The sequence below is a fragment of the Podarcis melisellensis genome (genome assembly GCF_964234715.1).
Source record: "Podarcis melisellensis genome assembly, chromosome: 2".
In the NCBI taxonomy this organism is placed as follows: domain Eukaryota; kingdom Metazoa; phylum Chordata; class Lepidosauria; order Squamata; family Lacertidae; genus Podarcis; species Podarcis melisellensis.
In genome coordinates, this window is record NC_138529.1 from 8,303,820 (window position 1) to 8,375,908 (window position 72,089).

The window sequence follows — 72,089 nt, forward strand, 5'->3', positions numbered from 1 at the left end:
CTTACAGTGGAGGGGCAAGCAAGGGGGGTGGCAGGTGAGCAAGCTGGGATTCCAGTGGGGGGATTGAAGTGGGTGAGCAAGCTGGGATTCCCGTGGGGGGATTGAAGCGGGTGAGTGAGCTGGGCATCTGGTGCTAGGTGGGTTGAGTGTGCGTGGTGGGAGGGTGACATGGGTGAGCACCCTGGGCTTGGAGCAGGGCAGCAGATTGAGCAAGGGGACAGCATTGTGACACAGATGAGCTGTGGAGGTTTAGCAAGGAGTAAGGAGACGAGCAGGGATGTGGGTGGCACTGTGGGTTAAACCGCAGAGCCTAGGACTTGCCGATCAGAAGGTCGGCAGTTCAAATCCCCGCGACAGGGTGAGCTCCCGTTGCTCAGTCCCTGCTCCTGCCAACCTAGCAGTTCGGAAGCATGTCAAAGTGCAAGTAGATAAATAGGTACCACTCTGGCGGGAAGGTAAACGGCATTTCCACGCGCTGCTCTGGTTCTCCAGAAGCAGCTTAGTCATGCTGGCCACATGACCCAGAAGCTGTACACCAGCTCCCTCGGCCAATAAAGCAAGATGAGTGCCACAACCCCAGAGTCGGCCATGACTGGACCTAATGGTCAGGGGTCCCTTTACCTTTAAGGAGACGAGCTTGGGGTGGAGGCATGCATAAAGAGTAAGGGGGCTTTAGAAAAGAGTAAGGAGTAAGGGAAAGGGAAAGGGGTTGGTGGAAGTGGGGTTGGTGATCAAAGTGGGCATGGGCAACGGCTTCTAGTATTTTCTACATATGATATTGTACAAAAACAGAGGAGAGAATTTATAAACTTGGTATTGCATGTTTTGACTTATGCTTTGGATTGTATGTCATGCAATTAAAATGGATTTGTTGTTGTTGTTGTTTAGTCGTTTAGTCGTGTCCGACTCTTCGTGACCCCATGGACCAGAGCACGCCAGGCACTTCTGTCTTCCACTGTCTCCCACAGTTTGGTCAGGCTCATGTTTGTAGCTTCGAGAACACTATCCAACATCTCGTCCTCATTGAAATTGATAATAAAATATAAAAACACAGGACAAGCAACAGAAAGTCAATCTGATTTGGGACCCAATTCAACAATCCTGATCTGACCCCAATTAAGACTAGATCATTCTGGGCCCTCCTGAATGTGATCTGGATCCTTCACCAAATTGGGGTCCTTGCACAGCCTATGGGTAAGGAAATGAGGTTGGAGGAGAGGATGTAAGCAGCGAGTCTCAGCTACTTTGCATCCTTCTCTCCCTGCTCTCCTCTGGACTGCATGTTTACTACCTCTCCCCCCCCCCACATACACCATTTTGACAGCTTCTGAATGCTCACTGTGGACCTCATCTGTGGCAATGCAGAGCTGTCTTGACCTGACCTTGATAAAACCAACCAAATTGGTTCTGGATCTGGGATTTGTCTAGACAGGATGCATAACCCTCGTGTAAGTTATTTTGACACCTAAGGCACAAAATCCTGCAATTGCCTCACATTTCCCTGGCAGTGAAAATGGTACAACAAGAAGCTTTCTGCTTCCCTTTCATGAGGCTCAAAACTAGCTATTTTGAGGCAGTTGCCTCATTCTACCTAAAAGTAGAACTGACGCTTGGACCATAAGGCTCTAACAGGCAAGTGTGTTGCTAAGCACTTAAAAGAGTTAGGGTACAGTGGTACCTCCAGTTGCAGATGGCATCCATTCTGGAGCTTCGGTCAGATCCCAAAGTTTTCGCAACCAGAGGTGCCTGTTCTGTGCATGCACACAGCGCGGTAGAGCGCTTCTGCGCATGCATGTGTGTGCGGCGAAACCTGGAAAAATACTTCTGGGTTTGCCACGTGCATATCCCGAAGGACCAGAGGTGCGCGTAAGTACTGTATTTGCTAATTTATATGTATACATAGGGCTGCCATACATCTGGGTTTTACATACTTCCAGGAATTGGATTTTCGCCAAATCGGGAAAATGTCTGGGAAAACCTGGATGTATGACGGGTTTGTGTGTGTGTGTGTGTGTGTGTGTGTAATCAATTAAAAAAAATGAAGGCCAAAAACCTTGATTTTGGGGGGAGATGTTTTCCCAAAATGCTCAACAATTTTGTCCACATTTTCACTTTGGGGAATATGGCAACCCTATGTATACAGTAGATGCAAATCTAGGCCTCTGGTGGTGGGTGGCTGTGATCTCACCAGCTCTGTGTTTTCATATATATATGTTAAGTTGTGGGTGAACATATCAGATGACACAGTTATTCTTCAGACAGCTCTTGTTTATTCACAGGCCAGAACAGAACTGAACTGAAGGGAAATCACTGAACGTCACTTTCAATCCCTTATTTGCATATGTGGACCTGAGTGAAAACTATCTACAGTATCCCCCTGCTGGCCCACAGTGAAAACTTCAGTACATAACAGTGTGTGTGTGTGTGTGTGTGTGTGTGTGTGTGTGTAGAACCCCGAGCTCTACCAACCAGAGCCAAGGTGCAAAAGACAATAAGTTGAAATGAAAGAGCAGGGTGGTTCTGAGCATCTTTGTTGTTGTTTAGTCGTTTAGTCGTGTCCGACTCTTCGTGACCCCATGGACCAGAGCACGCCAGGCACTCCTGTCTTCCACTGCCTCCCGCAGTTTGGTCAAACTCAGGCTGGTAGCTTCAAGAACACTGTCCAACCATCTCGTCGTCTGTTGTCCCCTTCTCCTTGTGCCCTCCATCTTTCCCAACATCAGGGTCTTTTCCAGGGAGTCTTCACTTCTCATGAGGTGGCCAAAGTATTGGAGCCTCAGCTTCAGGATCTGTCCTTCCAGTGAGCACTCAGGGCTGATTTCCTTAAGAATGGAGAGGTTTGATCTTCTTGCAGTCCTGAGCATCTTTAGAGTCTGGGAATTTGATGTCAGTATCAGAACTGAACTGAGCTCAAAAGCCTTTCACAGGAAAGTCTATTCCTGATTGGCTTTCCTTCATTTCAGCAGCCTAATTAGGTGAGGAAGGTTGCTTTGTATTGCTACAATTATACAGTTGGGAGTCAGAAACCCTTGGTGATCTACTGCAAGTCACAAAGAGATCTACCTAGAGGTCCAAATCTGCTGCTTCTTCCTACCCCTCAGTTAAACCATCCCCACTGTCTCTTCTCAACACAGTGATAGCTGAGCACTTGGACCTTTTACTACTGACTCCATTGAAGACAACATCAAGACTCTGGCCAGCCACCAGACCAATACAAGCTAATGCAGATGGAGCAAATATGGGAACAATCGAAGGATGGATGTGGGCAAAAGTATATGATGCCCTGCAGTTTCACGAAAAAACACAAGAGGGCAATAAATTATCATATACATTTAGCAAACTGGATTTTTTACACACACACAAACACCTGCTTCATGAAGAAATAAGAGCCGGTGATAAATGTTGAAATACCCCCGCTCCATTTCTGCTCTCTAAATCAGAAGAGGGTTCTGTATGGCCAGCGTTTCAGAAACTGGAGAGAAAAATTTGTTGTTGTTGTTGTTTAGTCGTTTAGTTGTGTCCGACTCTTTGTGACCCCATGGACCAGAGCACGCCAGGCACTCCTGTCTTCCACTGCCTCCCGCAGTTTGGTCAGACTCATGCTGGTATCTTCGAGAACACTGTCCAACCACCTCATCCTCTGTCGTCCCCTTCTCCTTGTGCCCTCCATCTTTCCCAACATCAGGGTCTTTTCCAGGGAGTCTTCTCTTCTCATGAGGTGGCCAAAGTATTGGAGCCTCAGCTTCAGGATCTGTCCTTCCAGTGAGCACTCAGGGCTGATTTCCTTAAGAATGGAGAGGTTTGATCTTCTTGCAGTCCATGGGACTCTCAAGAGTCTCCTCCAGCACCAGAATTCAAAAGCATCATTCTTCGGCGATAAGTAGGGGAAAAAGAGGATGCTGGAGGGGACCAAATGCTGCTGCTGCTTCTCGGAGCTCTGGTTCCTTTTGCCTCCTCCCCATTTGCTCATTACAGAAGCCAAAAAGTAGCAGTAACTGTTTGATTCACACCTGCCTACTGTCCACTAGGCTCCTCTCCCACCCAAACTTCTGCAGCACACCAGATGCTGCAATCTCCTCAAACCAGCAGTTGCACAAGGAGATGAGCATGATAATAGGCAAGGGCAAGAATGGGTACTGGACAAAGTGTGAGTCAATGGGACTCGGGCTACCATAGTCACTTAAGTGATTTACTGTTGAATGGACACTTTCAGGAGTGCTGAGGTAAGAGCCCTGAGTAGTAGGATAGCTCTTCCTCTTAGTTACCTAGGTCAACGTCACATGTAAGTGAAGGGAGGCATTTATTTTGACTCCTAGACCTATAGGCCATGCAGGTCTCCTGGGAAAAAGGCCCCAATCCCTACAATGAATGCTAAACTAATATATAACAAGAACTCCCATCATAGTCTTCTGGGCCCTACAGGGTGACCATTTATTTAATACATTTATATCCACGACTGGCTTCAAGGACCTCAAAGTGTACACAGTTCTCCTACCCTACCTGTCAAGTCCAGGAGTTCCCCTCTCCTTTCTGGTAGCTCACTGATAAGAATTAATGAGCACAGACCAACAAATCTCTGCAAGGATAGCAGTTGCTCACTCTGACTCCCCCCCCCCCCATTTCTGCAGCAAGAAGTGCGCCAACGGGATGTCCCTCCCCAGCGTCTCCTTTGTTCTCTGACACGCTCAGACCTCCTAGCGGGGGGGAGGGAGGGTGTTTCCCACACACACTGTCAATTGATGGTATTGCCCAGCTGCTCCCTCCCTTCTGGTTGCTTAGCTACTATCTCAAAGCTGGGTAGCTCCCCTCTCAACTGTGCAGCTTCTGCCTGTCTCCCTGCTTCTGGAGACGCTGGAGGCAAGGGGGGGGGCACGCAAATATTTTTCTTCCTCTTCTGTTAGGATCTGATCTTCCTGAGATTGCATCTCCCAATCTTCCGAGCCAGACCAGCCCCTGATACCAGAGCCATCTTTCTCATGGGGCTTAGTGATGCATTGTGCCAGGGTGCTGGCCTCTCAGGGGCGCCCCAGCAAGTGGGGGAGCTCCGTGGCTTTGCCGGTGGCCTCACCTTTCCCTGCACACCCGCCACCTGCACCCCGCCAACCATATGGCTGGTGGGCACACAGCTTCCCTCCCAAGCCTCTGTGGGGATTGCTCTCCCACAGCGACATGGGGGAGAATTGCGCCTTCTCCCCACTATCCATGATAGTTTGGGGGCGCTGGGCAGATATTTGCACCCCAGCACCTCATCTGCTAAAGATGGACCTGCCTGACACTCCCCATTACATCACCCCAACAATTCTGTGAGATAGCAAGAGGACTGTCTCTCAGTGAGAGAACATCTGCTTTGCACACAGAAGGTCCCAGGTTCATTCCTCAGCATCTTGCCTGAAACCCTGGAGAGCCACAGGCAGTCACTGTAGAAAATGCTGAGCTAGAGGAACCAATGGTATGACTCAGGAGAAGGCAGCTTCCCATCTTAGGCTGAGAGCCACTGAGTGGACCAAAGTCACTCAGCACACTTGATGGCTGAGTAGACATTTGGACCCTTGTCTCCCAATGCCTAGTCAGACACTCTAATCCAATGTTTCCCAAACATGGGTCTCCAGCTGTTTTTGGACTACAGCTCCCATCATCCCTGACCACTGGTCCTGCTAGCTAGGGGTGATGGGAGTTGTAGTCCCAAAACAGCTGAAGACCCAAATTTGGGAAACACTGTTCTAACCACTACACTGCATTGGCTCTTTAACATCTGTATGACTCTGAGAACAGCCTTAATGGGAAGAAGAAATATCTGTCTCACACACATGTAGACTGGCTCAATATTGTTCCTGCTCCTAAGGCATCCACCTCACTGGCCAGTGAATACCAGTACCAAGCAAAGAATTTTCTCAGGCAAAAGTTTTCATAAGGCAAAAGTCATTTGGGCTGCCTTTAAACCAGTTGCAAATCTGAATGTTGCTAAATGTAGCCTGTGTCCATTTGACTGAAAGCTTTCTTGCTGAGCCATGCTCCCATTGTGCTCAATGCTGTAGTAATATGTTCCACCTTTATAAACCCTGCAAAAGAGCCCTCTATTCCCTGCTCCCCTAGCTGAATAGACTGACATCCATCATGACCATTGGCAGGCAAGATAATTTTCTAGATACAAAAAAGGGAGGTGCGAGAAGGTCAGGGAAATAAGTTAATGAAAGATAAGTAATGGGAAGATTTGTTGTATTTTTCCTTGTTTTTTCTTTTAGTTTAATGGATTTTAATTCTCTGTTCTTTCTTTTTTTTTTTTATTTTTTATTTTTTGTACTTTATCTTTTTTTTGTTTAAAATGATGTTTTTTGTTTTCTCTTTTTGTACCTCGAAAAATTTTAATAAATATCTTATTAAAAAAACCAAGATAATTAACTAGAGTGGCATTTCTATGGTGCCAACTATCATCACCACTAGGGTTATTGGAAAGTGAGATCAATGGCCTCTCTGTTCTTGAAAAAGAAGTTGTCATGGCTTTTAGGAGAGATTTTGTGTAGAACCTCATCTTTTGGCAAGACAGAAGCATCCTTCACAATCTTTGTTAGGTGAGACTCATGGTCTTCCAGAACTTTGAATCCAGATCTTATATTCTCACTCATAAAAGGTAGGTCTTGTCATCCCATGCATCAAAGAATTCAAAAATTTCAGAGTGTTTTGATTATCATGCTTGCAAATGCTCAGCTCCTTTTAGGGGCAGGGAGATGCAGTAAAAAGCTCCTGCACCCTATCTTTGAAATGCCAAATGACAAATATGGATTACTAGAGGTCTGGCACCTAAGGTTAGGAAAGTGGAAATCTGCCCAAAGACCTGCTCCGACCATAACGCCTTGAAAATGGATATGACATTACTACCAACCGGTTCCTTTAGATGGAAGATGAATGACAACTTATTTAGAGATCAGGAGATCATCAAGAAGGCCCAAAAAGTTTTGAAGGACTATTTTGAGATAAATTTGAACACTACGGTGGAAAAAAGAACAATCTGGGACGCAAGCAAAGCCGTGATGAGAGGGTTCTTGATACAACAGAATGTTATAAAGAAAAGAAAACAAAATGAAAAGAAAGACAAGATTTTGGAGAAAATTAAAGAACTAGAGAAGAAGTTAAGAATAAACCCGAAGTCACAGCTGATTCTGAGAGAAATCAAACTTCACCAGGCACAATATTCCAAACTGATAAATCAGGAAATAGAATGGAAGATTAAATTAATGAAACAAAAAACGTTTGAATCGGCAAATAAATGTGGGAAACTGCTGGCCTGGCAGTTGAAGAAGAGACAAAAGTTGAATATAGTAACAAATTTGGAAATTGAAGGAAGAAATATCCAGAACCCCATGGAGATTAGAAAGTGCTTCCAGAAATATTTTAAGAAACTATATACTCAAGGGCCGCAAAATGAGGTTGAGATTGAACAATTCCTGGAAAAAAATGGACTTAAAAAACTCTCACAAGAAAATAGACTACTCCTGAACAGCCAAATAACACGACAAGAGATCGAACATGCCATTCAGAACATGAAATTGGGCAAATCTCCAGGGCCAGATGGCTTGACCTCCAAGTACTATAAGACATTAAGTGACTATTTGATTCAACCACTGTTGGAGGTCAGCAATGAAATTCTGGAGGGAAGGAAGGCGCCGGAATCGTGGAAGGAAGCTTTCATCACATTGATACCAAAATCAGAAACTGAAAAAACACAACTTAAGAACTATCGCCCCATCTCCCTTTTAAACGTGGATTACAAAATATTTGCTGATGTTTTGGCAGGCAGACTCAAAAGAGTTTTAAATGAAGTAATTCATAAAGATCAGGCTGGCTTTCTCCCAGGTAGACACATGTTTGCAAATACAAGGAACATTATTGACATTTTGGAACTCTTGCAAACAGATATAAATACCAAAGCAGTGCTAATTTTTATAGATGCGGAGAAGGCCTTTGATAACATCTCTTGGAAATTCATGAAGGGAAATTTAAAAGAAATGGGAGTGGGGCGGGGTTTTGAAAATGGGATTGATGCGATATATTCAGAACAAAAGGCAAAATTGATAGTTAACAATGTGGTAACAGAAGAGTTTAAAATTGAAAAAGGAACACGACAAGGCTGCCCGATTTCCCCTCTGTTATTTATCTCAGTTTTGGAGGTGCTCTTGAACTTGATTAGAGGGGACCGGTTGGTGCAAGGGATTCAGGTCGGAGCGAAACAATATAAACTTAAAGCCTTTGCAGATGACCTAGTTTTGACACTGCAGGAGCCAGAATCTAGTACGAAAAGAGTATTACAACTGATACATGATTTTGGTCAGGTGGCGGGATTTAAGCTAAATAAACAAAAAACGAAGGTGTTGGGGAAAAATATGACAAATACAGAGTCAGAACGGTTTCAGAGAGAAACAGAACTATCATTGGTGAAAAAGGTAAAGTACCTAGGGGTAAACATAACAGCAAAAAATCTGAGTCTATTCAAGGATAATTATGAAAAATGTTGGTCTGAAATTAAGAGAGACTTGGATAGTTGGGCAAAATTGAAGCTTTCTTTGTTAGGCCGAATTGCTGCTATTAAGATGAATGTACTGCCAAAAATGTTGTTTCTGTTTCAAACATTGCAAATTGTGGACAAAACGGAGTGCTTCCGGAGGTGGCAGAGAGATATTTCCAAATTTGTCTGGCAGGGCAAAAAGCCCAGAATTAAGTTTAAGATATTAACAGATGCGAAAGAAAGAGGGGGCTTTGCCCTGCCAGACTTAAGGTTGTACTATGAAGCCGCAGCTTTCTGCTGGCTAAAAGACTGGCTACTTCTTGAAGACACTGATGTGTTGGATCTGGAAGGTTATAACAATGCTTTTGGTTGGCATGCATACTTATGGTATGATAAGGTTAAGATCAATAAGGCCTTTAAGAACCATATTGTCAGAAAAGCAGTGTTCAATGTCTGGACAAAATATAAAGACTTATTGGAAAATAAAACTCCAAGGTGGCTTTCACCTCTGGAAGCTAAGGCCAGAAAAAGACCCAATATGGAAGCCTATTGGCCAAAATATTGGGAACTGTTAGAAAAAGATGGAAATAACTGGAAATTGCAGAGTATGGAGAAAATGAAGGATAAAGTGCGAGACTGGTTACATTACGCTCAGATTAAGGAAGTTTTTAAAAATGACAAAAAGTTAGGGTTCCAGGTGGAGAAATCGAAGTTGGAAACAGAATTGTTAGAACCTAAGACTAAGGTACTTTCAAGAATGTATAACTTGCTGTTGAAATGGAATACACAAGACGAAATGGTTAAATCGGCTATGATAAAATGGGCACAGGATACTGGGCATAACATTATGTTTGAAGACTGGGAAAGGTTGTGGACCACTGGGCTGAACTTTACTGCATGTAATGCTTTGAAGGAAAATGTAATGAAAATGATATACAGATGGTACATGACCCCAGTTAAACTTGCAAAAATATACCATTTGTCTGATAATAAATGCTGGAAATGTAAAGAAAATGAAGGAACATTCTTTCACCTCTGGTGGACCTGCCCTAAAGTGAAGGCATTCTGGGAAATGATATATAATGAGTTGAAAAAGGTATTTAAGTATACCTTCACTAAGAAACCAGAGGCCTTCCTTCTGGGTATCGTCGGCCAGAAGGTGTTAAAGAAGGACAGAACATTATGTATGCAACAACAGCAGCAAGGATACTTGTCGCTAAGAACTGGAAAACTCAAGATCTACCCACACTGGAAGAATGGCAGATGCAACTGATGGACTATATGCAACTGGCGGAGATGACTGGCAGAATTCGAGACCTGGGAGAAGAAAGGATCGAAGAAGATTGGAAGAAATTTAAGATTTATCTACAGAAACATTGTGATTTAGTGGAATGTTAAAAAGGATGCTTGGTTACAAATAATTGGCCATCACTAAACTGGATCGGAATTTGATGATATGTGAGATTAAGAGAAACAAAATTTGTTGGAGAACTGTTATATTATACTTAAATGAGTGGTTACAAAATTGTAAATAAGATGATAATTTGCTTGAAAAAATTTATTAACGATGTAAGTGGGAGCGGGAGACGTGAGGAAGTCTAAAGAAGTGATGAAATTTTGTTAAAACAAAGCAATGCTGTTTATCATTTTTGTATTCTTTTTATTAAAAACCCCAATAAATATTTTTTTTTTTAAAAAAAAGAAATGCCAAATGAACCATAAGCACCCCTGGCCACCCCTGTAAACACTCTTGTTGTCAGACGTGCCTCCTGGCACAAGCAAAACAACGCTGATTCCAGCCTGTTGGGTGAATTGACAGTGCTAGATAATGCTTCAGGGAGATCTACAAACTGCCATGAAATGAAACATTCCAATTCCAGAATGTCATTTCCACATTCTCCAGCTGAAGCATTTCACATCTAAATTTCTTTGCACGTTCCCGGGCATCTTGGGTGCTGTAAAGCAAAAGTTTGGTAAACCCTAGAGCAGGGTGAGGTCGAGAGAAACTGGTTTGATGGCCCCTATCTCCAACAGAAGTGTGATGGCTGAGGAGATAAAGAGGTGGTTAGAGGGGCATTTGACTTTCCTTGATTCTGAGAATCTGCTCCCGGAGGACATCCTCATCCCAGAGGCATCTCCTCTGGGGATTCTCCCCAGCACCCAGTTTGGTTTCTCCCTGTTCCCTATCCATACAGCATGGCAATCTGACATGGGATCACACATAACTGTTTTTTTCCATCTGCAACATGAATGCAAGGGATGTTGTTTGCTAGAGGTGTGGCTCTTTCTGATGGACTTGGAGAATTGCCCTTTGGGTTTGGAGCTCTTGAATCTTTTTTGTGGCTTCAACCCACCCAGTTATCTTGTTTGGGTATATGCTCTTCCTTTCTCTGGGTAGATACTCCTCTTTCCCTCCAGGCACGGCCTTCTTTTCTTGTGAGATGGAAGAGTGATTCACACAGTAGGGCACAGCTGTTGCAACAGCCTTCCAACATGGCATCACTATCCCATATTGGGAATGGCAAGGTGGTAGTGGGGTCTGGGCTGGGCTGGTGCCATTGGAGTAGCGTGGGGGTGCAGGGGGGGCCGGCCGCACCGGGCGCAACATCTGGGGGTTAGGGTTAGGAGGCGCAAATCCATGGGTTAGGGGGCGCAAATTACTTGCCTTGCCCCGGGTGCTGATAACCCATGCTACGCCACTGGCTGGTGCCAATTCAGTGCCCCTGCTTATGCCCCCTTATAACACGCAATTCACTCTTCCTATTTCCATGTCTCTACAATAAGTGGCAGTGATTAGGGATGAGCAAATCTGTCAGTTTTGTATTATTATTTTCCAATCTTAAATCCAGTGCTCCACATTTCCACATCATGCGGTTTTTTTAATATAAAAAACCTGAAAATTTATTTGCACTTATTGCGAATTTCTCCCATTATGCACCTACCGTATTTTTCGCCCTATAGGACGCACCAGCCCATAGGACGCACCTAGATTTGGGGGGGGGAATAAGTGGAAAAAAATTATTTTCCCCCCCCAGGCGTGGGGCTGGGGCGGGGGAAGCCCAAGCTTCCCCTTCCCCCAGCCCCCAGAATGGGATCCAGAGCGATTCCGAAGCTGCATGCATGTTTGGCACCGCTCTGGGAGCTTGCGGGGCTGGAGGAGGGGGAAGCCCTCCGCCAGCCTTCTAACCAAGTCGGGGGACAGTGGGAAAGGCGCGCTGCGCCTCCCGCTGTCCCCCGAGTTTGTGGGGCTGGCGGTGGGGCTCTCCTGAAGCCTGCATTCGCCCCATAGGACGCACACACATTTCCCCTTCATCTTTGGAGGGGGAAAAGTGCGTCCTATAGGGCGAAAAATATGGTACTTGTAGAATCATAGAATTGTAGAGTTGGAAGGGACTATGAGGGTCCAGCCCCCTGCAATTCAGGAATCATTTCCCCCAATGTGGGGCTCAAACCTGCACCCTTGAGAGTCTCATGCTCTACCCACTGAATTTTGCCTAATATATACATTTCTGCAAAGCAACTTTCCCTAATACACATTTGTAATGATTTTGCCGATGGGCACATTTTTATGGGCACTGCATGTTTTTTTCCCTACACATTACTTGGCTGAGGAACTCTGTTGCAAAATTCGGGAAAATGCCAATTTTGATGGATGGCTGTGTTTCAGGTTCATGTATTGTTTTGACAAGTGTGAATTTAAATGTTTGCCTTTAAATTGTGAAGTGGAGTGAATTTCTCCTTCATCCTTAGCAGTGATGCCCCCATGGGAGGCTATTGCCATGACTCTGCCCCACCAGGTGAGTCACTCCTACTGAAACGGCATGCCAGGAGTCCGTCCCCCCCACAAATAGAACCTGTGAATTAAAGTGTGGCTGAAAGGAGTGGGAACATGGGCCCACCTCCCATGCCATGTCCCCCTGATACACGATAGATGGGAGAAAATGGTGCAAAGTTCAGGGGAAAATACTGTGGGTAAAGTTTTGTGTTGGGTGGGGGGCTGTTAATTGATAAATTGCCCTGGACTTCTTCTTGGTGACATGGTCTGTGTCCCAGAGTGATGATCATGGAAAGGGGAGAGGTGAGCAAAGTATGGGAATCGAACGCTGACCACTGGCTCCTCTTGTTCTCAGAAGAGACTAGCGGTCAAAACCCACATCTATTAAAATGAAGTCCCTAAGATGATGCTGGAAAGGGGGAGGGAGATCCCCACGTTGTTCTTTCGACACCTTTTTGAAGTGGCCTCACACAGCTCAGCTATGATCTGCTGCTAATCAAAGAGGCTTAAGGAGATTTTATTTGCAAATGACCCCAAATTGCAGACAAGGGGAGGCGCTCTTCCATGAGTCAAGACAGCCTGACCCTCGCATGGAGTTTTAAAGATGTGTGAGGAAGAAAGAATTCCCTTCTTGTGTTTCTTTCCCTTCCTGGCCTTCCCCAAAGCACTAGCGTTCCTTTCTTCATCCTCCCACACACAAATATACCATTGCCTTGGGCAAAGCAGCACGTAGGTCATTGTAGTACCAGGTAGGGAAACCTTTCCCACCTTCTGTGGCAACACCCCAAAAATAATAACGCTGCCTGAGTCAGCCATGTAGATTCACTTGCTTGTGTTCCTTCTAGGGCAAGATTACCAGACGTCCCCGTTTCCTGGCGACAGTCCCCAGATTTACAAATCAGTCCCCATACAAAATCCATTGAAGTTGAAAAGTGTGCTCGGATTCATTGGAAAAAAACTGGTAACCTTATTCTAGGGTTGTCAGACTTCCAGGTCTGATGTGAAGTCTCCAGGTTTGCCTGACCCTCCCCAGGTAGGTAAGAGTGTTTATATGATGATGATGATGATGATGATGATGATGATGATGATGGTGATGGTGATGGTGATGATTATGATGATGCCTGTGCACGCTGCTTGTAAGCTTCAACCCACTAGGAGCTAGCTGCAAATTTTAGCATAGACACTTGGTGGGGGGTCTGTTCTCCTTCACTCCCCTTTCCCAATTGTCCTCAAGTCTCCAGGACTTGCCCCCGTGATATCACCAGCCCCCTCATGCCTCAGGTCAGTCCCTGAAATCTCAGGAACTGGGATGTTCCTGACCTGGCAACTAGCTCCTTCATGTGGAACTAGCATTCCCTTCTGTTACTATTTCAGTGTGTCTCTGTGAGGTTCCTCCTGCTCACTAAACATCCTTTGATTCTGACAGTTGTCCCATCTGATGTAAGGACACTCTCTCTGTTTATGGCTGCACAGATATGTAACCTTCCTGCTTGCTGTGGACTGCAAAGGCCTAAGCATTCACCGGTGGTATCAATAAAAGCCGTCTGCTGCACAGGGATGGGAAACCTGCAGACATGCAGATGCTGTTGGAAAGGGGTAGCCAATGTAGTGTTCTCCATGTATTGTTGAACTACAACCCCCATCAGTCCCAGCCAGCATGACCAATGGTCAGGATGATGGGATTTGGAGTCTCAACATCTGGAAGGTTTCGGAGATCTTCTTTTGCAGGTACTGCTGGTCTTGTAGCCTCCTCTCACCACATCCACTTTCAACAACACCCATTAAGTAGGTTTATGCCATTCATTGGACCCCCAGGGAACTCGGCAAACTTTGGAACTGGGTATGGAGAATGCAGCTGAATGGGACACAGCTGTGGGAAGCCTGAGGAAGTACTTTGGGCCTGTCCATAACAAGCAAGGCTAAAGTGAGAGACTAGGGTGGTGTCTGCTGTTTCCAGGAACTCTTGTTGTTGTGAGACTTTTGTGCATGAACTGAATGTTTGTAGGGATCCTGCATGAGAACCTGGGGGCTGAGGGGGAGGGTGGTAGGTCAGAAGGAGAATGAATTGATATTAGTACCTTTGCATTAATGTAACATTTTTATATGTAACTGTGTGTTTTTGTAATATCTTGTTTATGTTGTTTGTTGTTGCTTCTGTCTTTTGTACACCGCTTAGGGATTTTAAAAAATATATTAAGCAGTATAGAAATTAAATGATCAATCAAATCAATTCATTCATTCAGTGAGCATACGCTGTGATCACACTACATGAAAAAGCCAATTTCCCAACATTCCCTCCCTCTATAGTGTGACCAATAAACATTACTCAGAATGGACTTGTGCGGATGAAGTGGGTGGAATAATGCAGGAAGGAACGATCTCAGTTCTCAGGAGCAGGGAGCTCCTTGGTGGTGCAAGGGATGGGCCTCATATCAGAAGCAGCTCACCAGAAAGGGCCAATTTGCTATGCTAGCTTTCTGGCAGGTGGGCCACTGGTTTTTAGTGGGAGAAAGAGGAGAAGTGGCAAAGAGGCAGGGATATCAACACAGTGAAAATGCACCAGCATGAGAGCTGGATTGACTGTGCCAGTGTGTTTCCACCATGTCCTTGCCCTTTCTAGCAGAGACCCACTTCTTGGGAAGCTAGCTCCGCCCCATGCAGTGAGCTTCTTCTGCCTCAGATTTCCCTCTGCATTGAGAAAATGGCAGCTAGTCATTTCTAGGAAGCAGATCGCAGCTCCTGAGTTCTTGCGCTTGGTGCATCCCCTGCCTCTGTCTAAAGGCTTTGCAGCAATGTTTGGCTTGCGGATCTGGGGTGGGACCAGCTTTTGAAAAAGCAACTTGCCTGGCTGCCATCTGCAACAGTTGACTTAGACAGGCGTCCCACCACCACCACAGCAACATGTCCAACTTGATGGGCCATTTATTTGCTTAATCAATACATTAATTTATTGTGTCCCCACCTCTCACAGTTGCTAGATTGTAACAATGAAAAATATGGTGGCATTTCCTATCCATCCAGGCCCATTTACTTTCACCAGGGGGTATCCCTCCATTTTCTATCTGTCCCCTCTTACAGAAGGCCTGTTTTCCTCTCCTACATTACAGCCTGGGTACAAAGCCAGAGAGTTCACTGCATAAATCAGGCACCAGGGAGAGCAAAACTCTTCTGATAGAAGAAGCAGGCAGGCAGGGAGGCAGGTGTTTTGCACAGGACACTGCTACCCCACATGTGCCCAGTAACTTTCCTCTCACTCGCTCAGGGGCACCACCAGCTTGTAAACTGAATCTGTGTGCAATGACTGTGCAAACATCTGAGTGCTAAGAGGGGAGGACAGCAGCAAGAGGAGGAAGAGGAGGATAACATACAGAGCAAAGGGCTTGGCACTGGCCTGCTCAGATCCCCTCCCCTTTCTCCACTGGTCAGAAATGCCACAGGCAACGGAGTGACGCAGACTCCTCAGCATTCCCAGGCAGGTTTCAGATAAGCCGCCCCTATCGGGTGGAAGGATCATCTTTTAAATAAGAGTTAGAGGCTGTTGCAGCCTGGGGGCCACCATTAGAAAATAACTGGTTGATTTCCACATGGGGACCATTAATACCACACGTGCAATGATGGAAAGATACTCGGGTATGCTCTGGAGTTCATGCAAGCTGCAGCCTGAGGAGGAGGTGGGCATGGGGCAGGAGACAATCTGTCTGCCCTTTCCAGGCCGAGATCACGCTCTGAGGAAATGTGATCGCTGGTCAACAAATAAAAGCTTCTCAAAAACACCCGGACCCCAGTCTGTCAAGAAACTGTCTTCCTGCCTGTAGGCTCTTTGGACAACACTGACAAATGACTGTGAGACTCAGGAGACAACAGACGTGGCCCAGTCCAAGGAGTGGGTGCCAGTTGCTGACCTCAAATCCAGTTCCTTTGCCCTCTCCTGCCGTCTTCAGGAACCTAGAGAGATTTCCAGTGGAGAAAGCAGATTGCCGTGGAGTGCTTCCCCTGTCAGTGTGGAAAGAAGCTTCCCATGGAAACCGTGAAGACAAGAGATTTTCCTGATCTCAGAATCAGCCTTTAGGCCAAACAGACCTGAGTGGGCTGGAGCCCCTTCATTATATGTCCACATAATCCAAGAATCGGGTGGACTAAAGCAATAGAGACCATCTAAGGGTGGTGGTGATCTGCCTACACCTCTGGCTGTGCCTTTGCTGTAACAGAACAAAATCACCCTGGGACAGAATACACTTGTTTTAATAACTGAATCATCTGATGACATAGAATGCTGTTACGCTGTAAATCAAAGCAGGTCTCAGCTTGTTGATTGGCTGGATGGTAGACTGGCTGGGAGCTGCATGTAAGGTGCTCTGAGCTTCTAGGAATCAAAATAAGGATAACAGCACCACAAACCAATAAAGAGATAAACACACAAAGCATCATATGACATAGCATCACTATCTACAGATCCAGTCTGGGGTAGTGGACTGAGTGTGGGACCATGAAGACCTGGGTTCGGTTCTTTATCAGCTGTGAAACTCCCTGGGTGACCCTGAGTAAATAGTTGTCATCTCAGTCCTACCAAACCTTCCCCAACGTGGTGCCCTGCAGATGTTTTGACCAGCACTCCCACCAGCCCCAGAGAGCACATCCAATCTAGCTGATAGGCATATTAGAGGGTGCCAGGTTTCAGAAGATTGCTCTCATATATCCCATGTGGGAACAGTCTCACAAAGAGTTCATCTTGACACACACACATGCACCACTGAGTTCAGGCGAGGAAGGGTATCAATGCCATGAATGCACAAATAATAATGTAAAAGTTCATTAGATCACACAGGTGAACAAAGTGGAAGCACCTACATCATGGTTGTGCCAGCAGTTTTATATATATGCAAAGAATGCAGGGCACACTTTGAATTACACAGGGTGATTGTATGTTATCATCTGATGCAGAAATACACCATTGGTTAGGCAGGGGTTAGATATGACCTCATTGCCTTAACACACACACACACACACAATCTGGTCAATTTGGGATTTTAGAATTTATTCACGTTCTTTGTCCAGTGGTGCTGAAGCTTTTTCATTCTCGAACCCTTTACCCCAACCTCAGCACTCTTCTTATGACCCATCCACTTCTGGCAGCAGAAGGATGACCTCAAACTCCAATCAGGAATTTAGGCTTAATTTAGGCAGCTATTCTAGCCGAGGTGGTGAAGGGATCTAGCTAAGAGGCTGGAATGTCTTCACTTGCAAGGATCTATCTATATATGAGATTTAGAGGAGACATAGGGCCTCCATTCATGCAACCAATATTTCTAAACAGATGCAGTGTCATAATGCAAAGGTGATCTGAATACGAATGAAAATGGTAGGCTCCTGTCTACATTTCTGGAATCTCCTACACATGGATTTCTCAGTGCTGGGGTGTGTTTCTCTACATCTTTCTGTCTGTAGCCATCCTCTCTAGGTCTGAAAAGACTTGCTTAGCTAGACATATGAAAGCAGAAAGCATTCCTCTGTCGCTCGCCTCTCTGTCTCATCTTTCAAGCCCTGATCCACTCATGGGAAGAAGTCTTAATGTCATCCACATCCCAAGAAAGGGATGAAGAGAGAAGTGAAGTCATTGGTGCATGGGAGCGCAGCATTAAAGTGGCGGCAAAAGGTATTATCCCAGATCTAAGGACATGTTTGCTCTTGTTAGTGGCTGGGACTAGAAATGCCATCGCTGCCTGAGCAGGAACACAGTGGCCATTTATTCTAGATGTTTGCCCTTCCCTGCTCCTCTTGCAATGCTGGAAAGAGTGCTGAAAGAAACAAACAAACAAGAAAATGGCCAACAGAACTGAAACTGAACCCTGCAACTTCAAATCAGCAAATTAAAACTCAAAGCCAAGCAGAAGGGGCTCAGAGTCTGGAACCACCACCACCCCAAAAACATCCTAGTGAGCACAAGGGCATGTGAAGAAGTTCTACCATTGAAGCTAAGCGAGATGGAACTTTTTAAGCTGCTCTGAGCTCTTCGGAGGAAAAGCATCTAGTGGCTAGAAAGCAAATGAACAGATTGGCCCTAAATGTGTGCCAGGACTTGAATTTGAGGCTTGCACAACAAGAACACCAATAAATTAATAAATAAATAAATCAGCCATTCTGAAGATTTTCACAAACATTTGTGACCACCTTGATTAAGATCGTTTCTGAATTCCCAATTGCTTTGCTCCAGCAATTGAAACCACACGCATAAAAAAATGGTCCCCCTCCCCTTCACTCTAGTGCCCATTCTGGTCCTGCAACTCCAGGTTCAATTTACAGCTTGAAGGCAGTTGCCAGAGCAAGTACATTTACACCCCAGTTTGCTTTTTGAGTCACAAAAGTTTTAACAGCATCTATATGTATATATGTACAGCCTGCAGGAGCTCAACGAGGCTGGTGGGTGGACAGGGGCCCTTCTGATGGAATGGAGCTTGCTAAAGGGCTAGAGAGGTTGGATAACTTTTTCCTCTCTCCTTTCTTTCTTGTTGTGTCATCCGATGTATATTCCTTTCTCTCTTTTTTTAATAATAATAATAATAATAAATCAGACACAAGCCCGAGCAGCTTTGCCAAGCTCACTCTCGGCTAGACCCAAAGATCTGCAGGAAAAAGGAGAATATGTAGATGATGTCTAGGTAGATGTTGAGAGCCCCAAAGATGTATTCCTCTGGGCTCATAGCGTAGCGTCGGTTTCCCATCAGGAGCTGTGTGTCAAAGGCCAGGAACTGAGGAGAGAAAATCAAACACAGGCCAAGGTCAGTGCTACCATTTTATACATGTCTGCTCAGCGCTGAGTCCCCCTAAGTTCAGTGAGACTTGCTCCAGGGGAAGCGAGTATAGGATTGCAGTATAGGATTGCTAAGTGTGCCAGTAACCTCTCTGGAGAAATCTGTCAAATCAGTTTCGCTTGTTTTCTCTGTTACAATTCCAATTTGCCACATTTCCACGCCTGTTTACATTTAAATGAAAAAAAGTCCTTAGCATTTTACTGTGCCCACATTTCCCCCTTAATACACATTTATTTATTATTATTATTTGCCCATTAAACATATTTGGGCAAGCAATTTCCCCTAAGATAAAGCATTTGGGAGGAATGGAGGGCTAAAAATATAACAACGACTCCTACTAATACACCCATTTTATGCGCATATTCTCCTGATGTACACAATTCTAGGTTGGAGAATGGCAACATTTGAAGGCTGGTGGTGTTTTGGTTTGTATATTGATTTGGAAAGGGCAAATGAGTTGGCCCAGATGAAGATGGGGACTGAACTGAGTTTCATCCCATCCTTTCTGACCTTCAGAGCTTATGGTGATAACAGTATTGGCATGATACTTAAGCCACCTCCCTTGCTGCTGGTAGGTCAAGTCCACACCCATATCCAGCCTCAACCTCCTTCGCTCTGCTCCTCACCCAGAAAGCTAAGGCAGCTCCCATGGCTTGGATTAAGAGGGAGGATCCTTGCTGGGTGGGTGCCAGCCTGAATTGCCAGCCTGAGCCAGTGTAATCAAGATCTCGCTGCCCACATGCAACACCTCACTCTCCTGCCTTGTACAAAGGGGGAAAGAGATCCATAAACAGAACTGAAAATGTGCATGCTTCAATGCATTTCCACTATACCCATGTCCCTGTGGCTCTCTGAGCGAATGGAAACAGGAGAAAAGAACTAAAAGGCTCACAGTGGGCTACAGAATCCAGTAGATTTTCCCTGCATCCCACTATCTGCTTAAACAACCACCACCACGGCCTACCAACACATAGCTGTCAACCGTCCCTTATTTGGTGGGAAAGTCCCTTATCCCAGCGCTGTGTCCCGCTGCTGTCCCTTATTGATGATGTCCCTTAAATTTCCCGGGTTTCAAAGGAAGCAGCTCCTCTCCCTCCCTGCCTGCCGGCCAGGGAGGAGGGAGGCTGCAACTGTGTTGCTTGGCTGCGTTGCTCACCCAATAAGGAGTCTAAGAACGACTGGGGGGTGGAGCTTGCATGCCTTGTGCCAATCAAATCGGCTCCTTTGCCTGGGGACTCGCCTTTGCTCAGTGCTTCCCAGTGGAGAGGTGAAGGTGGTTTCCCTTGCTGCATCCCCTTTGCCGGATTGCTGCGCTGTGGGAACCACCGCTTGAGGCTTCATTTGGCTGCTGGCTAGGCTTTCTGCCTTTGGCTCGGAGGGGCTCAGAAGTTGAACATACCTGTGTTCTGAAAATCCCTTATTTTGGCTGCTGATCCCTTATTTTCGAGGCTGCTGGTCCCTTATTTTCAAATCTGTAAGTTGACAGCTATGTACCAACGTGGCCTACTGCATTCTTCCCAAAGGAGGAACACAAGGAACATCACGCAACCTCCCCCTATGCTACATGTTTGGTTTTTAATTCAAGGGTGGGGACAAATTTTGCATTTGTTCCCCCGCCCACTTTTGCTTCTGGCTTTTCCCACCTGTGGCCCCTGGAAAAGGGTGCTCAGAGGCAATGTGACCTTCAGCCCAAAATGTCTACTCTAATGTAAACAGCGCTTTGCGTCCCACTTTTTCTTGCGTCACAGAGCCTGGTTAAAATGCTTGCCGAGGACTGCAGTTCAGATTTGTGGTTTTGTTGTATGATAAATTGTGGGTTATCAAAGGTCCAAAGGGCAGTTGTTAGAAAACTCCAGGAGAACAACCCTCTTTTGTTGGGAACCGGAATCTCCAGGCAGGTTTGTTCCACTAAGGTTAGCATGGTTACAGAAACACTGGCGGGATCACCTGGTTAGCCAAGGGCACTGGGCCATTCCCTTAGACTGGCCTATATCTTAACCTATATTCCCTACCAGTGGGCAAATACCTAAGTACAGGCTTCAAATATCCCAAAGTTAGTCAGTGAAGATGGCAAACTTCTTCAGAGGTTGGTGTTTGAAGGAACATGTTGGCATCCCTAAAAGCACACCTTTTTGATTAAAAGCAGGATGGGAGAAAACGTGTTCTCCCTAAAAGAGAGCACGTATTGTGGTGGGGGATACAAGCCACCCCATTGTTGCTGGGCGGATTTGCGAAGTGACCCAGGCAGTGAATTGGTTAATTTGGGTCGCTGGGGAGAATTCCTTCTTGCCAATTTTGAAGGAGGGGTCAGAGGTGTTAAATACTGGACGCCCAACTTTGGGCATCCTCTTGGCTGCTTGCACCGGATCACCCGCCCACCCTCCCTGTACTGGGGGGGGGGGTTGTTCGCTTGACCTTGCTATGCCTGTCATGGGGTCGTCTGCTTTGAGGCAGGGGCCTGGTAGGAATTTTGTCCATTTGGCTGATTGGCTGGTGCCATTTGGTTTCTGCCTATTGCGCAGCAAATCGTCACAACTTGTAAGGTTGGCGGTTAGGCATTGGTTAAATTGGTTCTTGGAGGGGTAAGTGCCTACCCCTCCAATGGTGGTGCGGAAAGGGAATTCTGTTAAAGGAATCCAGGGGCTTGCCATTCTTTTCGTCCTTGTCCCTGGCATCGGACTTGGGCCGTGCAAGCCACCAGGAGCATGAGGGTGAGAAGTGAGGGACTGAGGCCCAGCTTCATTTTCTCCCCAAAATTGTTTCCCTCACTGGCTTCCGCTGGAATCCGGAAGTCAGTCCCGTCCCCTGGGCAAGGACAGACAGTCAGAACCAATGTCTAAGCAACCACTCACTTGGATGTATTTAAATAAAGTTGTGGCCAAAATCGTGCCAAAAACCCAAACCAAAATTGATGTGTGATGTGTGAATTATTGGGGGGTGGCTTGGGGACCTCGACACGCAACATTCAGCACTGCATTAGAAATAGGCATATTTGGGGCAATATTCTCCCTGATGTTGGAAAGGTAACATGGTGGCTGACTAAAATGGTTTGGGGGAAGGCCTGATCTGGCCTGCAGGTTCAGCCACACAGTGTGACATCCAAAACCTACTTTTCCATGTTCAGGGAATAAGCCTTTCTGAGGTATCAATGAAAGGGAGGTTTAAGGGAAATACTACAATGCACGGGGACCTTCTTCCTGTATGCTGAATTGTTGTATACACTGAGATAAGCACCGGCTGAACTCTGCAGTTTGAGAAGGTGGCACACAGTTTCATTGATGGGACACATTTCTAACATGGGAAGAGAGAGGATATATGCTAAGACTTCATGCTGCAGCTCAAGCAAGGAGAACCACATGATTAGTTTTAACACACAGGTACGTGCAGTTGCACCATTCAGTCTACCAAAGTTTAAAGGTGCTGACCGTTAAGGCCCTAAACAGCCTCAACCCAGTATACCTGAAGGAGCATCTTCACCCCCATCATTTGGCCCAGACACTGAGGTCCAGCTCCGAGGGTCTTCTGGTGGTTCCCTCAATGCGAGAAGCGAAATTACAGGGAACCAGGCAGAGGGCCTTCTTGGTAGTGGCACCTGCCCTGTGGAACACCCTCCCACCAGATGTCAAAGAGATAAATAACTATATGACATTTAGAAGACATCGGAAGGCAGCACTGTTTAGGGAAGTTTTAATGACTGATGTTTTAATGTATTTTTAATCTTTAGTTGGAAGCCTCCCAGAGTGGCTGGGGAAACCCAGCCAGATGGGCAGGGTAGAAATAAATTATTATTATTATTATTATTATTATTATTATTATTATTACGTTGCTGTGAGATACATATGCCTGCGGCAAAGAAGGGAGGCTAGACGAGGAGCTGCTGGTGATGGTGGCAGAGGTAAGCAGCCATGCTGTGCTGCAGCTCTGGTAGTGGGGAGGCTCCAAATGGTGGTGGGCTTGGCAGGATCAGTGATGAGCCTTTCCAAGCCCCTGTGCCCAGTGGCATAGCGTGGGGGTGCAGGGGGGCCCGGCCGCACTGGGCGCAACATCTGGGGGTTAGGGTTAAAGTAAAGGTAAAGGTAAAGGTACCCCTGCCCGTACGGGCCAGTCTTGACAGACTCTGGGGTTGTGCGCCCATCTCACTTAAGAGGCCAGGGGCCAGCGCTGTCCGGAGACACTCCCGGGTCACGTGGCCAGCGTGACATCGCTGCTATGGCAAGCCAGAGCTGCACACGGAAACGCCGTTTACCTTCCCGCTGGTAAGCGGTCCCTATTTATCTACTTGCACCCGGAGGTGCTTTCGAACTGCTAGGTTGGCAGGCGCTGGGACCGAGCAGCGGGAGCGCACCCCCGCCGCAGGGATTCGAACCGCCGACCTTTTGATCGGCAAGTCCTAGGCGCTGAGGCTTTAACCCACAGCGCCACCTGCGTCCCTCTAGGTTAGGGGGTTAGGGTTAGGGGGCGCAAATCCACGGGTTAGGGGGTGCAAATTACTTGCCTTGCCCCAAATTACTTGTGCCCTCAATATATTCCCAGCCTCACCAGCTTCAGATGCAGGTGCTGGTGCCCTTGTGCACCAGGCCAAATGTCCCTACTTGCTAGTATCTCTTTGAGTTTCCCCTCACTGATGGATGGCTGTCGCCTCTTACCAGCTTCCACCATACAGTTAAAGCCTGGCTACATTCACAGATGTTGTATAAAATGAATACATTCTCATGCATGCGCATATATATATATATAGCACAGGCGTCAGACTCTGAGACTCCTGCAGCTCCCTGGGAGACTGGCGGAAAAGGCTGCAGGGAATGCTATGCAAGCCCAAGGGGTTGTAGGCCGAGCCCACTGCTTATCTCTGCTTCTTAACTCATATAGTGGCCAATTGCCCCCCTCAAGCCCTGAGGACAATTAGCTGTGAAAAGGGAGAGAGCAAAGATAGCAAGAGATAAACAACACGCTCAGCTGATGCAATCCTTTTTTTGAAGAAAAAAAAAAAAGGATATTCAGGGAAACGGTGCAAAAAATGGGTCTAATAATGAAAGTAACATACAAACCAAAGATTGGAAACATGAGGACCTCAGAAAAAGCAAAACTGACAGATTTATCTGCCCTTATCTTCTCACCCCCACACTCTGATGGTGAGGCAGTAATAGCAAGGGCTGCATACACACGATAAGTTTAAAGCACATTTACAGCACCCCTCCCAAAGATTCCCAGGAACTGTAGTTTCTTAAGGGGGTTAGAGCTCTTTGGGAGTAAATTTCAGTTCCCATGATTCTTTGGAGGAAAATCATCTGCATTAAATCTATGCTGTGTCCACAGCCAATGTCTCTAAGGGGATAGCTTGGTTTTCCCATTCTGAACTGAGACAAGTGGGTGTGTTGCCCATCATGGCTGAGACCAGATCCTGAACAGTGAAGTCTTGAACACATGGATTGCAGATTGGATTGTATAAAGCACAGATTCGTGAAATACAAGGAGAGGCTCATCTTGCGTATTTGAAGGAGTGGGGTTAGGGGAGCCTTCTTCTCCCACAAAATCAAAGGAAGCAAAGGATTAAAAAGGACCTGGGCTGGTGGTGGTTCTGTATAAAACAATAGGAGTCTTTTGGAGACCAAAAAATAAATAAATGACCCAATGCCTTTTGGTTGATGACATCCTTCTTCTAGGGCTCAACAAGAGAAACTGAACACATTGGACCTTCAATTGTTTTATATGGACTCAATTGGTGGTGGTGGTTTTGAAATTTGCACTTCCTCCCCAGTGTCATTCCCCCACATCTTTTGCATCCTCTGCATGGATACGAGTGAAAAGCACAACCTCTGGGAATTCTCACTCCTGGTTGCAGTGAGTCGAGGAAAGAATTGTCTTGAGCTCAGCTTACTTACCATCGTAAATACAATTGCACCCAGCACAGCATAAATGGCCTGGAGCCACGGCACCTACATGGAAAGAGGCAAGAGAGATTGGTCAGCCTCATAGGACAGAAAGATGTAAACAATGCAATCCATGTGGGAGGATGAATGGCTGGATGTTTGTACATAGTAAGATGCTCTACTGGGTTCCATTTCCAGCCTTTCCTGGAGATGCCAGGTGAGAACTGTTAGAATTCCTGCTCCGTGGTTGCAGTCATGGGATTGTTGTCTTTCACATGACGGTGTATGTTTTGACTCCATAGAGTGGGAAGTGACGGAGACAGAATGTTTGTGTTACTGTGTTCCGTGAAGTGGGACGATTGTCCTTTGTTTTTTCTCTTTGCTGTCTGATGCTAGAGAGGGAGGGAGCCATGTTGCAGTGCTCCGTGTGTGTTTATATGTAAATAAAGTAGATTAGCCAAAATGCTGAGTTGCTGAGGTCTGTTACGCGAACTGCGAAGACTCTGCGGATCCCTAAGTGTGCTGATGTCTGTTGGCATCGGTCGCTGTGATGTTCAGGCTGAAGAAAGCTTTTGAAGCTCCCGAACGATCGACCAGGAGGGAGAGAACATGCCAGTCGGGCAAGTGTCTCTGCCAGGGTCCTACTTGAGTGTAGGACAAGCTCCTGCCTTGTAATGACTGAAACCATCAGTTTTGATTGAACTGGCTGGCAGCAGCTCTATTGGGTTCCATTTCTAGCCTTCCCTGGAGACACCAGGTCTTGAACCAGAGATCTTCTGCATGGGCATCAGATGTTCTAACCACTGAGCTATGGCCCTTCTCTTAGTAGAGGCTCAAGGTACAGGTTGGCTCAAAGTAAAATAATAACATTAATAATAGACACCTCCAGAAAGAAGATGGAAAAGGAACCAACAAGGTGTGAGGAAGAGAAATTACTTTTGCATTGTTCTCATTTCATTAAACAGGCTCCCAAGCACAGGCTGAGGAGCAAACATCACTTGATTTGAAGGGTGTTGGGTGATAACTGGAAGCTGAATAAAGCTCTCTTTTTTGGCAGGGACTCCTGTAGTGTGTCAGCAACAGAATCATAACCATGTCTACTCTGAAGTAAGTCTTACTGAATCCAATGGGACTTAGTCCCAAGAAATGAGGGTTAGGACTACAGCCTGTGTGTGTGTGTGTGTGAGTGAGAGAGAGAGACAGAAAGACAGACAGAAACAGTTAACATGAACTACATGGAAGCATTATTCTCTACTCCCTGTTAATATTTAAGATAAATGTATGACAGGAATGTGTTCTACATTTCCTACCCAGCTTGATAATATCTTGGATTGTATTCAATGTAGTGCTAAGGAGAATGTTCTGTCAATATGAGGATTTCTCCTTGCACAAAACAGAACATTCTCTCCATTCCACCCCACCTCAAAAACAAAAAAACAAAAAACACACCCTGTTCTGGGGTTTTCCCTAATCCCCTGTAGCAGATTTGGGTAGCGTTGCCATACGTCTGGATTTTCCCGTGATTCCAACAGCAAAATTAGTGTCCAGGGAAAAATTCAAAAAAATCGGCAAAATATCCAGGTTTTTGCCAACAGAACCAGGAAGTGTGTGCTTGAGTAGTAACAATGACCACCCCACCCTGACCGCCCCCCCAAAAAAGATTTCTACTTTTTGAAATATAGCAACCATAGATTTGGAGATGGTTAGTGTGAGGAACATGCAGGGGGGAAAGAAGTGAAAAAAATCCATTGCACTAGTGTCAATCCTTGTACAAGCACAGCTATTTAGTTGAATAAAGGTAAAGGACCCCTGGACAGTTAAGTCCAGTCAAAGGCGACTATGGGGTTGTGGTGCTCATCTCGCTTTCAGGCCAAGGGAGCCAGCGTTTGTCCACAGACAGCTTTCCCGGTCATGTGGCCAGCAGGACTAACCACTTCTGGTGCAATGGAACACTGTGACGGAAACCAGAGCGCATGGAAATGTCATTTACCTTCCTGCCACAGTGGTACCTATTTATCTAGTTGCACTGGTGTGCTTTCGAACTGCTTGGTGGGCAGGAGCTGGGACAGAGCAACCGGAGCTCACCCCATCGCAGGGATTTGAATCCCCGAACTTTCAATTTGCAAGCCCAAGAGGCTCAGTGGTTTACACCACAGCACCACACGCTGAATATCACCTGGTGAAGATGATGGAAGCACCTATTCACCTGGGTCAGGTTTTAGATAACCATCCAACACTGTGCCAAATTAAAATAGGAACATCAAAGCAAGGCCATGACGGACCTGTTTGGGGTTTGCCATCGAGAAGTAAATAGTGTCACATAGAACCTGCTTCAGGGATGAGAAATCTGGGGCTCTCTATTGCAAAGCACAACCTTCTCACACGCATTGACGTTCTGCTTATTCAGGCCTGAATCATGGAAGGGTGTGAATCAAAGGACGGATTGTTCTTTTAAGGCAACATAATCAGGTATTCAGTATGGTTCCAGCCACTTGAGGTCATGGAAAACCCAGCCCACCCTGGAAATCAAGCAAACAAGCCAAGTCCGCAGTGATTAATGGGGGCTTCAAAACCCAGGCTAACACTCCTTCTTTTGTCAATATCTAGCAGGCTCTCATGATAACTGCAGAACGAAAACTCCCTGATGGAGAATGATTGAGAGATTCTGGCATCTTTGCCCTCTTTCCCATTTCTCCTCCTCCCTCTCATAATCAGTCTTTGCTTCATGAGCAACTGCTGGTCAGGAACAGTAAACACAAGCCGGTGCCAAACCTTGCAGTTGTGTGTGTGTCAGGGGGGGGGGGGATGGAAATGGAGACCACAGTGCCACAATAGCAATGGAGATAAGGGTTAGGAAATGAGCAGGAGGGAATGTGTTTGTTTGGAAAAGAACAGTGAGGGCAAAAATGAAGACTTTTGAACCAGTCTAGCTTAATAGTCTTGCAGGTAGGATCCCATAGGCTGCAAAAGGAAAGGGGAATGGCCAGAGCCACCTCAGACACAATTTTGCCTAAGAATAGAGATGGATAAATCTGTCAATTTTTGTTTCTCTTAGTTTCTCATTTTCTCAGTCTTAAGTTCAACTATTCAATGTCTGCATCAGTTTCTGAGGTGTTTTTTTTTAAAAAAAATTGTCTGCATGGAAATTCATATGCATTCTTATTCACAATTTTGCCTGATATAATGCACCTTCATGCAGTATTTTCTCATACGGCCCATGCTGTCTTGGGGAAGCAGTGAATACCATTTGGTTTTTCCATCCCATCTGCAGATGGAGGAGAAATTATTTTTGGTTTGCATTTTAAAGCAAACCTACCTAATTTGCACTTCCCCAAAATTAAAAACTGACACCTCTTTGAATCTGGAACCCCAAAAATGTGTACATTAGTGTGCATCAAACACACTAAGTACTGAAAACAACATGTTAAAAATGCACTAGTGACAATGGCTAGGAAAAACATGTGAATTAGGCAAAATTGCATACAAAAATGTGCATGCTAGGAAACGTTTAGGCTAGAATGCCAATGAATTTCCACGATTTCCTCTTCTTTTTCAGTGCACACTGATGCAGAAGTGTGGAGAACTGATCTTAACATTGGAAAAATGAGAAGCAGAGAGAAACCAAAATGGACAGATTCATCTATCCCTTTTCACTTTCTTGAAACAGACCCAAGCAACTTTCTCCTGTTTTTGCTTTGTAGTTTAGGTTCTGAAGGTTGGGCAGCAGAGAACTGGTAGTAAGCAGTAGGTTGACTCAAAAGCCCATTTGACTCCTGTCCCAATGCTGTGATTCCCTGTAGATTAAGTTTTAAAACAAGGGTAACCAACATGGTGTTCACCAGATACCGTATTTTTCGCCCTATAGGGCGCACTGACCCATAGGGTGCACCTAGTTTTTTGGGGGGAAATAAATAAATAAAAATTTATTTTCCCCCCCAGCCCGAGCTTCCCCCGACCCCAGCCCCCAGAACAGGCTGCTATCCGCAAGCCTTCGGAGCCGCGCTCAGAAGGCTTGCGGATAGTTGCCCGAAGCCCGGGGTGCGCTCCGGAGCACGACCCCATGTTTCTGGTTGCAGGCTGCCGCCCGCAAAACTTGCGAGCCCAGCGGGAACTCCCGCTCCGGTGCGCACCGACCCCTCTCGCTCTCCAGGCTTCAGCGAAAGCCTGCATTCGCCCCATAGGATGCACACACGTTGGGCTATAATTTCCATCAGTCCCAGCTAGCATGGCCAGTGGTCAGGGATGATGGGAGTTCTAGTACAGCAACATCTGGGTGGGTACCCTGTTGACTACTCCTGCTTTCAGCAATTTTGAGTGCTCTGGACCTGAACCTCACTGTCCCAGTGAAATGACACATTCCCATGTGCGTAAACTTTTGAAGTTTAGAAGCAAGATGAGACTTACATATTTGAAAGGAAGCAGAATGGCCAGGATGATCCCACTAAAAAACAGCACCATCAGCATTACGAACAGCACACCCTGGCAGGAGGTGAAATCATACTGTGGGAGGAAAGAAAAAGGTCATCACTGTATCTGTGTACCCCAAATGAGTATATTCAAGGGCACCTAACTTCCAGGGAGCACGAGGTACTCACATAACCAAACACATATAGCATTTGCCAGGCAATTACTACTGAATCTTGTACCCAGATGAACGCTCATCCTTCTCAAGTTATCTCTCATGCCTTGAGATCCCTTCACTTACCCTGTCTTAGACTCAGACAAGCTCTCCATCACATCTAGCTTTTTGACTATATGAGCCACCATTTCCACCTCGGCACATGTTGGAGAGATTTCAAGAGATTTCAGGAAGCCTCGTCCCAATACAATCCAAACTCAGACCCTTCCAAATTAGAACATAATGTATCTCATATTGGTGCTTGCCCCTGTCACTTCAGTTTATAGAAAATTCAGAGTTTCAATGGGCCATTCGTTTTTTATGGAGAACGACTGGGGGGTGGAGCTTACATGCCTTGTGTGTGGCTAGTTAATGCAAGCTGAGGGGGTTTTTGAATGCTGGGCGCCATTTTTGTGTACGTGCTGCTGCAAACTTTGCAGTGCAAAGCCAGGCCGGGGAGCCATCTTAAGTTGAGGCTTCATAGGCCTTATGGTGCATGTGATTCAGATTCTATTCAGTTGAACCTCTGGTTACAAAGTTGGTTGGACAGTGTTCTCGAAGCTACCCAGCATGAGTTTGACCAGACTGCAGGAGGACAAGAAGACTGGAGTGTCTGGAACAGGTGAGGCTGCAGGTCCCTTATTTTGGCTGCTGGTCCCTTATTTTCAAGGCTGCTGGTCCCTTATTATCAAATCTTTAAGTTGACAGCTATGTGCCCAACCCTACTAAGACACATTTACTCACCTTGGTTTGGAAGCTGAATAAGGTGACAGAGAGGCATACCAGAGCTGTTATCCCCAGGCAAAGAAGGACTGACTTGGTGTTGTAGTAGCTGCAAAATGAAAAATGGAATGGAATGGTTTTAGAGATTCAAACTAAGAGATCCGCCTTCAGAAAGGACATATGCTATAGTTCTCAGAAGCTTGGGACACATTTGGTTTAGAAACTAACCCGAAACTTTGGATTCTGATCAAGTCATTAAGTTGGAAGAGGGAATCTAACTTGTACATGTTGCTCAGGAGTACAAGGAACAGATGTTGTCAAAATATCTGAATTCTCCACATTAAAATCTAATCCTAAACATGACTATTCAGAAGAAGAAAGTCCTATTTAGTTCAGTGCTTACTCCCAGGTAATTGGGGTTAAGACTGCAGCCTTAATCAAGAACAGCCCAAATTGGCATACTATGCTTTTGTTTTGTATTTGCAACTGCAGAATATCTTGCTGCAATGTGTTGATTCCTCTACTAATGCTGTGACCAACTAATGCCTTTGTTTTGTCCTTCCACTACCACTGACAGGCCATCAGACAAAAATAAAACAATGAAAATTCATGATGCACCTCTGCCTGAGATTGTTACAGCATGGTGGCGGAGAATGACAAATGTACATGACTTGGGCCACAAGTAGGGATGGAGGGGAAAAATGATTCAGTTGATGCTTGAAGCTGAATCTATCGAATTTGCACTATCCAAAACAATATGAGAAACTCAAGCAGCAAAATGGAACAGGCCAGCCTTGGGATAGAGAGGGGTGTGTGTAAATAAGCATGCTCTGACTTTCTAATGAAACATCAGAGGGTGAGGCCAAAGAATGAAATCTCACACATAGAAGAAATATGGCAAGTATGCAGTATCTTCTTGTGATCAACCTACCTGGAGAGCATCCCAGTCAGATAGGCCATGGAAAGAGTCTGTGGAAGGAAAGACACTTGGTTAACTTCAGAAGCTGGAGCTGAGTGTTAGGGAAAGAGGTGCAACCAGATGTCACCAGAAGCGCATGCTCTTTGTCCTTTTTGAGGACAAACTCAAAGAACTTGTAACCCACCAAACAATAATAGTGCATAAAGGATGGATTTACACTATTCAACTCTTGAAGGTGCAGGACCCCCAGCCTTCTTTGCTGCTGGGCACTCTAACTGAGGTACTGTTTTACCCAAAAAAATTATAGTACCCTTTGTCTACACCAGGGGTTGTCATCCTGGTCCCTACTGCCCACTAGTGGGTGTTTCAGGATTCTAGGGGGGCAGTAGGGGGGTCTACAGCACAAGCTGAATCCTCCTTCCATCGAGCACTGGTGGGTGGTAAGGAAATTTTACCATCAAGAAAGATGCATTAGTGGGCGGTAGGTATAAAAAGGTTGACTACCCCTGGTCTACACCTTTCTGATTTGGGGGCTTCCTGGTGTTGTTGGACTCCAATTCCCAGCAGCCCAGAAAGCACGGTCAATGGTCAGGGATGGTGGGATTTGTGCTCAATCAACCAAAGATATTGCTGGACTACAGCTCCCATCATTCCTGACCATTGGTGGGGGCCGATGGGAGTTGGGAGTTCAAAACATTTGGAGGGTCCTCAGTTGGCGAAGGCTGTTTCACAGAGTCAATGGTTTAAGACTTTGGCTTTCAGCCACTAGAAATGGACAGACAACTTTAAGAACGTGACATGAGAACATAGGAAGAGTCTTGCAGGATCAGGCCAATGGTGCATCGTCATCTTGTTCTCACAGTGGCCAACCAGATGCCTGTGGAAAACCTTCAAGCAGGAATCAAGCATAAGAACTTTTCCCCTCCATTGGGTTTCCAGCAACTGGCAATCGGAGGCTTAATATGGAGGCAGATCACAGCCATCATGGCTAGTAGCTACTGATAGCCTTATCCTCCATGAATTTGTCCAATCCTCTTTTAAAGCCATTTGTGTTGGTGCCTATCACTGCCTCCTGTGGGATTGTGTTCCATAGCTTGACTATGTGCTGCATCAATAAACACTCCTTTTCTGCCCTTATTCTTCCTTTGGCTTCCTGTTGAACATGCGGTCCGATGCTCCTGTAAAATCCCCCTCAGCTTAGCACAAATCACAGCCCCAGGTAGACTACTTACAAAGATGCTCAGGAGGATCAGGTTCCATGGGAAGTACCTCCTGTGAGTTAAGTGAAAGGGAGCCAAGAAAACACTGTCGTTACTGAAAGAGCATAACCACTAGAAGGAAAATTGCACAACAGCATCTTGCATAAATCAGATAATTAAAGCAGGGTGGGTAGAGCAGCAGGGCAATAACATGCGTACAATTCTACTGGGTGACTATCGCTCAAGAGATGATCTGGAGCACAAATGCTTCTCTTGCTGATTCAACTTAACTAAGAGTTATGCCACCTTTTCAGATGTGCCTTTTCAACAGTGGCTTGCAAGGTGTGGTTTATATCAAGCAAGCATTTCGTGGCATGGAAATGAACAATGTCACAGATGACTCTGGGGTTTTGGCACTCATCTTTCTTTACTGGCCGAAGGAGCCGGCGTACAGCTTCCTGGCCATGTGGACAGCATGACTAAGCCGCTTCTGGCGAACCAGAGCAGCGCATGGAAATGCTGTTTACCTTCCCACTGGAGCAGTACCTATTTATCTACTTGCACTTAGGGGTGCTTTCGAACTGCTAGGTAGGCAGGAGCAGGGACCGAACAACAGAAGCTCACCCCGTCGCGGGGATTCGAACCACCAACCTTCTGATTGGCAAGCCCTAGGCTCTGTGGTTTAGACCACAGCGCCACCCGCGTCCCTTGTGAGTATAGTATCTGCTACAAGGGCAAAGCAGCTAGGATATGGATGGAAAGAGGGATCTGGAGGAATAATACCCAAGGACATCAATATACTGAAAAGCATTGGCATGTTCAGTGGGGGAAATGAGATCTTCCTCCCTTCCTCTTCTTTCCAATGCATAACTATAGCAGAGCATTTTCCTCACTGTGGCATCATTCAGAAAAGAAGGTCTGTTCTCCCTGTGCAATGCGAAACCACAATCCAGGCCAGTGATGCCTAGTTCACTACATGCACCACAAGGCAAACTGATGAGCCATTATCTCCGACTTGCATCAGCAGCACCCACCCCTGCCAGGGAAGAAGGCATGAGTGAAGATCTACATCAGAGTGACAGCTAGAAGACCAGCTAATAATAATAATAATAATAATAATTTATTATTTATACCCCGCCCATCTGGCTGGGTTTCCCCAGCCACTCTGGGTGGCTTCCAATGAAGTATTAAAATACAGTGATCTGCTAAACGTTAAAAGCTTCCCTAAACAGGGCTGCCTTCAGATGTCTTCTAAAAGCTTGTACTGATATGAGAATATCCAAACTTCCAAGGTGACACAGATCTCTCCCACAAACAAGACAGAACAGGAGAGGCACAGAGAACCCAAATCCCTTTTCTCTATCAAATGCACTAAAAGTAGAGTTTTACCTGGGTCCAGAGCAGCAAGCCAGGATCAAGTAGGTAATAAAGAAGACGGCACTGCAATGAGAGGGGTGGGGAGGAAGAGAGAGAGAGAGAGAGAGAGAGAGAGAGAGAGAGAGAGAGAGAGAGAGAGAGAGAGAGAGAGAGAGAGAGAGTGTTGAACCAAGTGGGGTGGGATTGCAGATTCCCATTCAGGGCATCTGGTTGGCCACTGTGAGAACAGGATACTGGACAAGATGGATCACTGGCCTGATCCACCAGTCTCTTCTTATGTTAGCTTTCCTGGTCTTACCTGGAGATACCAGGGTATTGAACTTGGGACCATTTGTTCTACCACTGAGCTATGGCCCTTCTTGATGTTTGGTTAATGCAGGGATGGGGAACCCTTGCAGATGTTGGACTACAACTGCCTCCCACCCCTGACCATTAGGCCATGCTGCCTGGGGTTGATGGGAGTTGCAGTCCAACAACATCTGGAGAACCACAGGCTCCCCATCTGTGGTCTAATAGAGAGAAAGAAGAGGATCTATGACTTACTTGGCACTTTAGCTCAAGCCTCTCAAGTTCCACCTTGAACCCCAGCCTACATCCCAGTGGGCCAAGGGCTACAACAGAAACAGAAAACACCCTTCTTAATGGGATGGGGGAGGGAATGGTCCACACAATCAACCAGTTCAATCTGGTGGAGAATTATTAGTGACTCCAGACAACTGATTGAATAGGGAACAGGAGGTCAACCTTCAGAGAGTCTGTGTGAGAGGAAAACTTCACCAAGTATTTTTCCACTATGTGAAGGGCTGTAGAGTGTAACCCTAAACTGTTTGGCGTACTGTCACCTTCTGCCTGGTGGGGAGATGGCTTGTGACTGAGAAGACAGGTTCCACTTACATTTGCAACAGTGAGGCTGAGGCATGTGGTCAGGCTGGGAAATAAAAACAGCCTGGGGAGGGGGTGGAAGTACTTGCAGTTGCCATGCCCCACCCCTTAAATCTGGTTCTTTTTAAATGAAAACGTATTTTATTTATTTTGCAAGCCTAAGCAGATTTTCATAGCAGCAACAACAACAAATAAAACTCCCTCCAACCCTCCACTCCCAGAGGGCAGATTTGCACCTAGGTAAGATATGGCTTCTGTCCAGCTCTAGATTTTCACAAGCATCAATAAAGTAATGGATTGAAAGTGTATCTTCCCAGTGTTCCATGTGTTCTTGGTGGGCAAAAGCCATGTTCAATGGATTGTGTGTATTGAATAAAACCAAACCATGCTGCATAGAAGGTGGTACTCCTCTTTCCTGTATGATGCTCATGTTCTAAGGTGGTTAACCCTAAACTTTACCTCTGAGCTACGCAGCCCTCCCCCCAAAGCTTTTCTTCGGTACTTTCCAACTACCCATCTTTGGTTACACCTTGCCTGTTGCTTCTCTAGTCCTGTGCCAAGAAAAGCCAGGCTGGCATTAACTGCGCACACCTGCACAGTGACAAAGCTACCTGCTTCGGCACTGAGAGGGGCATACATCTGGGGGCATGGCTGGTGTGCATCCCAGAGAGCATGGCACACATCCCAGGGGGCGTGGCACGTATTGGGGGTGTGCGCAGCAAGTGCCGAACATCCCAGGGTGCTTGGCAAGCACTGAGCATCCCAGGGGCGGGGGCAGCCACAACCGTGATGTCACACACACACCGAGAAGGCACCCGGGGTGGCCCACCACCCCGCCCACACCTTCATCCGCCAATGCACCTGCACTATCTCCCTTACTTTGTCTCACTGATCCTGCATTTCTCTGCTATTTTGCATTGTTTGCTGATCGTGGAGAGGGGGAAGGGAATGATGAACATCTCTGCCTTCTGTCAATAAACCATTGTTTATTGTAGGTCCAACCCAGCAGGTCAGGGGTCTGCTTCTAGGTCCGCTGTCTCCCAACTCTTTTCCCCCAGGGACTCAGTCATAGAGGGAAAGCTGTCTAGGGTCCTCCTCTCCCTGTACTCTTTCCCACTGCATACTAAGGGGGTTCCTTCCTCCTCCTCTCCAGTGCTCAACTAAAATGGGATGGGGCTTAATGAAAGATCCACCCCTGACTATGTCCACTTTTGGCCAAAAAGGACTGACAGTGTTTGCCTATTTCTTTTTCTCTTTATTTTATTTCCCCAAAGACCTCCTAAAACACTGCTATACAGGTTGTTGTTGTTTAGTCGCTTAGTCGTGTCCGACTCTTCATGACCCCATGGACCAGAGCACGCCAGGCACTCCTGTCTTCCACTGCCTCCCGCAGTTTGGTCAAACTCATGCTGGTCGCTTCGAGAACACTGTCCAACCATCTCATCCTCTGTCGTCCCCTTCTCCTTGTGCCCTCCATCTTTCCCAACATCAGGGTCTTTTCCAGGGAGTCTTCTCTTCTCATGAGGTGGGAAAATACTTCCCATAGCAAGACTTCCCATAAGGCCACAGTTATGTATAGAAAGAGAACGATGCAATGCTTCCCTATAATGCAACAGTTATGTGCAGAGGGAAAACATATGTGCAGAAGGAAAACTTCCCTTTACCATAGCTTTTACTATATGGACCTTTGTTGGCAAGGTGATGTCTCTACTTTTTAAGATGCTGTCTAGGTTTGTCATTGCTTTCCTCCCAAGAAGCAGGCGTCTCTTAATTTCGTGGCTACTGTCACCATCTGCAGTGATCATGGAGCCCAAGAAAGTAAAATCTCTCACTGCCTCCATTTCTTCCCCTTTTATTTGCCAGGAGGTGATGGGACCAGTGGCCATGATCTTCGTTTTTTTGATGTTGAGTTTCAGACCATATTTTGCGCTCTCCATACATACACCATACACCATACATACACCACAACTAATAACAGTATACATCTGTAACACATGTTCCCAATTAAATGATCCACAAGTTAGTATAAACCTTTCAAACGGGTCCTTGGTTTTCTAGAGAATTTGTAAATGAAATGAACCTCCATTTTCTCCTGCCTAGCATCACATTCACTGGGTGAGACCCAGCTGTATGACTATTCCCAGTGCCACTGAAGCCATAGTGTCATTTTGAGCAGGGTTATTATGGGTTGGAGCTCAGACTCTACCCTTTAGCTTGTTCTTAAGGTTGCTTTTGTTTTCCTATGTAGTTGGATGTTAGCCTATCCATGAATAAATAGCCTCTTGTGCTGGGCCTACAAAATAATTAAACTTGCCTTATATATTAAATAAGAACGTAAACAGAGATGAAGCTTATTTCTGAGATAAAGCCAGTACTTACTAGGAAGCCCAGTACCAGGCTGGATTTGCTTGGATATATGTTTTGACTGGTTCACTGCAGTAAAGAAAGAGAATGTCAAGGCATATGAGAGCAATTCAAAGAGAGCAGAACATCTGTGATCCTGGCATCTCAACTGTTTGCCCATGGCCTGTAGGAGGCACACCAAACCAAACACCCTCCACCCAACCATTGCCTCTTGCCTCCCTCTCCTCCCCATCCACACTGTGGCTGTAACGTTGTGTCCTCTGCTGCTAAATCTTGACACTGGTGTATAATACGGACAACTAGAGGGAGCCTGATCCACCACCCTCTTCCCAGCAAATTTTTTGGCTCTCCCAAGGCCCCACCAATTTTAGTATCAGATTTAAAAAGTTGTTGCTGTTAGATGTGTTATCCATCCTTCACCCGCAGATCTCAGGGCAGGTTACAAAAATTTAGAATTCAGTATTAGAAAGTTAAAACGAAACAAAAATAAAAGTAGACACAATGCTGGGCTGGGTGGAGCCCAGCACCCTGATGGGAACGCAAAGTATCCCCTTTCCAGTCATCAGATCGATCATCTGATGAGCAGAGAGGTTGCAGTATCAGGTGATCTGCATGGTTTATCTGAAAAGGGGTCCTGGGTGTGCATCTGACTGTGTGTACATGCATATAAGCAATTTGCATGAGAGTATGATTAGCCACATCCACTGCTGCCATGTGACCTCAGGAAGGTTGGCCAACAAAACAACAAAAAAAGCAAACCACTCTGTTGTTGAGTCTAGTTACAGGGCCGTATCAGATCTGGGTCTAGTCAGAATGTTCTTAGTATCTTGTGTAACAGGCTGCTGCTGTGTTAGCACTGGAGAACTGGGTCACTCACCCCAGCATCAGTGCAAAGGAATGGTCTATCGACAGTGCTAGGAGGGGCTTATTCTGAGCCATTTTTTCTGTGCAGCTATACACTGATTTGTGGGAAATAAATGCTTCATGTACTTACTGAGCAAGACCCTGCAAACAGCAAGCACCGCTTAAACCACCCAGTGTTTGGGGAAAGGGGCGGGGTGGGGTCAATGCTCTCAGTTCCCACACAGCCTCAAAAATAATTGAAGAGGGCATCACAATCAGCATAATGCCATCGATTTCTTTGCTTTATTCTACTCCAGGGAAATGGCTGTTGGCTTTGTAGCCAGGTGATTAAATGGCTTGAAAAGTCTCAAGCGATACCAATGTATTATTCATGTGACATGCAATTTGATGCAGGTAAGCCTTTGCATCCACCACCTCTGCTATTTGAGCATCAGACAGGTGGCCGCTGAAAACCGAGGCTATGAATAAAAGCGCACCAAACTGTGTTGCAGAGTCCTAATGCTTTCTTCTTCAAGATACAGCTGCTAGGGACAAAGAGAGGGTGATCTCCAATGTATCTCACCCAGGGAGGGGGTTTTGCTGCCTGAGACGAAACAGGAATGTGTCATTGTGCTGTCACTCCGCCCCACCGCTTAAGCCTCCCTTACCAGGGTGGTACAGCAGTGCCTGTCAAGCAGTGGCAGCAGTTTCCAGGGGGATCTCATGCACTCTACGAGATCTCGTGAGATTTCAGCAAGGTCTCAACGGAAGCCACTGGCAGAGGCAAGGAAACACTCATGGAGGCACCACCTCTTGGGTTTTGGCCACCTGAGGCAGCTGCTTCACCCCACCTCATGGGCCCTGAACAGTGTGGTATGAAGGCCAGGGGTGCTCCCTTCACAAAAGCACAAAGGACATCCCCCCCATCTTTCTTTTTTATTTTATTTTAGTGAGCCAGCTTGAGCATGCAGAAAGACAGGCTATGAATGTTTTCAACAAATTTCACTGATTCCACAGACTCTAATGTATGAGATTCCCGTCATTCTTGATACATATTGGTGGAACATATAGCTGTTGAAGAGAGCTGCCACTAAGGATGGAGGAGCAATACAATTCAGTTTGCATATAAAGCTGAATTGATCAAATCCAGACTTTCTGAAACAATACGAGAAGCGAAACACAAGTCGCCCTTTGAAATTTGCACTTAGGCAAAATTTGCAGTGCAGGTCTCCAAGCACCCAGTGTTTACAAAAGAAGGCATATATTATGGGAAAATGTACATAAAAAATGAACATGTTCGTGAAAGTAACATACAAAAATGCATTATATTAGGAGAAATTGCCTGCAGAAAATATGTACCTTAGTCAAAACTGCATACAAAAATATATTTGTTAGGAATAATGTGAATTTATGATTGGAGAAATGAGAAACTGAGAGAACCAGAAACTGACAGATCCATCCATCCCTAGGTGCTACCAATTCTCACCTAGAGCAGGGGTAGCCAAGATGGTACCCTCCAAATGTGAACTGCAACTCCCATCATCCTTTGCAATTAGTCATGCTGTATGGGGCCAATGGGAGTTGGAGTCCGACAGCATCTGGTGGGTACCAAACTGGCTGCTCCTGAAAGCAATGTTCAAGGCCATTGTGGATGCTCCTCTTTGGTTAAAATATCCCAGAAATTTTGAGGGAAGCTATTAATATCTTCCTGTAGTCTGCTATCATTCTGTTTAATAGTAATAATAATAATAATAATAATAATAATAATAATAATAATAATAATTTATTTATATCCCGCCCTCCCCAGCCAAAGCCGGGCTCAGGGCAGCTAACAACAATAAAATAATACAACATTCTAAAATCATTTCATTATAAAATTAATTCAAATCAAATTAATGGCAACCATTGGCCTAGAGTTCTGTGAAGATTGCCGAAGGAGGGAGTCAGGCTGTGCCCTGGCCAAAGGCCTGGTGGAACAGGTCTGTCTTGCAGGCCCTGAGGAAAAATGTCAAGTCCCGCAGGGCCCTAGTCACTTGTGACAGAGTGTTCCGCCAGATCAGGTCCACAGCCGAAAAAGCCCTGGCTCTAGTTGAGGTCAGCTAATAATAAATTTTAAGGCTCCAGACACAAAGTAAAACAAACAAACAAACAAACAAATAATATATCATCAATCAAGTGTGTCAGCTTGAATGCAAGTCCGCGGACTTAGACGTTTGCAAGATAGTCCACAAGTCAGAAAGTCGTGCATAGTTTGCTCCTTTTATTCCCCATGCACAGGAAGAAATAATACGGGAGCAGTACTACCATTAGGAAACATTAGCCAAAGCAGAAAAGGCACCTAAAGCAGAAGGCTTCTTGGTGGGCCAGAGACTTACCAGAAGGTGAAGAGGGCCACAATGGCAACTGTAACAAGAAGCTGAAGCAAAAGGATGCTGTAAACCTAAAATTGGGGGGAAAGGATCAAATCAGCATGGTTGATGCTTAGAAACAAAAGGTAGAATTCAACACTGTGCTAAGGTAATCGTTCCATCAGTGCAAAAATTATTCTCCCTCTTCCTCCTCCCGCCCATTGTGGAGGTTCTCCCGAACCTCCTGAGCAACTGCACAGGGAGGGGGCAAATCCTGCTGCAACAGTGGGCCTAATTGTGCTGGTTTCCAATAGTGCAACAACTTAGTTGAATTCAGCCCATAGTTTGACACAGTCCTTCCTTGTGGGATGTGAGCCATTGAGAATCAAAGCAATCTGCATAGCACTGTCCATCAGCTATGTTTCTTGAAGGAGGTTCACATGACACACATACACACACCAGTGGCACAAACCACACACCTGTGGCCTATATGGGATATATGGGACCACACACCTGTGGCCTATATCCACCCCCACCCACATGTAACTGGATAGGGAGGCAAACTGGATGAGAGCCAGCATGGTGTAGTGGTTAAGAGCGGTGGACTCGTAATCTGGTGAACCGGGTTCGCTTCCCCGCTCCTCCACATGCAGCTGCTGGGTGATCTTGGGCTAGTCACACTTCTCTGAAGTCTCTCAGCCTCACCTCATAGAGTGTTTGTTGTGGCGGAGGAAGGGAAAGGAGAATGTTAGCCGCTTTGAGACTCCTTAAGGGGAGTGAAAGGCGGGTATCAAGTCCAAACTCCTCTTCTTCTTATAAGTGAGCCTAGAGCAAGAAGCATGTTGGACACCCTTGTTCCGTACAGTATGGAGGAAGGTTGACTGTTTCAGACATTACCTTCCTAATGAACACCCTGCGTACACTGCGGTCATCCCAGCTGAAAGTTGTGAGTGTCTCAGTGTCCCCCGAAAATCCACTGCCATAGTTGGGACTGGAGCCTGAAAAGGATGGAAAGTAAGACAAGTCAAGTTTTGACCCACTGCTCTCCTGGGGGCAAGTAGGGCCCATGACTCTTCAAACCAGCACAAATTCTTCCAGGCATTTTAACACCACTACGACACTCTGTCATTGGTTTCCCTAAAGTTTGCAGCATGTCAGATGATGTTTTCTATGTCAGTATCTGCATATTCAACTGCCATTAACAAAAACACAATGCCAGCTCCTGCCAACCTAGCAGTTCAAAAGCCCGTCAAAGTGCAAGTAGATAAATAGGTACCACTCTGGCGGGAAGGTAAACAGTGTTTCCATGCGCTGCTCTGGTTTTGCCAGAAGCGGCTTAGTCATGCTGGCCACATGACCCGGAAAAACTGTATGCGGACAAACATCGGCTCTCTCAGCCAGTAAAGCGAGATGAGCGCCACAACCCCAGAGTCGTTCATGACTGGACTTAACTGTCAGGGGTCCTTTACCTTTTTTTAATGTTCTACCACACAAAAAGGATCAGGTATGAATGAACTTTATGGCATAAAACCAAAGGCCTTTGGAAAACAAAACAAAAATAGACAAAACCCCCAAACTTACTTACATCTTGTTGATACATAAGCTTTCTTCAGACATTATAAAATGGTTAATATTAACCATTATAAAATGGTTAACATTTATGTTCCCTGGATTTAGCCAGCAACATTGAATGAGACTTGTATATTTCATTGATTCTGTATCAGTAGATCAGATAAAGATCCACCCACGTTGTGCCAAATTTGTCTCTGAGAAGACAATGCTTTGTTCTTCATTGAGCAAAACATGTCAAATCTCTAGCTTTAGATGTGATGCTAAGCTAGAGATCATGGTTTGTCTCTCCCATGTGCTAGCAGGGATAAGAGTGGCCTAGATGAGCATGTTAATAGAAAACATGTGTGATGTGTGAACTGCGCCAGTGTATTAAGATGGAGTATTTGGTTAGATTGTGGCTTCGGTTAATGGGGAACAAAACAAATTCTTTGCAGGCTGGGGGAAAAGGCCAACATTTGATTTCCTTTTGAGGGTGAAGTGAATGGAAAGTTACCATCTTCAAGATGAACAGTTTAAAAAGATGTCACAGGTGACAGTATCATAGATCAAAGATATAAGGGGGGGGGAGAGTAGCAAACCCAGCAAAACAATGAAAACTGCATGTTCCAGTTCTTACCAAAGAAACAAAAAATAGGATCAAAAGGCCACAGGGCCTGGGGAGCACAGGTAGACTTTGTACTCTCAGGATCATGTGAATGTCTCAAGAAAGAGGACATTTCACAGGACTTTCCAGTTCTGAACAAAATGTGCTTGGTGCGTGTGTGTGTAAACTTTACACTAGTGTATGCCTTTTTGTACACATTACTTAGCTGGACAACTGCACTGCAAAATTCAGAGAAGTGTGAATTTTGAAGACAGGCTCTGCTTTAGTTTGTGTGTTGTTTTCAGAAAGTGTGAATTAGCTAAGTGTGCTTTTTAATGTGAACTGGATTAGATTTCCCCCCTATCCTTTGTGGGAATGGTCTCAGGAGATCATTAGCTCAAATCTCATTTGTCGCAGACTTTGATTTAATGTGAATTTTCCATTGTTCCCTTGAATAAACATTCTGATTTGCTGTTATCCCTGGATAATTGTTAATGAAACCCACATTTAAAGAGTTGGTAGTTGGTAACTACAAGATACCAACACCTATTCAGTGTTGTTACACTGTGAAAAACCTCTACCATGTACCCCTTGTGATTTTTTCCCCTCTAAACTGAAAACAATGCACATTTTAGTCTTTTTTCATAAGGAAGGTCCTTTGCCCCTTTCCAACTTTACAATAATCCTTTCTGAGATGGAATGACCAGCACAGTACACTGTATTCCAAAAGTGACTGCACCAAAGATTTATATGATGCCATTATGATAGTGGTTCGTTTTATTTTCAAACCTTTTCCTACTAACATCCAGCATGGAAGTTGCCTTTTTTTATTGCCATCATATATTGAGCTGAGCTGATAGATTCACTGAGCATTGTCATTCACCATGACCCCAATATCTCTTTTGAAAATAATGGTGGAGATTAGAAAAAAATTAAAATACATACTTATTAATTTTAAGAATGTATAAACCATGCCTTCATCCAAAAGTAGATTACAGAGCAGTATAGATAAACACTTGAAATATGCAGTGCAGTACTAAAATAGTGCAAATGAACTCAAAAGAAATTCAACAAAATTATAATAAAGTTGAGAGGACCAAAAACTCAACAATATTTAAAAATGTCTTTGATATTTATTTTTTTAAGGTGTTTTTTTTAAGGTGCCAAACAGAATATACAACTGATGCTAGGCACGACTGGCCTGTACGGGCAGGGGTACCTTTACCTTTATTTACCTTGGGTTACATACACTTCAGGTTACAGACTCTACTAACCCAGAAATAGTACCTCAGGTTAAGAACTTTGCTACAGGATGAGAACAGAAATTGTGCAGCAGCGGTGCAGCAGAAGGCTCCATTAGCTAAAGTGGTGCTTCAGGTTAAGAACAGTTTCAGGTTAAGAACGGACCTCCAGGATGAATTAAGTACTTAACCCAAGGTACCACTGTATACATATTGTATTCCACCTATAACTACTCTAAAGATCTTAATACATGGGCAGGTTGATAAAATTAAAGGCATTCCAGTGATTGTAACTTTGAAATCCCTTCTCCTATCATTGAGTGATAGCGGGTAATAATACATATATGTGTGCAGAAAATGCAGAGATACAATTTATTGCCTCCAGGAAATACTGCAGTACAGCTGCCTCTTCTCCACCATAGCCAATCAGGACAGACATTTTGCTACAAAATGATATGTGTCTATACATATCATGGGCTATATAGATATTGCAATTAAGGTTCAGGTTAGCCCTTTATCTTTCAGCTGTGGGGCTGAGGCTTTTCCTATTACAGAGCATTAAGTCTTCTTGTGAGCATATGAGGTGGGTCTCCCAGGGAATATTTCTCCTTTACACCTAATTGCAGAAGAAATCCCTCCGCTTGGTTTAATTGTCTCAGACTATACTGTCTTGACATCACCTATTATGACAACTCCATCCACGCCAGGGACAATTTTGGCCAAGATACAACAGTCTGCTTCATTTACAGAGTTCGTACTTTACCCAAGGCACCACGACACAATGAGAACATTGAATTCAAGCTGCTGCATTGCCTAAGTTCCAACGTTATTCGTCTTAAAATGGTAAAAGATTTGCATGTTTGGTGCAAGGCTCACTCTGTTTTCTATTGCTGTGTTGTACAAATGTATTTGAACCAGGTAGCTACACTATAGCCAAAGCATCCAGTATGATGCTCTCCAGTTATTGCTCTCATCATTCCTGACCATTGACTATGCTGGCCTCAAACACTTGGAGGGCACCACACTAGCCCTCCCTGCTCTGCAATTTAGCCAAATTATTTTACCCCATGTTTTCATCCATACAGGACTCCAGGATGGCTAACAAAGACTCTCCTCCCTGGAAGAGAGGGGAGTGGTTGTGGGCGGGAGCCCGAGCCCCGCCCCTAGCAGGGGGCGTTTGCCCCCTGCCTCCTCCTCTCTCCTGGCTGGCGCCCACGCCCCTCGGCAGGCACCCAACCAGGTGCCTCCGAGGGGGCGTGCACAGCAGCCTTTTGCTGCAGCGCCAGCCTCCCCTCGGCCTCATTCCTCGCCGTCGTCGCATCACAAGTCACCCACCCTCCACTCCCTTTGAGCTTAGGGTCTTAGTTCTTTGGCCTTGCTATGGACCTTAGGTTGGTCGCCCTGGTTGTCCAGGGGGCCTGGTAGGAATTTTTCCATTTGGCATTAGGCTTTTTGGTTTTTTCGCCTACCTCGTAGCAATCGTCACAACTTTTGTGGTATTGGTGGGTAGGTTAGGCATTGGAATAATGTGCTGTGGTGTGTCAAAGGGCTAGGTGTGGCCATCGCCTATGCCTTCAATTTTTGGGTATTCCGTTAAAGGAATCTGGCGGTCGTGTACTCTGTCCAATGCCTGCTTGGCGGGAGGCCATGGCACGACCCTCGGTGACATCAGGGGAGAGCCTATAGTTGGATTAGCATCAACAGGCTCCACCTACTGGTGAATAAACCCACCTTGTTTTAGACTTTCAATGCCTAAGCCAATACCTTTTCACTGCTGTAATCAATAAAGGTGTGGCCTATTCTTGCCCATTAACCTTATATCACGTGTCCTTGCATATTCATTTCACTTGGCGGGGGTCGGGTCCTCGAACCACAACCCATCATTTGAAAACAACAACAATTCAGATTCAAGCACTACAAATAAAACAGCCACCAGCAAACTCCAATGTGATTCAGCAAGAGCAACACAACACTGTCAAATCGATAGTTACGTAAATTCAGCTAACAAATATACCCACAACGTGCATACAACAACCTTACTTTGCAAAGGCAAATGTGGAACATTACGAAGAAAAGTTCATCTTTTGCAAGTACCGCTCCTTAAAGTTGTTACGTTTGACACTTGTATTTGCTAAGACACATGTGGAACACAAAAAGCTTTTGTTTGGACATTACAGTTAAAAAAACTGATGCATTTGTGCATACAGTGGTACCTCTGGTTAAGAACTTAGTAAGTTCTGGAGGTCCGTTCTTAACCTGAAACTGTTCTTAACCTGAAGCACCACTTTAGCTAATGGGGCCTCCCACTGCCACCGCGCTGCCGGAGCACAATTTCTGGTCTCATCCTGAAGCAAAGTTCTTAACCTGAAGCACCACTTTAGCTAATGGGGCCTCTCACTGCCACCGCGCCGCCGGAGCACAATTTCTGTTCTCATCCTGAAGCAAAGTTCTTAACCTGAGGTACTATTTCTGGGTTAACGGAGTCTGTAACCTGAAGCATCTGTAACCTGAAGTGTATGTAACCCGAGGTACCACTGTACGTGGAACACAAAAGCTTCTATTTGGACATTACGTATATAAGAACTGATCTATTTGTATTTCCTGTTCTAAATGTTGGTCCTTAATTGCTTCTACTCAATTAGATAATGTGAAAAGAGTTATGTTTATTTGATGTATAAAGAATTTATACACAAATAATTTAAACACAGCCAGTTACGCTGTGGGTATATTTGTCAGCAAGAGTAACAGCAAAACCAAATCAATAAATAGTTTTGACTCTGGTTTTTATAAAGTACTGTAATAGTAACTGGCAGATAGAGAGGAAGGTAAATGGATAGTCTTAAGCCATGGATTCCCACAAGCTGGTATTATCCAAAGGTAACACCTCTCAGCCAGAGGTGCAAGATAAAGTGCTGGACAGCTTAGGAGTCAGGTGGAGTCGTAACAGAAGCAGCAGCCCTTACGATATCCAGCCCCCTTAAGGCATTCACCATCACCAACAGAACTTTGAACTGGACTTAGAAATGGATCAGCAGACAATGCAAATGATATTAGGCAGAGTGAGGCCGCTGTAGTTCCCCACCGCCACACCATTTCCTCTGAGCCCCCTAAGGGAGTAGGAAACTCTTGCCCACCTACTGCAAGCCATCCATAAATAATACCAGCAGTAGTATTATACCATACATCTTGTGTACTGTTGCCATGCCAGTAGTTTGCAATCTACTTTTTGCTCAGCCCTGCTCTACGCTACCTTGTAGTTTTGCCGGCATGGTGCTGTTACCTGGAGCTACATCTTTCTGTGGTTCACTTGCTGTCTAGACCAAGCTTTCCATATGAATCATTTGGTCCAGAATTTCTATCGGGACTCTTAAATTGCAAGGAACCTTCAAACATGCAGTCCTCAACCACCTACAGTCTAAAGTGGTAGTGACCTAGAAACTATTGACCACATGGTTTTATTTCACGTGTAGGTTGCCTTTATGCTTGTAGTACATTATGATCTGCTCTGCACAACATAAGTTGACTTGCAAAAAGTAGGTAGGGGAGGGTGTGTCTGGGCCTCCTACTTTTGGCAGGGAGGAAACTGGACATTTGGTCCCTTCTCTTCCATAAAAGATGCCAGATTTTTGAGAGAGGGAGCCTGGATTGTCAAGCATGTAAAATTGTAAAAATTTAATTGCACAGGCTTTCAGTGGTCAACAACCCATGATGCAATCCCTCTGTGAATTTATATAGGCTATTGCAACTTGCTGCTCTTTGTTACTAAGCCCAAACTTCATTTCCAGATGCACTTAACTGTTGTGAAGCAGCAGGCTGAAAGCAAAGATGAACAAGGTTTAAGTGTCTTAAGGGAGCTGCAGATAAGGAGCTTAGGGACTTATTAATTCTAAACCACCCTTTCAAGCTTGTGGGCAGTCTCTCTCTAAGGATGTTTCACCGACGTCACAGAGGTTCAAGAGATGCAGTTTTTGAGGAAGTATCATACAGAATCCCCTCCCATTAATACCCCCTTCCTAGAGTTGCCGCACATTCCTAACTCTAAGGGACTTCAAAAAACGATAGGATACTTTGGTGACGGTTAATCAAGCCACAAAATTGGGTTCATTTCGGTCAGAATCAATTTGGGGGAATATTGAAACTAGGCCTCTTGGCCTCTTGCAATAGTTCAGGAAGAAGATTAGAACATGTCAAATAAAAAAGAATAATGTCCATTAGATTTCTAACCCACCGCAGCAAAACAAAATATTCATTAATCACAATGCTACTCAAAGCCACCCCTGGCATTAGGCAGAGTGAGGCAACCCATCTTAGTCACCTGATTTGGGGATACCAAAAATGACAGCAACATTCGGATTATCCGGATTATTAACATTATGATGGTTCTACATCATTTTACAGCCATTGAGATTGCTATTTGGTTGCTTGCCCTCAGTACCCAAATGCCTTGTTCCAGCTCTGTGTATATTGGAATCGTTGGAGTGGTTTAAATGCTGGTCACCCAGAATGAGTGCTTTGAGAGGGGGAGCCCAGATTATGAGACATGTGATAAAGGTGAATAATATACCTTTGCTTTTCTGAATTATCACCCGCTATTCAACCCTAAACCCAGGTTTGCTGGTAACTAGATTCCACCACTGTGTTGCAAGCTTTATGCAGCAAACTCCTGTGGAATCAGGGCATTCATATTAAGAACAATCAAATGACACTGCCGCCCCGGGGGACACTTAAGGTGTATATTTTTGTGACTGTAAATTGTTTAAAACTGATTTTAATATTGTGCTTTACTGTTGTGTTACGTAACCCAGCCTGGGACCTTAGGGTGATGGGAGGGGAATGAATCAATGAATGAATAAGCGCCTGAACCAAAGCCAACGTTCACTGAGACCTTTTCATAGTCACTCAGTTGGACCTTGTATTCAACTCCCAACACCCATTGGAACATTAAGATCTAAGCTATAAATTAAGTAGCTGAAAATTCGCATTTACTGTATTTCTCTAGCGTATTCTTCTTATTGCTGCTTTTACGTAGCAAAAACATGTCCATTGTCCTCTGAAGGCTCCAGCACCCAGAAGCAGATGTGAAGATCAATGAGAGAGTAACCATTCTGAAAGGCTGCTTGCCCCTCCTTGGTGACATCATTGTGATGGCACAGGACTGGAACCTTCAGGTGGCAGATGAACTCACCCATCCCTCTGGGGCCTTTGGTTCCTCACTGAGGATTTCCTGGGGCATGGTTAGGGATGTCCAAGGAATCCATTGAAAATGGACTATCAAACAGATTTTCTTCTGTCCACCCATTCAAGCCCTATTGCAGTACGGACTCTTGCTATTAATCAGGCTTCCTCAACCTTGGCCCTCCAAATGTTTTGAGACTACAATTCCCATCATCCCTGACCACTGGTCCTGCTAGCAAGGGATTATGGGAGTTGTAGGGAAAACATCTGGAGGGCCAAGGTTGAGGAAACCTGCTATAAATGCTTTTCATCTTAGCTAATGAAACTGAAAATATTTTTAAAACATGCTCACATGATACATAAATTGTTTTGCAATATACATTATTTACATATCACTGATGTAGAATTGCCAGTGTCCCAATAGATGCCTCTCTGCTTTTTAAATTTCTGAAGTGTTTGTTCTACTCAGAAGTAAATCCCAAAACTTCAATGAGGCGTACTCCCAGGTAAGTGGGGGTTAGGATTTCGACCTTAATCTGTTTCCTATTGTGAATTTCAAAAACCAGTGGAATGAATCACTCATTCTTGCTTTTTCACATGGAAAGAAATGATCTCTTGTTACCTGTGGATTTTATCTGTGCTCTACAGTTAGTCAGAGTCCCTTTGTCAAACTGGGAAAACCATCTGGATTTGACTGCTCATTTTTACTTACAATCCATCCCCTAAATCTTTATTTTCAAACCAAAATTTAATTTAAATGTACTTTTCTCCCCCACTACCACCACCAAGTTTTGTTTATAGCTTGTTGTACTTTCCTAGATACTACTCAGTTCCCTTTGTACTGTGCAGGGAATTTTAAAACTGGACATTATTTTTATTTTCATTGCAGGAATACATTCACACAATGAGCATTTCAAGCTTTCAAACACAAAGTCATGTTCACTGTAAACATTTAAAACATTTAAAACCTAAATTGGTTTGAGTGTAATGTTTCAGCAAGCACATGACCATGAACATTTTCCATATAAATACACATTTATGAGATAGATGATGCAATAAAAAGAACATATATGTTAACTGAGCAAAGGAGAATGTCTGTAGAATTTAGAAAATCCAGCAAACATAGAGCAAAATATCAACAAGATATTAAACTGTCCCTTCTTGACTCCTCAGTCAGGGAAACAAGAGAGAATGGCAAGTTTATACGGAGCTGTGAGAAATCAAATCTCCCAGTTCTCTTAACAACTAGTACATAATTTATAGAGTTTCCACAAAGGTAGCAGTGGAGGAGTTCCCAACTTATCCACAAAGCTATGAATTAATGCAGACATTTTAATTAAATATAGATAGGTGATAGATAGATAGATGATAGATAGATAGATAGATAGATAGATAGATAGATAGATAGATAGATGATAGATAGATAGATAGATAGATAGATAGATAGATAGATGATAGATAGATAGATGATAGATAGATAGATAGATAGATAGATAGATAGATAGATAGATAGATGATAGATAGATAGATGATAGATAGATGATAGATAGATGATAGATGATAGATGATAGATAGATAGATAGATGATAGATAGATGATAGATAGATAGATGATAGATAGATAGATGATAGATAGATAGATGATAGATAGATAGATAGATAGATAGATAGATAGATAGATAGATGATAGATAGATAGATAGATAGATAGATGATAGATAGATAGATGATAGATGATAGATGATAGATAGATAGATGATAGATAGATAGATAGATAGATAGATAGATAGATAGATAGATAGATATAGATAGATGATAGATGATAGATAGATAGATAGATAGATAGATAGATAGATAGATAGATAGATAGATGATAGATGATAGATGATAGATAGATATAGATAGATAGATGATAGATAGATGATAGATAGATAGATGATAGATAGATAGATATAGATAGATAGATAGATAGATAGATAGATAGATAGATAGATAGTTGCTTTCGTAGATTTTCACGGGTACAGGAATGCAGGTTTTGGTGTCCTCGGGTGTCTTCCCGTGTAAAAGTTGGGGTGTCTAGGCGACGTTTCGACGAGGTCTCACTCGTCATCTTCAGGCTGGTGCTTTCGGCTTGTTCCAGTAACAAGAAGCCGAAAGCACCAGCCTGAAGATGACGAGTGAGACCTCGTCGAAACGTCGCCTAGACACCCCAACTTTTACACGGGAAGACACCCGAGGACACCAAAACCTGCATAGATAGATAGATAGATAGATAGATAGATAGATAGATGATAGATGATAGATAGATAGATAGATGATAGATAGATGATAGATAGATAGATGATAGATAGATAGATAGATAGATAGATAGATAGATAGATAGATAGATGATAGATAGATGATAGATAGATAGATATGAATATTTTAATAAATAAATAATTGCATATAACCTCATAATGACACCACAAATACTCAAATACTCATGCAGGGTAAGACGTCAATAGCAGTGCAAGACTATGTGTATCTACTCAAAAGTAAGTCTGATTAAATTCATAGGGCTGTATTCTAAGAGAAAGCGGAAACTCACTGGGATCCACATACGCCCAAGCTGGATGGAGAGGAACGTTCAGAGGTGGAGGGAATGCCCCTGATTTCAATCCTTCTGCTGAAGTCGCCTCTTCGTAGGTTGGAGGAGCCGATGGGACGTTTGTGTTGTCCTTTTTGTCTGCATCCGCCTGCTGCCCTTCAGAGTTTGCAGGCTTGTTATTCACGGAGAGCTGCAGAGCAAAATAGGAAATTGAACATTAATTTTTTTTGTTTTTATTTTTAAGAAAATAAATAAAAAACCCTCATGTGTTTTTTATGGGACAAAGAGGAGGCAACCAAAACAAAGTTCCAGTTTCAGTATTTTTTTAAGGGGACACGTGGACAAGGGAGCTTCAGCAGCCCTCTTAGCCTAGAAGAGGTGGGGCATATATACAGAGAATGGTCTGACCTTCTCAGCTTTCCCATGTCCAGTAAGAATGGCAATGGATCTGTGGTGAACCTTGGTTGAACTAAATGCTGAGTCTTTCCACCTTGAGTAAACTAAATTGACTACTGCCCAGATTTAGGACATGCTCATTTCTCATATACACCAAGTAAGGTCTTGGACAATGATTTTTTCCTAAGACCTCTTGTCAATGATGGCATGTTAGCCAACAGTCGTAAGAGGGAACCTTAATGCCAGAGGTGGTTCATATGCAGGTCAGCACGGAGATTCAGAGACTTGAAGTAAAGTTAGCTTTTTATTAGGATAAACAGCATACAGTACATCCAGAGAGCACCACAGGGCACAGCTTGCCTCCAGGAGCACAGTGGCCAAGACTGCCTGTCTGCACCTCCTAAGGTAAAGGTAAAGGGACCCCTGACCATTAGGTCCAGTTGTGACCGACTCTGGGGTTGTGCGCTCATCTCGCTCTATAGGCTGAGGGAGCCGGCATTTGTCCACAGACAGCTTCCGGGTCATGTGGCCATCATGACTAAGCTGCTTCTGGCGAACCAGAGCAGTGCACAGAAATGCCGTTTACCTTCCCGCCAGAGTGGTACCTATTTATCTACTTGCACTTTGTGCTTACGAACTGCTAGGTTGGCAGGAGCAGGGACCAAGCAATGGAAGCTCACTCCATCGCGGGGATTCGAACCGCCAACCTTCTGATTGGCAAGCCCAAATCTCTTCATTAGCTGTATGTCTTCCAAACAACCTTAACCTCTTGTTCTCTGTGTGCTCTTTGTTTGGCTACATGCAAAGCTCTGTGTGTCCTTGGAGACAAGTGTGGGAGGAGAGATTAATACAGTGGGACCTGTCAGTTCCCGTGAAGCTGCCATAGCTCCTGTCCCCTTCCTCCTCTGCTTCAGGTCCTGAACCTGAATTTCTTCCCTCTGCTTCCTGCCCTGCCCTTGAATGGCTTTCTACCTGTGGCTCCTCTCTCGCCCTCAAGCCTGTTGCTTCTTCATCACCCCACCCTCCTCCTTCCTCTGACCCATCTTCCATGTCCCACCACAAGTCCCCTGGTTCACAGCCTTCCTCCTCTGCGGTTTCCCGTGGGAGTTCTTCTGGAGCCTCCCACCACTCTTCTTCATCCAGCCAGTCCCTGACCCAGAAGCTCAAGTTTGTGGTGCTTTTAAAGAAGCAAGAGAGGAACTAGTAGGGTTATAGCAAAAGGCTCCTCATTACGTTTTTCATGAAAGCCATTGTTTCCTCATGTATATCAAGTGAGTATATCAACATCCTCCAGATGTTGCTGGACAACAACTCCCACCATCCCTGGTTGTGGCTGATGGAAGTTGTAGTCCAATGACATCTCAAAGGCCTCTGTGGGTTCCCCACAGTTGTTGTATTCCATTTTGTTTTGTAGATGTGTCCATTTCCCTAGACCAGGGGTCAGCAAACTTTTTCAGCAGAGGGCCGGTCCCCTGTCCCTCAGACCTTGTGGGGGGCCAGACTATATTTGGGGGGGGGGAATTAATGAATTCCTATGCCCCACAAATTTTACTTTCTTGGGCTCCATGATCACTGCAGATGGTGACAGCAGCCACAAAATTAAAAGACGCCTGCTTCTTGAGAGAAAAGCAATGACAAACCTAGATAGCATCTTAAAAAGTATAGACATCACCTTGCCAACAAAGGTCCATATAGTTAAAGCTATGGTTTTCCCAGTAGTGATGTATGGAAGTGAAAGCTGGACCATAAAGAAGGCTGATTGCCGAAGAATTGATGCTTTTGAATTATAGTGCTGGAGGAGACTCTTGAGAGTCCCATGGACTGCAAGAAGATCACACCTATCCATTCTTAAGGAAATCAGCCCTGCGTGCTCACTGGAAAGACAGATCCTGAAGCTGAGGCTCCAATACTTTGGCCACCTCATGAGAAGATAAGACTCCCTGGAAAAGACCCTGATGTTGGGAAAGATGGAGGGCACAAGGAGAAGGGGACAACAGAGGACGAGATGGTTGGATAGTGTTCCCGAAGCTACCAGCATGAGTTTGACCAAACTGTGGGAGGCAGTGGAAGACAGGAGGGCCTGGCGTGCTCTGGTCCATGGGGTCACGAAGAGTTGGACACGACTAAACGACTAAACAACAGCAACAACCTTCCCCACAAATAACCCAGAGGTGCATTTTAAATAAAAGGACACATTCTACTCATGTAAAAACATGCTGATTCCCGGATGGTGCACGGGCCGGATTTAGAGACTATTGGGCTGGATCCGGCCCCCGAGCCTTAGTTTGCCTACCCTTGCCCCTAGACTGGTCCACTGGCTTTTTGTGAGACTGTAAGCTCAGCCTTGCCATCTAGGAGGTTCAATCTGTAGACCAGAGGTGGGGAACCTGTGGCCCTCCAGATGTTGCCAAACTGCAGCTCCCATCATCCCTTTCCATTGGCCACGTTGGCTGGGTCTGATGGAGTTGTAGTTCAGCAGCATCTGGTAGGCCTAAGCTTCCCCACCCCTCCTGTAGACTGCAGGATAATCCAGCCTGCTGCTCCCATAGCATTTCAAATTATGCTTCTGCTTCTGTGGCTTGAACAAAAAACACATGTCCTCCCTAATGTCTCACAGCAGTTAAAAATACTTAAAACAGCAGAAGCAACGCACTCTGTGATCCAGCATCACTTGACACCACTATCTTGAATAACAGATTCAAAATAAGCCCTATTGACCTCAGAAGGATTTAGGTCCTAGTGCAGCCGGACACTCAATTTGGCGTCCCCAACTCCAACCCTGTACAATCAACAGCACATCTCCATAAAAACAATGCTACTGAAACCCCCTGGCTGTTTCACAGCAGCAAGAGCCACCTTGCAGTGCAGCCACCCCACAAAAGCTTTCTATAATTATAACAACTCAACACATGGCAGCTGAACAATCTGAGCCAATCAGCAGCAGTGCCAAAATGAATCAGAGGTGTGTGGAGTTGTCCAGGAGTTGCGTCAGTGTGGTGCCATCTGGATTGAGGTGACCTAATTCAAAGGGAGCGAGTGCCTAGAAGGTGAGGGGGGCAGAAGAGAAGGGGGGGACCTTTGCAAAGGAGATTTCTTAGGTCCAGCTTCGTGCAAGAAATTTAGCATTTCATACGTATCCTCTAGTATAGGCATGGGAGTAGACTCTCATTGCATGACATCAACACCCTGCTGGCCACATTCCAGTTCCACAAGCAGGGGGGGAATTTGGGATAACTCATCCCTATTACATAACTTCCTTTGCGCACAGGTGAGACCCAGAATTATGGAACACACGACATAAGCGATTGCAGCAGCATCCAAAATTGAACCGCCATAGATTTGTTGCTTACATCACAGCCATAAGTCCAGGGTTCTAACACCGACAGGAGGCAAAAAACTAAAGCATGCATTTAAAGCCCCTCTGATGCTGCTTTTACATGGCAACTGATTTCTTACAGGGGCGGGTTGGGGAGGCCAGGGCCAGGAGGGTGTGATGGATGAAATTTAATCTCCTTCAATTCAACCTCCTGCAATGAGTAAGAACAGGATTTCTTATTCTTGCAAGGGTTCAAGAGCACTTTTTAAGGGCTGGCAGGAACACAAATCCCAGGGGAGATGATAGGGGATAAGTGGAGGTGACTGACAGCAATCCTGTCACTAGCCCTGCGGTGACATGCAATAAACCTCTTCCCACATCCCCCCCCCTTTTTCTCTCTTTCGCAACAGGGATTTGGTGCAAAGAACAAGCAGATGGATGATTTGCTCTCGTACACAAACACACAAAGATGGTGAGGTTGCATTAATTCAGCACCACAATTGCATTCGTCCTTACACCGCACTTAATTCTGCCAAGCATCTACAAGCCAGCCTGATTATTAGAAATAAGCAAGGCTTTTTGGCTCTGCTCCCCACCTACCTTTCCCTGCGTCATGTTTTCCTATGGACTGATGCTCCTCTGCTTGAGAGAATGGCACTTCGCAGGAAGCGAGAGCGAGGAGAGCTATTTTTCTCCCCTCTGCTCAGCAGCTGACTGGCTACGTATTATTTGCTGGCTCTTTCCCTGGTGTGTCGCTTCAACCTCTGCAGCCTGGTCTGGTGATGCTCTTACATTCCAGCAACATCTAGATCTCATCTCCCTTCTGGTGGTGGAGGTGGGAATCTACCATTCCCGAGCTGCTGAACAGGGGGGGATATGTTGAGGAAAGCAGATGCAGGAAAGAAAGGTGGGGGTGCTGAGGAAGGACCGTGCAAGCTTTTGACGTAGCCTCTTTCAGAGTGTGATGCAGTGTCACACACAGAGGGAGACAAACCCAGCAAACGCCAGAATGCAGCTTAACGGCGGAGGACCAGAATCGCAGAGTGAACAAACAAAAGGGGAGGTGAAAGAGAGAAGGTGATGCAGAGGAGAGGATGCTCTTCTAAGACTTAAATGCACCACTTTGCTGCGTTACTAACAGCAGCCCAGGGAGCGATTAGCAGCAGAGCAGCTTGGGGAACCACAGTGTTGCACATCAGAAGGGAAAGACGCCCTTGCTTCCACTCTGATTTTCACATAGTCAGCTAGATAGTTTATCAGGTATGCATATATCACTCCATGCTTCCAAAGACACCCCAAAGAGATTTGCAATGATAAAATACAATACCTTTTAAAAATAAAGAATTTTAAAAGAATGCCTTTTAAAAATAAAGCAATAGGACAATTCAAAAGACCAAAAGTGCTCGTCTGATGAAAATCATTTAAAACAACGCAGTGGCTTTGCACATATTTAATCCTCCCTGAACAGCTAGCTGTGGGGCTGTGGACACACCACATATTTAAAACAATTCCCCTCCAAAGAATCCTGAGAACTGAAGCTGCTGGGAAATGTAGCTCTCCTAGGGAAAACTTCCCAGGATTTGGAGTGTGTTTCACGCAGAACCTTCATTATTCTTTGCATTTTCTTGTCAGATTCTCCTTTAAAATACATACACGTTTATATGTTGTGTGCATTATGGCCTAGGTGCCTTACAGGACTATTCCTGTATTCCTAGGTGCCTTACAGAACTATTCCTGTGCCTGACAGGACTATCCTCATCCCTCTTAAAACTTGAATGGGTCATACAGCTCAGCATGCATTTTATTTGCCTTAATTGCTGAGCCCTGAAGACAGAACTGTTTTATTGTCATGCTCTTAAAAAAAACAATCACAAGCCACATGCACATCAGCAAGAACACTAGCAGGAGATCTACCCAGTTTCATCGAGGTGCAAGGTTTAACAACTTAACTCTTAGGTTTTGGGCATTGTCAAAGATTCATATAATTGTACAGTTGGAAGGTATCCCAAGGATCATCTAGCCCAACCCCCTGCCATGTAGAACTCTCAACTAAAGCATCCATGACAGATCTTTCTCCTCTGTTCCTCCCTCACAGGGAAGCCGCATGCCACTTTTATGTAGCAACAACAAGTCTTGCAGCACCTTAAAGTAAAGGTAAAGGTACCCCTGCCTGTACGGGCCAGTCGTGACCGACTCTGGGGTTGCGCGCCCATCTCGCTTAAGAGGCCGGGGGCCAGCGCTGTCTGAAGACACTTCCGGGTCACATGGCCAGCGTGACGAAGCTGCTCTGGCGAGCCTGCACCAGCGCAGCACACGGAAACGCCGTTTACCTTCCCGCTATAAAGCAGTACCTATTTATCTACTTGCACTTAAGGGTGCTTTCGAACTGCTAGGTGGGCAGGAGCTGGGACCGAACGATGGGAGCTCACCCCACCGCGGGGATTCGAACTGCCGACCATGCGATCGGCAAGTCCTAGGCGCTGAGATTTTACCCACAGCGCCACCCACGTCCCTGTAGCAGCACCTTAAATATTAGCAAATTTGTAAGAGCACAAGCATTTGTGGAACACCCACAAATATTTATTGTGGTGGGATTCATGTGATGTAGTCTACTACAAATCTTGTGCCCATGATACATTGGCCTTCAAAGTGCTGCAAGACTCGCATTCTTGGCCTTCCCCTTTGTGTGCCTTATATTCTGCATGCAAACCAGAGCCCTGAGTGTGCCCCACTGGCATTCCTAGATGGTGCTTGACAGTGGCAGTGCATAGGTAAAGGTAAAGCTACCCCTGATCGTTAGGTCCAGTCGCGGACAACTCTGGGGTTGCAGCGCTCATTTTGCTCTATAGGCCAAGGGAGCTGGCGTTTGTCCTCAGACAGCTTCTGGGCCATGTGGCCAGAATGACTAAGCCACTTCTGGCAAACCAGAGCAGCGCACGGAAACACCATTTACCTTCCCACCGAAGAGGTACCTATTTATCTACTTGCACTGCCATGCTTTCAAACTGCTTTCGAACAGCAAGAGCTGACACAAAGCAATGGGACCCCATCGCGGGGATTTGAACCGCCAACTTTCTGATTGGCAAGCCCAAGAGGCTGAGTGATTTAGACCACAATGCCACCCGCATCCTTATGTGGCATTGCATACTGAATTTTAATTACTAGAAGTCCATTTTCACATAAAACATGGGATAAAAATATAATAAATATAATTATAACATAATATAATATAATAACATAAAATTAAATTGAAGCATTATGGCTATGGGGCCCACTTGCACGGCCAGCCTGCAGGAATTTTTCCAGGTTGCAGGGAGGACATAAGTACTGAAAAGATGGAGCAGATGATAGATAGAGACAAAGAGAAAGAGAAAAGATGAATAGCTCCTGTACATTTTGCCTCATATCCCAGGTTCTACAAATGTTGGGGGGATTCTTTAAAGAAAATGAAAGCTGGGAATCTGGGGGTTGTTCCATTGGCAGTGTAATCTTACTTTGACACTGGTGATAGCATAGCCCATTTCTCCCTTGCATCTGAGGGCAGCAGACTAGCTTAGAAGAGACAAGAACAACCTTCGAGCCACACAGCTCTGTCCTCCAACAGAGGGGAATAGTCCTCCAACAGATGGCCACCACTTCCCCCTAACATCTTCTGCCTGAGGCAGTGGCCACAGTATTTGCCTAACAGTAGGGCCGGTCCTGGCCATTTGCTAGGATACTGTAAAAAGTACTACTGATGTTGCGACAAGATTTGCTTTACTTATTTACTTACTTATTTCAACAATTAACCTGCAGTTTATAGTTTTAACCTGCTAATTAGTTATACAGTCCAGAAAACATTTTGCTCTTGAATGCTGCCAGAACAAAGTTGGAAATTCAGGAGTTTGTTTTATTAAAGCTATAGGCACAGTGCATTATAACTTAGCTACTGTTGTGTCATAAAAAATACTAAAGGTAAAGGTACCCCTGCCCGTAAGGGCCAGTCTTGACAGACTCTAGGGTTGTGCGCTCATCTCACTCTAGAGGCCGGGAGCCAGCGCTGTCCGCAGACACTTCCGGGTCACGTGACCAGCGTGACAAGCTGCATCTGGCGAGCCAGCACAGCCCACGGAAACGCCGTTTACCTTCCCGCTAGTAAGCGGTCCCTATTTATCTACTTGCACCCGGGGGTGCTTTTGAACTGCTAGGTTGGCAGGCGCTGGTACTGAGCAACGGGAGCGCACCCCACCGCGGGGATTCGAACCGCCAACCATGCGAGGTCCTAGGCGCTGAGGTTTTACCCACAGCGCCACCTGCATCCCCATAAAAAATACTACTATTGCTTTTTTCATCCCTGTAAATTGTTGTCTATTTTTGAGTCATTCAGAGTGATGCAGCAATTTCATTCTCAGACTTTAGCGATAAAGTAAACTCCTTATACAAGACTTGAAGATTAATAGTTTCCTGTCAGGATGGCAACAGTTTAACAAGTTGTATTATTTATATATGAGTTTGACCAAACTGCGGGAGACAGTGGAAGACAGGAGTGCCTGGTGTGCTGAGGTCCATGGGGTCACAAAGAGTCAGACATGACTAAACGACTAAACAACAAAAACATTATTTATACATTCAGTTCAATACAGTTTGTTTCTCCCCCTTGAGCCCAAGAGGGGGTTTGGTCTTCTTGCTCCAGAAGCGCACTCTCATCCTCTCCAACATTTCTCAGATGAAAATAGGGACGCCCCATTCCATAATGATAATTTTACTATTTATACCCCACCCATCTTACTGGGTTGTTTCCAGCCACTCTGGGCAGCTTCCAACATATATAAAAACATAAGAAAACATTAAACATTATTTTAAAAACAAAAAACAAAAACCCTCCCTATACAGTGGTACCTTGGGTTACAGATGCTTCTGGTTACAGATGCTTCTGGTTACAGATGCTTCAGGTTACAGATTCCGCTAACCCAGAAATAGTACCTCAGGTTAAGAACTTTGCTTCTGGATGAGAAGAGAAATCGTGCGGCAGCAGTGGGAGGCCCCATTAGCGAAAGTGGTACCTCAGGTTAAGAACAGTTTGAGGTTAAGAACGGACCTCCAGAACGAATTAAGTTCTTAACCTGAGGTACCACTGTACAGGATGACCTCAGACCAATCAGGGATTGGATAACTCCATACCCTCCAAGATTTCTCTAATGAAAATAGGGACATCCTAAGGAAAAGTGGGACATTCTGGGATCAAATCAGAAACTGGGGTGGCTTCTCTAAATCCGGGACATCCCTGGAAAATAGAGATACTTGGAGGGTCTGTAACCTCTCATAGTAATGCATAAATCGTTAGTCCATAGCTTGCCTGTCTTCATAAATCCTTCCAGTCCACTGGCGGAGGAAGAGGGGAGTGGGGGGAGCGCACCACCCGTGGCACCACGACTCCCTTGCTGGGCGCCGTGCCGCCACAGATGGCGCACCATGCCCCCAGGACACGCACCACGCCCCCAGAATGCGCACCAGCCCTGCCCCCGCCTGCTCTCCGCCCCCGGTGCCGGAGCATGAAGCTCCACCACTGTTCCAGTCTGCTTGAAGTCTTCACACTCCCATGTTCTCAGTCAATGGCAAGAAAGCTCTCACCCTATGTGCTAAGACACCCACACCCACATTTTTAAAGATGGTTAACAAGTTAATAAGGCCATGATTCAGTATTTCTGTGGTCTGAATGTGCAGCTTACACAAGTTCCCATCTCTGTTCCATGCTTTTTGCAAATACCATTCCTAAGAACTATTTTATGGTTAGGTAGCCGTGGTTTGGTCCCTCCTTCCCGCAGCCCGCAGTCGGCACAACTAATTTCTTCAAGGAAGTTTGCCATGTGGAGATGCCTCTAGGTAAAAACCACAAGCCACAGTAATCTAACGCTAAATTACAAAGCACTATGTAAGGGGAAGAAAGCCAGCAGTTAATTAACCGCAAAACCCAAGATACATACTTCACTTACAAGACAACATCTATAATCACTTACAGTAATCAGCAGCTAGAAAGACAATTTATTTAATTATGTAACCAATGTGTATGTTCTGTAGGCAGATCAGCATTACTCTGTTTACATATATAACTAATGCCTTGCAAAAAGGTTTTTATTTGTCTAGAATCATGATTGTCAATCAAATTATGGATGTATGCAAACAAAGCAAAACAGACAAATGCCATTCTATAAACACGAAAGGTAAAAGAGATATCTACCGTTGTGAGGACCTAGCGATAAAAGAAGAGAAAACTTAACTTGGGTTCGGGAAACCCGGAGAAGCCTAGCCTGGACTGCAAACTCGCTTTCTTGACGAGCACATTAAGGCTAAATTGTCGACCGTGTTTGAAGATTGTTAGGCAAAGAACTCTTTGGATTCACTCAAGCCAAGCAGAATTCTGGATAGCTGCTTTTTATGCTTATGGTTTATGGTAAGCAACAGAGACTCACCAACTGGGAGGTCAGGTAAGCCTCCACCCCACTGCCTGTTACTGATTATAAAGTATCTGCTTTTCTCAGAGGACTTAGAATAATTCACAGTTTCAACAACTAGAGGAGGAGGAGGGTATATGCACCTTTATAGTCACCCTTTCCCCTAATATAACATTTTTTTGTTTCGAGATCTGCATCAGAAAATTCAGAAAGCTTTCTGAATTTTTGAAAATTTTGAAGGTTAGCTGTCTTTTGCTTTGTGTGTTATTATTTTCTAAGTGTGAATTGGTTTCAAATTAAAATGTGAACTGAACAGAGTTTCTCTGCCTGTCCCCCAGCATTGTGTCTTTAAAAGTGTTTGGATTATTGCAACAATTTTTTTTAAAAAAAAAATCCTTCCAGTAGCACCTTAGAGACCACTGGAAGGAATTTTGTTATTATTATTTTGTTTCAACTATGGCAGACCAACACGGCTACCTACCTGTAACTGGATTACTGCAGTTACTAGTATTAGGTTCATCCCAGGAATTGATTCATCCCATGTCAGTCTCCTTCTTTCAGACACTGACAGTCACGTGTCTTAGAGTATTATAAGTCTCTAACAAAATATTGTTGCACACCAACCCAAAATCTGAGCAGCAGACGATTCCAGGGGTTCAAGCCTGCTCTTTAGGATATCCCTGCTCTATTCTTTTAATAGTACCTGAGGAAGCAGCTGCTACAAACAGCACAGCTAAACTAAGGGCCATACCTTGGCTTAATGTGGATTGGGAACCCCTTGTTCCTGTTTTGATTCCCCTTCATTCATGTGAAGTTCTCCTCCAAGCTGCTGCTGCCCCACATTTTCTGCCCCCTAAATCCAGAGGATCCCTATGCAATTGATGTAGCTTTGCTGTTCAGATTTTCAAACCATAGGGAATCTCTTGTTTACATGGGAGAAAGTGTGGGACAACTGCAGTTGGAGGAGAAGGCTGCATAGGTGAGGGGGAATTAAAGGAGGCACAAGATATTTGCCACCTAAATTATATCATCATCATCATCATCATCATCATCATCATTTCAATAATTTTATAATTATTTTAACATTTCAAAACTTGACTTTCTTCTTTCTTTGCTTCCTTAAATTTATTTTTAATATTTTCTGCATATCCAAATTAACTTAATTTGCTCATTTATTCATCTACTTTAAATATTTTCATAAAACTGCAGGTTAATTACAATAATCCTGCCAGGGTTCTTATCTGTTTACAGTTTATTATTCAATAAACAATTTCCATTCTTTTATAAAAAGTTTATTATCTTGATTTCTTATTTTTCTGATACGTTTCACCATTTCTGCATATTCCATAAGTTTTTGTATCCATTCTTCTTTTGCTGGGACTTCTTCTTCTTCCCATTTTTGGGCAAGTAACATTCTTGCCGCTGTAGTCGCATACACGAATAAATTTCTATTCAGTTTGGGTAGTTCTGGCCCTATAATTCCCAAAAGGAATTAAGTTGTTGTTTAGTCATTTAGTCATGTCCAACCCCATGGACCAGAGCACGCCAGGCACTCCCGTCTTCCACTGCCTCTCGCAGTTTGGTTAAACTCATGCTGGTAGCTTCCAGAACACTGTCCAACCATCTCATCCTCTGTTGTTCCCTTCTCCTTGTGCCCTCCATCTTTCCCAACATCAGGGTCTTTTCCAGGGAGTCTTCTCTTCTCATGAGGTGGCCAAAGTATTGGAGTCTCAGCTTCACGATCTGTCCTTCCAGTGAGCACTCAGGGCTGATTTCCTTCAGAATGGAGAGGTTTGATCTTCTTGCAGACCATGGGACTCTCAAGAGTCTCCTCCAGCACCATAATTCAAAAAGGAATTATAATTCAAAAAGGAATTATATCACCACTTAAATTAAGCTGTGGTATGAATGGGCCCTAACAACCTATCTTAACATTTTCTGCAAATCTTGGATAAGCAGAACCAGCTGAAATTTTACTGGTCTTATCCAATCTCTTTTTCGACCAACATTCCCCAGCTCTTTTCCCCAAGCAGGAGACGTTTACTGTGCCTTGAAATTTCACTTTACGGGTGCATTTCAGTGTCAAATCTACTGTGGGTTAAAAATGCACCTGTAATATTAATTCAAAATCAACGGTCCCAGCAGACATGGAGCTAAACATGAAACAATTCTTTCTTCCAGCAGGTGAGACACAGACACCAAAACTCTGGGGTGTGGCAATGAAAGCAAACAGTGAACCACTCCCTGGGATTAAATTATTCTGCCATCTAGGAGAATGATTGGGTCACCACCCCTTGAAGTACATGTTCCTGCCATTATGGCATGGATTTAGGTGTGCGCCCGGTATGTGGAACGGTGCCACTGAGGCTAGAGGAGCCTAGCAGGGGAAGACAGTGTTGGAGAGCTCAAGAGAGTCAAGATGTATTTCAGAGGATGGTGATATTCCCATGAAATGGGGAACTCCCTCTTATATAAGGAGATCTGTGCAGAGTATAATTTATTCTTGCTGTTTCAACCAAGAGCTGACCAGAGGCTTTAAAGAGACAGCAATCAGAAAGGCAAAATGAAGCTGAGTCACTTGGTGTTGTCATTCTTATTTTTATTACAATGCCAATGCTGTTTTACTGCATAAACACATGTTTTGTTTTTTAAAAAATTATTGAATGATTTTATCTTACAAAAAACAATACAGCCATACTACCACTAAATATAATTAAGAAATAAAAATTACATACATCAATATTTAGTTTGTTATTTGTTATTTACCGTCTTATTTCCTCCCAGACATTGCATACAACACACATATGTGCAGACACACCCACACCCGCACACAAAATGATAATAATGAAAGTAAATATTTTCCCCCTTTTATTTTCCAAAATCTTTTCTTCAACTTTGACTTCCTGTCAAGTCCCTTTGCATATATTTTATCTTACATTTGAATGTACACAAAACAATAAACCTTTCTATATAATTTTTCTAATACATTCTGAAAACATAATAAAAAATCCTTAATTGTTGTCCACCTCCTTTTAGTTCCTTTATCACTCGAATGCTAGCATGGAGTCAAAACTATTATTGTATTTTTGAACATAACTTCTATAACCATCCCATTTTCCCGCAAATTTTTACTTTGAGTTTTCTCTGAGTTTACTAGTCAGTTGAGCTGTCTCCACCAATTCCTGTAATTTGATTTGCCAATCTGTTATTTTTGGAGCCTCGTGATCTTGCCATCCCTTGGCCACAAGTATATCAGCCACTGTGGTTGCATACAAGAATACCTCTCTTAGATTTTTTGGGATCTCTTTATCTAAAATACTTCATAGAAATGCCGCATAAACACATGTTTTAATGGTTTTACAGTGGGAGCCAGCAGTTCTTGCCAATGGCCCCCTGTAGCATCTCATCAGGCAGGGCTCTCAACTTGCATGGAGCCACACGTTCCTCACCAAGAAGGTTTTCACCCTCTCTGCTTGCAGTTGCTCCATCTCTTGCCTGCTTTGCTGCTAAAGCATTACCTTGCACAGCTCTATGAGTGTTTCTGTTCCTCTTTCCATTTTGGCTCGGGCATATCCTGCTAACAAGTCCTCCTCCAGGAAACATGTACAGTGGTGCCTCGCTAGACGAAAAGAATTCGTTCCGCGATTCTCTTCGTCTAGCGGTTTTTTCGTCTTGCGAAGCAAGCCCATTGACAGCTTAGCGGATTAGCGCTACAGCTGTCAAGCGGCTTCCAGCGATCAGCTGTTAAGCGGCTTATCAGCGGAACAGCTGATAAGCGGCTTAGCGGCTTAAGAAAAGGGCGAAAAAAGCGAAAAAAACCCGCGGGGGGATGCAAGATTTTTTTCGTCTTGCAAAGCAACCCCATAGGGGAATTCGTTTTGCTAAGCGCCTCCAAAACGGAAAACCCTTTCGTCTAGCGGGTTTTTCGTCTTGCGAGGCATTCGTCTTGCGGGGCACCACTGTATCCCACTTCTAACACCAGGGTTGCACACCACCCCAATCTCTGAGCGGTGTGAGATTCCAGGGGTTCCAGGCATTTACCCAGGGTTCAGTTTCCTTGGAATGAGGGACAGCAAAGACTGTGGTCTAATTGTAATATATAGTTGGATTGGATTGATCTTTATTACGGCCATTGGCCCGTTACACGACAGTTTCCCATACCAACATATTATACTTAAACCTCCAAATTTAAAATCGCCAAAACTTACAAAAGACAAACAGGAACCGAAGAAGTAATATATAGTTTATTTGCATACATACACAACCTGAGACTATGATGTACGGGTTCATAGCATTAACACCCCAGGAAGGTCTTAGGTAAAGGTAAAGGGACCCCTGACCGTTTGGTCCAGTCGTGACCGACTCTGGGGTTGTGGCACTCATCTCACTTTATTGGCCGAGGGAGCCAGCATACAGTTTCCGGGACGTGTGGCCAGCATGACTTAGCCGCTTCTGGCGAACCACAGCAGCCGTTTACCTTCCCGCCAGAGTGGTACCTATTTATCTACTTGCACTTTGACGTGCTTTCGAACTGCTAGGTTGGCAGGAGCAGGGACCGAGCAACGGGAGCTCACCCCGTCATGGGGATTCGAACCGCCAACCTTCTGATCGGCAAGTCCTAGGCTCTGTGGTTTAACCCACGGTGCCACTAGGAAGGTCTTACTTCTCCCATAGCCATAGCTTTGGAATCAAGTAGAAATTAAGCATGGCTCTGACTCTCTGGCTTCTACCTGCTTCTGGCTTCCAGCTCACACACCTCAACTCAGCGTTTGACTTTTGCTCTTCTAACTTCTAGACAGTTGAGGGAGGGGGTCCGCACATTTGCTCTCTGGCCCAGAGCCACTTCCTTTGTTACCTTAACAACCTGCACTTAGGGGGTCTTTACCAAGGAGATTGTCTGGCTATTCAAGTAATTGAATCATCCATTTGATTTTGACGCTTGTTGGATCCCGGATTAGGCATGTAGCCAACTCCCCTACCCACACACACCTGTGAGCAACTCACAACAATATTAAGCTGAGGGAGGAACTAGGCTTTATGAGAGAAACCAGTCTATGAAAGCAAACATCAAAGGTTAATCAAGAATTAAATGAAGCCTAACTGTAGAGTTGGCAGCTTTTCCTGTTACGGCTCTGTGCCAGGTGTGATTTGGCTTGATGGCCACATTCATCCATGACAGCAATGGGCATGGCCACCTCACACTGTCACATGCACAGATACAGGGGACACAGGGAATTAGGCAGCCCCCTCCTTTGATGATTTGTCCGTCTGATGTCCAAGGAGAAGGAAGCTTGAACCCCCATCAGAATGCTGGGCATTGGCGGAGGAAGAGGAGTGCAGGGGGAGCGAACTGCCATTGGCAGCGCAATCCCAGTGGGCTGCTATCATGGCTGCCCCTCACCCCCGCTGGGTGCCACGCCCCCACAGGCACTACGTCCCGGCCCCAGGATGCATGCCAGCCCTGCCCCCACCTGCTCTCTACCCCCTGGTGCCAGAGCACCACTGATGCTGGGCTCTACTTTTCAAAAAATGTTGCTTTTGCGTGGCGAGTTCCCGCCCCCCACCAGGATAAATAAAGACACAAGACACCATAATTTAAGGTTAAATGGGCGAATTAGGCCACAACTTTATTGAATTCAGGAATGAGAGGCATTGGCTTAGGCATTGGTCCTAACGACTATCCGGCTCCAGCCCATTTGCTGGAGACACGGGGGAAGGGTTAACACTATATCGGGAGAGTCTCCTGCCAAGGCACATCGACTAGGAGCTCCCCCGGGTCACCGCTCTGGGGTGTGCCTTTGGCCCACACCTCCATAGGCTTCGGACAGGGCCACGCCCCCCAGAGTCCTAACGTGGGGGCTAGCCGGCGAAAAGAGGGCGAGCCCCCTCTGCTCCGGCCCTAAATAGGGCAGGCCATGCCCCCCCCCAGCCAGCCGATTGGCCGGCTGGGGGGGGAAGATGCAGCCGGGATTCCCCTGCTCTCGCAGGGGCTGAAACCAGCCCCCGCTCATGTGGGGTAGGCCGGAAGCGGCTTTGTCACAGCTGTAAAAAGATCTGTGGGATCTTGGAGGAGCAGTTGTGGCATGGAATAAACTGAACACTGAAGGGGGGACACTGAAGGGGCAAAGTATATTTCCAGGTGGGTGAGTTGTTAAGATCATGGAAAGAAATACAGTGGTACCTCGGGTTACATAGGCTTCAGGTTACATACGTTTCAGGTTACAGACTCCGCTAACCCAGAAATAGTGCTTCAGGTTAAGAACTTTGCTTCAGGATGAGAAGAGAAATCGTGCTCTGGTGGCGTGGCAGCAGCGGGAGGCCCCATTAGCTAAAGTGGTGCTTCAGGTTAAGAACAGTTTCAGGTTAAGTACAGACCTCCGGAACAAATTAAGTACTTAACCCGAGGTACCACTGTATAACAGTATATGACTATATCTCCAGGTTGGAAAACCCTGCATCTGCTAAATTTCTTCCTGTCAAAAAATTGACAGGATTGGGGGGGGGGGTGACAACTTTGCTATATCTTTACAGACATTTAAAGATTATTACTTTCCTCATTTTAAAATCACAGGGTTGGGAGTTAGGTTCCAGAATCTTTGGGTGTGCCTCTCATGCAGAAGTCTTGCTTCAGGTAAAATTTAGTGGCATTTGTAACCTCAGCTTTGCCCAGTAAATGGAAAAGAAGCTGCTACAAACATCACAGCTAAACTAAAGGCCCATCCATACTTCGGCTTAATGTGGATTGGGAACCCCTTGTTCCTGTTTTGATTCCCCTTCATTCATGTGGAGTTCTCCTCCAAGCTGCTGCTGCCCCACATTTTCTGCCCCCGAAATCCAGAGGTTCCCTGTGCAATTGATGTAGATTTGCTGTTCAGATTTTCAAAACATAAGGAATCTCCTGCGGAGGAGAAGGCTGCATAGATGAGAAGGAATTAAAGTAGGCGCAAGAAATTCACAATCTACATTAAGACAAGGTATAAATAGGCCCTAGCATTTTCAACATGTCTTAGACAGGCAGAACTTCTCCATTCCTTAAATTTTACTGTTCTTTATCTAATCTCTTCTTCCACCAACATTCCTCATCTCTTTTCCCCCAGCAGGAGCTGCTTGCTGTGCCCTGAAATTTCACTTTACAGGTGCAATTCAGTGTCAAATCTACTACAGGTTTAAAACGCACCTGTAATATTAATTCCAAATCAACGGTCCCAGCAGACCTGGAGCTAAACACAAAGCTATTATTTGCTCCAGCGGATAAAAAACAACAACACCCAAACTCTGTGGTGTGGCAATGAATGGGGTAGGAGGATCAGAGCGTATCAGCTCATTGCAAAAATCGAGCCACTCCCTGGGATTAAATTATTCTGCCATCTAGGAGAATGATCGGGTCACCACCCCTTGAAGAACATGTTCCTGCCATTATGGCACGGATTTAGGTGCATTTAGTGAAAGGCTGGTGCACAGGTATGCAAAGGTGTGCCATTGAAGCCAGAGGGGGCTGGAGGGGGGGAGGTTGTTGGTGGAGAGTTCAACAGAGTCAAGATGCATTTCAAAGGAAGGTGATATTCCCATGCTATGAGGCACTCCCTCTTGCATAAGGAGATCTGAGCAGATTATGCTTTATTCTTGCTATGTCAACCAAGAGCTGACCGGAGGCTTTAAGGAGACAGCAATCAGAAAGGCAAAACTGAAGCTAAGCCGTCTGTGTTATTATTATTTTTTACAATGACAAGGCCGCTTCATAGGATAAGCACGTGTTTTAATGCCTTTACCGTGGGAGCCAGAGGTTTTTGCCCATGGCCCCATGAAGAGTTCAGAGGTGTTTCTGAGACAATAGATTTGGATTGTTTAGTCCCACTTCCCCCTCTTGTTAAAGAGCAGTGCTGGAATTGCTGGCTTTTGTTTGCATGGTCACTAGTCTATGTTGCTGGGACGCGGGTGGCGCTGTGGGTTAAACCACAGAGCCTAGGACTTGCCGATCAGAAGGTCGGCGGTTCGAATCACCGCTACGGGGTGAGCTCCTGTTGCTCGGTCCCTGCTCCTGCCAACCTAGCAGTTTGAAAGCACGTCAAAGTGCAAGTAGATAAATAGGTACCGCTCCAGCGGGAAGGTAAACGGCATTTCCATGCGCTGCTCTGGTTCGCCAGTAGTGGCTTAGTCATGCTGGCCACATGACCCGGAAGCTGTACACTGGCTCCCTCGGTCAATAAAGCGAGATGAGCGCCGCAACCCCAGAGTCGGCCACGACTGGACCTAATGGTCAGGACCTTTACCTTTACTTAGTCTATGTTGCTATCTGGAGTTGGGCACTGCAAACATATTACTCCAGAGCTTCTCAAATGTTTTATGCTTAGGACCCTAGGAGGAAAGATGAGAGGGGTGAATCCCATTCTTAGTCAGGCTTGAATTGAGTGGACCTGCCTCAAAAAGAGTGCTAGGACAGTGATTTAGGTGTCTTGTTCCAGCAGTGGGCCTCCTAGCTAAGCAGCATTCAAGTCTGTCCTTCGTTTCTCACTGTACTTCTGCCAGTCCTGGTTTATTAGTCCCAGTGGTGTTTAAACACTGGCACTGTAAACACAGAAAGAGAAGAGTAGGAGCAATGAGGGGCAAATTGAAACACAGCACAATGGGAAAGGAAGGAAGCAAAGATCCAGGCACAATGTGAAGGCTCACTCATTTGTTTATTTATTGAATTATATCCCTTCCTCCCAAAGGAGACCAGGATGGCAAATATTACAAGCGTTAAAACAACCAAAACATCTCAAAACATCAATCTCAAAACAGGTGCAGACTGGGAAAGATTTCTACTTTGGAAGAGTTGTTGAAAGAGGAAAGTCTTCAGTAGGTGCTGAAGGGCCAACAGAGACAGAGCTTGACTCATATTCAAGGGGAGGAAATTCCTAAGGGTAGGTGCTGCCGCAAACGGACATCCTGATCAGGTAGTATTTGCAGGCATTTTTGTCCCTTGGTTACCCAACACTTGGTGACTCACAGCTCAATGACTCCATGGAATCATATTGTGGGTGAAGTAAGGTGACAGCACAGTTCTGTCTGTGGAGCTTGACCAATGGAGTTTCAATCACACATGGAAATGATCACTTGTTGCCCCTGCAGACTGTAAAACTTAGCCATACTTAAGGAAAACAAAATGATTAAATGTTATAGTGACCCGGAAACTACAACTAATCTAGAATGTGGCAGCTAGACTTGTGAGTGGGAGTGGCCGAGGCCATATAATACCAGTCCTGAAATACCTACATTGGCTTGCAATACATTTCTGGGCACAATTCAAAGTGTTGGTGTTAACCTTTGAAGCCCTAAACGGCCTCAGCCCTGTATACCTGAAGGAGCGTCTCCACCCTCATCGTTCTGCCCGGACACTGAGATCCAGCTCCAAGGGCCTTCTGGCAGTTCCCTCACTGTGAGAAGTGAGGTTACAGGGAAGCAGGCAGAGGGCCTTCTTGGTAGTGGTGCCCTGTGGAACGCCCTCCCATCAGATGTCAAAGAAATAAACAACTATCTGACTTTTAAAACACATCTGAAGGCAGCCCTGTTTAGGGAAGTTTTTAATGTTTGATGTTTTACCATGTTTTAAATACTCTGTTGGGAGCTGTCCAGAGTGGCTGGGGAAACCCAGTGAGATGGGTGGGGTATAAATAAATTATTATTATTATTTATTTCATAGGGCCACAGAGGATCAATCTCACTGCCATGTTCTTTAGAAGTTCCCCACGGCACCTAGCTGGCCACTGGCTGGAGACTAATCATAGGTTTGGGACAGAATAATCTTCTTACTTTCTCTTTAAATCTAGTGTGGGAAACTTTTTCAGTTTGATGACCATGGCCATCAGATGGAAAATGTCCCCCCATGCTTGCTTGAAGCTGGTGGAGCAACGAATATAAATTTTTACTTTATACAGGGCAGTTCATGACCTCCATACACACTGCCCAGCCTTGTGCCTCGGGGAAGTCACTAACACAGCAGTTTGACTTTGCCCCTGGAGGTACACTCCATTTTCTTTTCAGACAGACAAATGCCAAGAACAGTGGGCTAGTTTCTACACAAACTCACATCCCCGTCTCCCTCTATCCTCCATGAAAGCCAGCAGAAGGCATGATCAGAGTTCAAGTACACAGTCTAGCCATTCAGGGTGCAAAGCAGGACCAGTTAGCAGTGTGACTTGGGGAGTTCCAGAGAGGCATGGAGGAACACATTTGCCCCCCCAGACCTGAGATTACCCACCCACATTTGAAATCCTATGCTTTAAGGCAGAAAATTGTGGTCAGTATTGGGGGTATGTGTGTATAAGAGCACAGTTCTGGTAGGTAGAAAGATAAAACTTTCAGCTTTCAGTTGCTATCAAAATTCTGGTTTCTCCCCACATCAGTGATATGTTCTCTGTGCCCTTGCTACAAGGTGCACTATGCGATATAGCAGCTGGAGACTTAAAGGTAAAGGTAAAGGGACCCCTGACCATTAGGTCCAGTCATGACTGACTCTGGGGTTGCGGCGCTCATCTCGCTTTATTGGCCGAGGGAGCCAGCATACAGCTTCCAGGTCATGTG

At 45.1% G+C, this 72,089-nt stretch overlaps 1 protein-coding gene across 1 annotated transcript; it reads right to left on the minus strand.

Annotated features, from left to right (window-relative positions):
• Window positions 1-18,615: 18,615 nt before the first annotated feature.
• Window positions 18,616-56,091, minus strand: FAIM2 (Fas apoptotic inhibitory molecule 2). The gene is made up of 12 exons (XM_081898940.1): window positions 55,696-56,091; window positions 51,384-51,573; window positions 41,125-41,225; window positions 40,255-40,319; window positions 37,052-37,105; window positions 33,803-33,853; window positions 32,447-32,486; window positions 31,227-31,264; window positions 30,317-30,404; window positions 29,359-29,454; window positions 24,967-25,020; window positions 18,616-19,021 (listed from the first exon to the last, which is right to left on the minus strand). Exons 1-12 carry the CDS (start codon window positions 55,708-55,710, stop codon window positions 18,872-18,874), a joined length of 942 nt encoding a protein of 313 aa, XP_081755066.1. The 5' UTR covers window positions 55,711-56,091; the 3' UTR covers window positions 18,616-18,871.
• Window positions 56,092-72,089: the final 15,998 nt, after the last annotated feature.

Excerpts from the sequence above, each read along its gene's own strand:
- FAIM2 (XM_081898940.1), bottom strand. Across the intron at positions 30,405-31,226 it reads CTGACTGGGATGCTCTCCAG|CTACTACAACACCAAGTCAG; the intron begins GTAGGTTGATCA and ends TTCATTTTGCAG. Across the intron at positions 19,022-24,966 it reads GTGCAATTGTATTTACGATG|TTCCTGGCCTTTGACACACA; the intron begins GTAAGTAAGCTG and ends TTCTCTCCTCAG.